General features: G+C 32.5%; 3 protein-coding genes across 3 annotated transcripts; 2 read left to right on the top strand and 1 right to left on the bottom strand.

Moving 5' to 3' along the window:
• The first annotated feature begins 33,014 nt into the window (after positions 1-33,014).
• On the top strand, positions 33,015-36,257 carry LOC134244503 (fibroleukin-like). Its single transcript, XM_062726770.1, has 4 exons — positions 33,015-33,116; positions 33,220-33,316; positions 35,313-35,477; positions 35,936-36,257. The coding sequence occupies exons 1-4, from the start codon at positions 33,045-33,047 to the stop codon at positions 36,181-36,183; spliced, it is 582 nt and encodes a 193-aa protein (XP_062582754.1). The 5' UTR covers positions 33,015-33,044; the 3' UTR covers positions 36,184-36,257.
• A 10,974-nt stretch (positions 36,258-47,231) lies between these two features.
• On the top strand, positions 47,232-52,147 carry LOC134244484 (ficolin-1-like). The gene is made up of 5 exons (XM_062726753.1): positions 47,232-47,541; positions 49,966-50,108; positions 50,212-50,308; positions 51,135-51,299; positions 51,888-52,147. The coding sequence occupies exons 1-5, from the start codon at positions 47,247-47,249 to the stop codon at positions 52,145-52,147; spliced, it is 960 nt and encodes a 319-aa protein (XP_062582737.1). The 5' UTR covers positions 47,232-47,246.
• Positions 52,148-62,225: 10,078 nt separating this feature from the next.
• Positions 62,226-67,553, bottom strand: LOC134244473 (angiopoietin-related protein 1-like). The gene is made up of 3 exons (XM_062726744.1): positions 67,336-67,553; positions 66,298-66,394; positions 62,226-62,482 (listed from the first exon to the last, which is right to left on the bottom strand). Exons 1-3 carry the CDS (start codon positions 67,351-67,353, stop codon positions 62,226-62,228), a joined length of 372 nt encoding a protein of 123 aa, XP_062582728.1. The 5' UTR covers positions 67,354-67,553.
• Positions 67,554-72,089: the final 4,536 nt, after the last annotated feature.

The following is a 72,089-nucleotide window of genomic DNA, read 5'->3' as shown; positions in this document are numbered from 1 at the left end:
TCTAGTACTACTCAGAAAATCGTATCAATAGCCTAAGATACTGGATTCTTACCTATCTTGTAGTACTCGGTAGTCCGTTTCAATGGTCTAGGTAATGGACTCTTAGTACCTGTCTTGAAATACTCGGTAGACAGTATCAATAGCCTATAGTACTGGTCTCTCACCAGTCTTGTAGTACTTGGTAGACCGTATGAATAGCATAGGGTACTGGTCTCTGACCTGTCCTGTAGTACTTGGTAGACCGTATCAATAGCCTAGGGCCTCTTATTACCAGTCTTGTAGTACTCGGTAAACCGTATCAATAGCCCTGGATACTGGTCTGCTAACTGTTCTGTAGTACTGGGTAGACCGTATCAATAGCGTAGAGTACTGGAATCCTACCTGTCTTATAGTCCTCAGTAGACTATTTCAATACCCTAGAGTACTGGATTCCTACATGTCTTGTAGTACTCGGTAGGCCGTATCAGTGGGAAAAATGTAATGAACTCTTAGTACCTGTCTTGTAGTACTTGGTAGACCATATCAATTGTCTAAGGTGCTGGACTCTTAGTACCTGTCTTATAGTACTTGGAAGACCATATCAATAGCCTAGGGTACTGAACTCTTACCAGTCTAGTACTACTCTGAAAATCGTATCAATAACCTAAGATACTGGATTCTTACCTATCTTGTAGTACTCGGTAGTCCGTTTCAATGGTCTAGGTAATGGACTCTTAGTACCTGTCTTGAAATACTCGGTAGACGGTATCAATAGCCTATAGTACTGGTCTCTCACCAGTCTTGTAGTACTTGGTAGACCGTATGAATAGCATAGGGTACTGGTCTCTGACCTGTCCTGTAGTACTTGGTAGACCGTATCAATAGCCTAGGGCCTCTTATTACCAGTCTTATAGTACTCGGTAAACCGTATCAATAGCCCTGGATACTGGTCTGCTAACTGTTCTGTAGTACTGGGTAGACCGTATCAATAGCGTAGGGTACTGGAATCCTACCTGTCTTATAATCCTCAGTAGACTATATCAATACCCTAGAGTACTGGATTCTGTCTTGTAGTACTCGGTAGACCGTATCAGTGGGAAAAATGTAATGAACTCTTAGTACCTGTCTTGTAGTACTCGGTAGACCGTAATCACTAGCCTAGGGTACTCGATTCTTACCTCTCTTGTAGTATTTGGAAAACCGTATCAATGGCCTTTAGTACTGGACTCTTAATACCTGTCTGGTAGTTCTCGGTAGACGGTATCAACAGCCAAGAGAACTGGTCTCTTACCAGTCTTGTAGTACTCAGTAGACCGTATCAAAAGCCTAGGGTACTGGAATCCTTCCTGTCTGATAGTACTCAGTAGACTGTATCAATAGCGTAGGGTACTGCTCTCCTACCTGTCTTGTATTACTCAATGGACCGTATCAATTGCACAGTGTACTTGTCTTTTACCTGTCTTTTAGGACTCAGCAGACCGTATCAATAGCCTAGGATACTTGATTCTTACCTTTCTTGCAGTATTCGGTAAACCGTATCAATGGCCTTTAGTACTGGACACTTAGTACCTGTCTTGTAGTTAGTTCTCGGTGGACGGTATCAATAGCTTAGAGTACTGGTCTCTTACCTGTCCTGTAGTACTTGGTAGACCCTATCAATAGCATAGGGTGCTTGTTTCCTACCTGTCTTGTAGAACTCAGTGGATCGTATTAATTGCACAGGGTACTGGTCTCATTCCTGTCTAGTAGTACTCAGTGGGCCGTATCAATAGCCTAGGGTACTCGATTCTTACCTGTCTTGTAGTACTCGGTAGACGGTATCAATGGCCAAAGGTACTGGACTCTTAGTATCTTAGTAGTAGTATGGTACTGGACTCCTACCTGTCTTGTAGTACTCGGTAGACCGTAATAATAGCTTATTGTACTGGTTTCTTGCCTCTCTTGTAGTACTTGGTAGACCATATCAATTGTCTAAGGTGCTGGACTCTTAGTACCTGTCTTATAGTACTTGGAAGACCATATCAATAGCCTAGGGTACTGAACTCTTACCAGTCTAGTACTACTCAGAAAATCGTATCAATAGCCTAAGATACTGGATTCTTACCTATCTTGTAGTACTCGGTAGTCCGTTTCAATGGTCTAGGTAATGGACTCTTAGTACCTGTCTTGAAATACTCGGTAGACAGTATCAATAGCCTATAGTACTGGTCTCTCACCAGTCTTGTAGTACTTGGTAGACCGTATGAATAGCATAGGGTACTGGTCTCTGACCTGTCCTGTAGTACTTGGTAGACCGTATCAATAGCCTAGGGCCTCTTATTACCAGTCTTGTAGTACTCGGTAAACCGTATCAATAGCCCTGGATACTGGTCTGCTAACTGTTCTGTAGTACTGGGTAGACCGTATCAATAGCGTAGAGTACTGGAATCCTACCTGTCTTATAGTCCTCAGTAGACTATTTCAATACCCTAGAGTACTGGATTCTTACATGTCTTGTAGTACTCGGTAGACCGTATCTCTCTTGTAGTACTTGGTAGACCATATCAATTGTCTAAGGTGCTGGACTCTTAGTACCTGTCTTATAGTACTTGGAAGACCATATCAATAGCCTAGGGTACTGAACTCTTACCAGTCTAGTACTACTCAGAAAATCGTATCAGTAGCCTAAGATACTGGATTCTTACCTATCTTGTAGTACTCGGTAGTCCGTTTCAATGGTCTAGGTAATGGACTCTTAGTACCTGTCTTGAAATACTCGGTAGACAGTATCAATAGCCTATAGTACTGGTCTCTCACCAGTCTTGTAGTACTTGGAAGACCGTATGAATAGCATAGGGTACTGGTCTCTGACCTGTCCTGTAGTACTTGGTAGACCGTATCAATAGCCTAGGGCCTCTTATTACCAGTCTTGTAGTACTCGGTAAACCGTATCAATAGCCCTGGATACTGGTCTGCTAACTGTTCTGTAGTACTGGGTAGACCGTATCAATAGCGTAGAGTACTGGAATCCTACCTGTCTTATAGTCCTCAGTAGACTATTTCAATACCCTAGAGTACTGGATTCTTACATGTCTTGTAGTACTCGGTAGACCGTATCAGTGGGAAAAATGTAATGAACTCTTAGTACCTGTCTTGTAGTACTCGGTAGACCTATCACTAGCCTAGGGAACTGGTTTCTACCTGTTCTGTAGTACTGGGTAGACCGTATCAATAGCCTAAGGTACTGGAATCCTACCTGTCTGGTAGTACTCCGTGTACCGTGTTCAATTGCCTTGGGTACTGGTCTCTTACCTGCATTGTTGTACTCATTGTAGTCCGTATCAATAGCCTAGGGTACTGGATTCTTATCTGTCTTGTAGAATTCGGTAGACCGTATCAATGGCCTAAGGCACTGGACTCTTAGTATTTTTCTAGTAGTACTTGGTAGACCGTATCAAAAGCCTAGAGTACTGGTCTCTTACCAGTCTTGTAGTACTCGGTAGATCGTATCAACTGCCTAGGGTACTGGTATACTATCTGTGTTATAGTACTTGAAGGACCGTATGAATAGCCTAGGGTACTGGACTCTTACCACTCTTTTAGTACTCAGTAGACCGTATCAGTAAGCTTGGAAACTGCATTCTTACCTCTCTTGTAGTACTTGATACTCTGTATCAATGTCCTAAGGTACTGGACTCTTAGTTCCTGTCTAGTAGTACTCGGTAGACCGTATCAATAGCCGAGAGTACTTGCACCTTATTACCAGTCTTCTAGTATTTGGTAGACCGTATCAATAGCCGAAAGGTAATGGTCTCTTAGTACCTGTCTTGTAGTACCTGGTAGACCGTATCAGTAGCATAGGAAACTGGTCTCTGACCTGTCCTATAGTAGTTGATAGACCGTATCAATAACCTAGGGCCTCTTATTACCAGTCTTGTAGTAGTTGGTAGACTGTATCATTACCCTAGGGTACTGGTTTCTTACCTGTCCTGTAGTACTGGTCAGACTGTATCAATAGCCTAGGGTACTGGAATCGTACCTGTCTTTTAATACTCAGTGTACCGTATTTTATTGCCTAGGGCACTGGTCTATTACCTGTCTTGTAGTACTCAGTAAACCGTATCAATAGCCTAGGGTACTCGATTCTTATCTGTCTTGTAGAATTCGGTAGACCGTATCAATGGCTTAAGGTACTGGACTCTTAGTATTTCTCTTGTAGTACTTGGTAGACCGTATCAATAGCTTAGCGTACTGGTCTCTAACTAGTCTTGTAATACTCGGTAGATCGTATCAAAAGCCTCGGGTACTGGTCTCCTATCTGTGATGTAGTACTTGGAAGACCGTATAAATAGTCTAGGGTACTGGACACTTACCTCTCTTGTAGTACTCGGTAGCCCGTATCAATGGCCTAAGGTTCTGGATTCTTAGTACCTGTCTAGTAGTACTCGGTAGACCGTATCAATAGCCTAGTGTTCTAGTCTCTTACCTGTACTGTAGTATTTGGTAGACCCTATCAATAGCCTATAGTACTTGACTCATACCTGTCTTGTAGTACATAGTAGACCGTATCAATGGCCTGGGGTACTGGTTTCTTACCTGTCCTGTTGTCCTAGATAGACCGTATAAATAGCCTAGGGTGCTGGATTTTTACCTGTCTTTAAGTACTCGTTGGACCGTATGAATAGCCTACGGAACAGGTCTCTAGCCTGTCCTATAGTACTAAGTAGACCCTATTAATAGTCTAGGGTACTGAAGTTTTACCTGTCTTGTAGTACTCGTTCGACTGTATCAATTGCCTAGGGTACTGTTCTCTTACCTGTCCTGTAGTTCTCGGTAGACCGTATCAGTAGCGAAGGGTGCTGGTCTCTTACCTGTCTTGTAGTATTAGGTAAACTGTATCAAATGCCTAGGGTTCTGGTCTCTTACCAGTCTTGTAAAACTCGGTTGTCCGAACAAAAGCCTAAGGTACTGGACTCTTAGTACCTGTCTTGTAGTATTTGAAAGACCATATCAATAGCCTAGGGTACTGGATCAAATATCCATTATCAAATGCCTTTAGTACTGGACTCTTAGTACCTGTCTTGTAGTACTCGGTAGACGGTATCCATAGCCTAGAGTACTGGTCCCTTACCAGTCTTGCAGTACTCGGTAGACCGTATCTATAGGCTAGGGTACTGGTCTCTTACCTGTACTGTAGTACTTGGTAGACCGTATCAATAGGCTAAGGTACTGGCCTCTTATTACCAGTCTTGTAGTACTCGGTAGACCGTATCAATAGCCCTGGATACTGGTCTCCTACCTGTCCTGTAGTACTGGGTAGACCGTATCAATACCCTAGAGTACTGGATTCTTAACTGTCTTGTAGTACTCGGTAGACCGTATCAATAGCCTAGGGTACTGGTTTCTACCTGTCCTGTAGTACTGGGTTGACAGTATCACTAGCCTAAGGTACTGGAATCCTACCTGTCTAGTAATACTCGGTAGACCGTATCAATAGCCGAGAGTACTGGCCCCTTATTACCAGTCTTGCAGTACTCGGTAGACCGTATCAATAGCTTAGGGAACTGGTCTCTTACCTGTACTGTAGTATTTGGTACACCCTATCAATAGCCTATAGTACTGGACTCTTACCTGTTTTATAGTACATAGTAGACCGTATCAATGGTCTAGGGTACTGGTCTCTTACCTGTCCTGTAGTACTAAGTAGACCGTATAAATAGCCTAGAGTACTGGATTTTTTACTGTCTTGTAGTACTCGTTGGACCGTATTAATAGTCTAGGGTACTGGTCTTTTACCTGTCCTGTAGTACTAAGTAGACCCTATCAATAGTCTGGGTTACTTTTAGTCATATATGGCCTTTTGAAATTAAATCAATAAATTAGAATATGACTTTTAAAAACCAATTTTTATTTTGTGAATATTCCATGTTGAAATTATGTATTTGCGATAAACAATCGCATTATCCTAATATTGGAGAAGTAAGAAATAATTTTTCTACAAAATTTAACATCGAAAAAAGATTATGGACTTTTGTTATATAGCATATCAGTAACCCTTTAACCCTGAAAAGAAATAATGTGGATACCAAAATCGGTAAATTTATTAAATTTAAAAAAAACATCTAAGATTGTTAGTTTTGCATCAAATATTTTAATTAAAAGAGCTTTCTCTTTTTAACCTCTCACACGGAATGCAAGCACTTAACGGCATATTATCAGTGTTTGAACTTTGTGGCATAATGGTTCATTTCAATAAAATTAATAACCTGCCTTTTAATTGAAAAAAAAAAATTCAAATGATTTGAAAATCTATTTAAAATATATCTATATATCTTCGATAAAAATTCGTACTTTTGTTATAATGCATCAGTAAAAACATCTTTTTTTCTTAAAAGAATTACAACAACAAAAAAGAATAGACGAGTTTCATTAGAATATATATCAGTAACCCTTTAAACCTGAAAAGAAATAATGTAGAACCGAAAACGATAAATTTATCAAGTTCAGAATGTATCCATGAAACATGTATTTGGCTTTATTTCAAATATTGTTTTTTCTAATACCTTCTCTTTTGCAATCTCTTTACAGGAAAAAAATCAAGATGTTTTACACGTCTAACCTTCTCTACACTGCACAATAGAGTTACGATTCTATGGAGTTTTTGCAGTTTAAATCTGCCCTTAGATTTGAATTGTAAACTGCGGATATTCATATAATATTGCAGAATATGTAATCAATTCAAATATTCTTTATATTTCAAAAGACCACGATATTAGTACATTGACATATACTTTCTCCGTAGAAGCAAACAACTGTGATATCTTTTTAGTGATACTGTGTTTTGATCATTGTTTTTCCTTTGGGTAAATGCTGCGTACTATACAGTGAATATTAAATAAATAAGCTTACAAATATTTACACCCTCATAGAATATATTTTCTCAATGTCCAAAAAAATTATTCTATTGTTGTACAGAGGGTCCTTAAAGAAAATGTGGTGTAAAATTAGTAGACTTGAGAAATGGTTGATTTTTTTTTATTGTTAAATGGGTAAAAGTTAAAGTTATCACAACAATAAGTTAAAATAATTGTACTTGCAAGGATTCAAATTGATATCAATTTATGTCACAGATTGCAAGCTCTTAGCGGTATATCGTCTGTGTGGGGATGTGGCAAAATTGTTTTTTCAATTAAATTTTTAATTTACTTTATTATTTAAATGAAATTCTTGGTTGAAAAAACACGTAAACAATAATATATCTGCGATGAAAATTTGCAATAATTAGGGAAGCGTGATAAATTATTTGTCTATAGGATTTAGCAACAACAAAAATGTATGAGTTTCGTTACATTAAATATCATTAATCCTTAAGCCGCAAAAGAACTAATGTTCATACGAATACAGTATATTGATTACCTTAAAAAAGTTCACAAGATTCTTGGCTTTGCTTGATTATCATTTTTTTAACACTCTTAATTGCCGTTTCACTACAGAGAAAATGTTTTTCAAGAAAATGTTTCAAGAATATAAGTAAAAGTTAAAATAACACCTCAATATCGAATTATTAATTCATATTGTAATAAAAAAAGATGTGAGCGTTCAATTTATTTTATTTATGTCATGAAATGCAAGCACTTAGCGGCATATCGTGTATGTGGGCAGTTTGAGGCATATATGACCTTTTGAAATTAAATTAATAACTTAGCATATGAGTTTTAAAAACCAATTTTTATTTTGTGAATATGCCATGATGAATGTATGTATCTGCGATAAACAATCGCACTATCCTAATATTGGAGAAGTAAGAAATAATTTTTCTACAAAACTGAACAACAAAAAGAGATTTATGTTATATAGCATATCAGTAACCCTTTAACCCTGAAAAGAAATAACGTGGATACGAAATCGATACATTTATTAAATTTAAAAAAAACATCCAAGATTGTTGTTTTTGCTTCAAATATCTTAATTTAAAAAGCCTTCTCTTTTTTAATTACTCACACGGAATGCAAGCATTTAACGGCATATCGTCTGTGTGGGAACTTTGTGGCATAATGGTTCTTTTCAAAAAAATTAATAATTTACCTTTAAATTAAAAAAAAAACAGCTGAAATAATTTGAAAATCCTTTTAATATATAATATATCTTCGGTAAAAATTTGAACATTTGTTATTCATCAGTAAAAAATCATATTAGAAAGAATTAAAACAAAAAGAGCATAGATGAGTTTCGTTAGATAATATATCAGTAACCCTTCAATAAAGAAATAATGTAGATACGAAAAAGAAATTTGTGTTTTAACACCTCTGGTTAAGGTTAAAACATAAATATTCTGCACATTTCCGCACTTTCTGCACATGGATGCTGAGGTTGAAGAGATTAAACTTTTTCTATCTCCACTGCGGTCGGAAAATCTCCATTGCTTTGAGGTCGCTAAAAATGCCAATTCTGGGGAAAATAGCTCTTGAAGAGGTCCAGGATATAACCACAAAATATATGTAGCAGCCCCTGTAGTTACCCTTAGGTTTCTCACACCAAGTTTTACGTTGATTTCGTCATTTATTGATCATTCTGGGTCTACCGTGAGTGAAAGTGAAACGTTGAACCCAGATTCTTTAAAATTTCAAACACAAACAAAAAATTTTGTACTTTTATATAGCATCAACATGGAATTTACTTGTGTGATTCTTGTGGGAATAAAGCGAGGAATAAAGGTCTGATTCCAACTGATAAATTTTTTACAACAAATCATACATACTGACCAAAACCAGAGTAAAATAAAAGGATTAACAAAAGGTATGTAGAAATCAAGTATCAAACGATTATTGCAAATGGTGACATTTTAACTGTATGTATACAAAAAAGATCAAAAAGTTCAACACTATCCGCATATCTACAAACTTAATTTTTGATTAGAATCTAAAGTTCTTACACACATGTTTTATAAAGTGCTGCTATAAATAGCATATGCTTTAAAATTGATTATTTTTTTTCACAATATTAAAATGACCAAAATGTAAAAATTTGTGACGAAAAATGGTTGTCTCAGTCAATTGTTGACTATAATTATTTATATTATAAAAATCCATCTAGCAGCACTTTTCATTTGTACACAGATTTTTTAAGATAACTATTATTACAAATTGAAACAATTAATCATTTGATGGTAGTTTTAAACTAAGGCACTTTTTAAAAATGATATTTTCATCTTGCCCAGCGAAAGCGTGGTGAAAAGATATGTGTTTTTAATTAAGCAATTTGCTGTCAAAGACCTCCAATTTACACTTTGAAAAAAAGCTTAATATTTGAACAATAATATAGTTATTATCCTTGATTTTCCGTTTTATTAGTTTTCAAACATATTAGATATGATTAAAAGGAGGCACCTGATCTCTATCCACCTTGAATAAAGGTCTCTCCCAAGACAGAAGATTTGTGTTTTATAATTGTCGCCATGCTTATTTTTACAAAGGATATTCTTATCCACCCATTCTGTTACCGAGATTTGACCATTGCTAACAAATGAACTATTCTTGTCATAAAAATTAACTTAGATGGAAAGAAATATAAAACTCAAAAAATCATTAAACTTTTGTGACAGAACGCTAAGGAGGGGGTCACGAACCGCTAATATCACGTGATTCGCGCATGCGCAGAACGGTGGTTGATGTACATTAAAATCGGAGAAGATGAAATTAGAATATAATTAACATTGAAACCAAATATTGTTTCTTTTATGGAAGTTATTCAATTAGTTCGCGAACTTTTTGATCACCCCTCGTATAATAGAATTAAAGATGAAAGATTGAGTGTCAATAAATATAAACATGTCAATTAAGGAATTAACTATCCAATCTCTGACACTGCCTCAGGTGGGATTAAGGCTGTGCGAAATTTATATAATTTATCATATTTGCCGAAATATAAGAAAAGTTTTGACAACAATTTACACAAACTCCGAAAAGTTAATTTACACGATAATTTGAAATAAGTCAAAAAATGTTGTATTTTACACTGTAACACATGTATTTGGCTTTACTTCAAATCTTATTATTCTAATATACCTTCTCTTTTGCCATCTCTTTACATGAAAAAAATCAAGATATTTTACATGTAGAACCTTTTCTATACTGCACACTAAAGAGTTACGATTCTATGGGGTTTTTTGTAGTTTAAAGCGATCTGCCCTTAGATTTAGATTGTAAAAAATAGATATTCATAGAATATTGCACAGATGTACATGTAATCAATTTAAATATTCTTTATATTTCAAAATGCCACGATATTAGTACATTGACATATACTTTCTCTGTAGAAGTAAACAACTGTGATATCTATTCAGTGATACTGTGTTGTGTTCATTATTTTCCTTTGGATAAATGCTACGTACTATACGGTAAATATTAAATAAATAAGCTTACAAGTATTTGCAACCTTAGAGAATATATTTTCTCAATGTCCAAAAAAAATTGTATTGTTGTAGAGAGGGTTCTTAAAGAAAATGTTCAGTAGACTTGAGAAATGGTTGATTTTTTTTTTATTGTTAAATGGGTAAAAGCTAAAGTTATCAACAATAACGAATATTGAATGATGAATTCATATTGTACTCAGAAAACTGCAAGTATCTATATTTATATAAATCTATGTCACGGAATGCAAGCACTTAGCGGCATATCGTCCGTGTGGGGACTTTGTGGCAAAATGTGTTTTTCAATTAAATTTTAATTTACTTTATTATTTAAATGAAATTCTAGTGGTTGGAAAAACACGTAAACAATAATATATATGAGATGAAAATTTGCAGTTTAGTTATTAGGGAAGTGTGATAAATCATTTGTCTATAGAATTTAACAACAACAAAAATGTGACGAGTTTTGTTACATAAAATATCATTAAAACCTCTAAGCTGTAAAAGAACTAATGTTCATACGAATACAGTATATTGATTACCTTTAAAAGGTATCAAGATTCTTTGCTTTGCTTGAAATATCATTTTTTTAAACACTCTTCCTATTGCCGTTTCTCTACAGAGAAAATATCGGGATGTTTTTCAAGAAAATGAATATGTTTAAAAAAAAAGTTAAGTTAAAAGACGATTGATTTCTTTTTCCAAATTTTTAAATGGGTAAAAGTTAAAGTAACACATCAATATCGAATTATTTATTCATATTGTACGTAATAAAAAAAAGATGTGAGCGTTCAATTTATTATATTTATGTCATGAAATGCAAGCACTTAGCAACATATCGTGTCTGTGGGCATTTTGAGGCATATATGGCCTTTTGAAATTAAATTAATAACTTAGCATATGAGTTTTAAAAACCAATTTTTATTTTGTGAATATGCCATGATGAATGTATGTATCTGCGATAAACAATAACATTATCCTAATTTTGGAGAAGTAAGAAATAATTTTTCTACAAAACTTAACAACGAAAAAAGATTCGCGACTTTTGTTTTATAGCATATCAGTAACCCTTTAACCCTGTAAAGAAATAATGTGGATACGAAATCGATACATTTATTAAATTAAAAAAAAAAACATCCAAGATTGTTGTTTTTGCTTCAAATATTTTAATTAAAAGAGCCTTCTCTTTTTTAATATCTCACACGGAATGCAAGCACCTAACGGCATATCGTCTGTGTGGGCACTTTGTGGCATAATGGTTCTTTTCAATAAAATTAATAAATTACCTTTTAATTTAAAAAAAAAAACAAACAATTTAAATGATTTAAAAATCCATTTAAACTATAGCCTATCTTCGATAATAATTAGAACTTTTGTTATAATGTGTCAGTAAAAAAATCATTTTTCTAAAAAGAATTAAAACGAAAAAAGAATAGACAAGTTCCGTTAGATTTTATATCAGTAACCCTTCAAACCAGAAAGAACTAATGTAAAAACGAAAACAGTAAATTTATCAAGTTCAAAAAGTATCCATGATACATGTATTTGGCTTTACTTCAAATAGTGTTATTCTAATACTTTCTTTTTTGCCATCTCTTTACAGAAAAAAAATTAACATGGTTTATATTTAGAACTTTCATTACCCTGCACACTAAAGAGTTACGATTCAATAGTTTTTTGTTTTTTTTGCAGTTTAGAGTGATATGCCCTTAGATCTAAATTGTAAAAAATAGACACCCTTATTCATATAATATTGCAGAATATGTAATCAATTCAAATATTCTTTATACTTGTATTTATACATGTATTGTAGCGGAATAATTTTTAAATAGCAAGTACTTGTAACAAGATACAATGTTTCTAATTCATGCAAAAAGCGTTAAAATAAGACTCCCAACAGTACTATCAGTTCTTTGATTTATGTTCCACAAAACGCCTACTATTATCCGCGCCTGGCACACTTAGCAAATAGGAGGTAACTCTGTTTTGTTTACAACTATTTTTAGAACGATAACGGGATATATATCACGAATCTCCTTCTTTGTGTTTTGTACATAAAATAAACTTTTTCAGTTGTTTGAAATAGATAAGTTGATTTCAATTGTTGTTGTCAATACATGTACGAAAAAGGGCATTCTTTTTTTTTATAATAATAATCGATATTAAGATAAATTTATATTTTTCGTAGTTTAGGAAAAACAAACACATACTTTTTTTTTTACATAGATTTTAGAAAAAAGAAAGTGTTTGTAATACATGTAAAAAAAACTTAAATAAGTTCTAGTTTTTATATATGATGTCTAAGAATTAAATCAATTTTTCAATTAATAATATGCTTGTACTGAAACAATGTACGTACTAATGATAAAAAGGCCTTTTGCGAGAAATTCGTCTAATGAAATTCAATTTAATTAAGATCAACTTTAGAATTGATGAAATGATATGCCTAAATTTTAAAAATTTTACATTTTTTTACAGTCATTAGAGTATTTTTTTTTTTCGAATTTGTTTGTTTATATACATAGTAAATATTCATCTGGGGCGTTTCAGAAAATGTTGCATAAATAATAATTCCATGATACTGCTTTCGAATACAAGGTGATAATAATCGTAAATCTTCCAATTTTAAACCAATAAAGTACAAAAATAATTTGATTTGAGAAATAGGTCATAACGGCCAATAATTTCATTTCAAAAACAAAATAGGCTCAGAGAAGTTTTGTCCCTTTTTTGCCTCTATTGGTCCATGGCCTTTAGAGGCAAATCCAAAATACTCTTTTAGTACCACTAGAGGCAAACGGAAAATATATATGCCTCATATATTTTAATCATCTGGTTACTTTTCAGTGATAGTCAGTATATCTATTTATAATTGCTTATTGTAACATATAAAAGATGAAAGAAGCATTAAAACATATCATTCTTGTAGAAAATACCATTTTGCCGCTATTGGCACACACAGACACTCTTGCCGCTATTGTCACCGATTCGGTAATATATATATATATATATATATATATATATATATATATATATATATATATATACATATATATATGATTGCGCCCATGTGAAAAGGGTCCTTATGGCAATGTTTATGCATTTTGAGTTTTTCACGGATTCTGATAGAGTAAGGTTAGAAGTTGTCAAATATGAGTTTTTATGGTCCTACGTCTATTCTAAGTAGGTTTTTCGTTCATTTTTATCAAATATACTTTAACAGGTTAATAATGACGTCATGTTTTTCAACAACGTCAAACGATTCCAGAGTGAACGTTTAATGAGTTTCTTCTGTAATTTTACATCCATTCATTTTTTTTGAAACAATTATTTTCTCAAACAAAATATATGCTGGTAATCCATGCAAGAGTCATTTGATAAGCCTGTAGAATTCATTTGAAAATTATTTTAATTTAAACATTGCTCTCGATAGGTCAAGATTTCAGCAAAACTATATATCTTTAGTTACCAAATATGTGAAAATTAATTTCTTTTTAAATTATATCTGGAACAACATTACGCTACCTAAATGCTACTGCGAAGTGAAAATTTATTTGATTGTTCTTTCTTTCTAAACTATATATAAAGACAGAAAAATTGTGAAGTGTGGTACATGTAACATGTAATTACGATACACAATAGACAGTAAATAAAAAGGAAATTTGGTTGATTCACTGCATCTATAAGGTTGTCTGTCTGCATTGAGTCAATATTTAATGACACTGACTGCTTTTTTGAAAATATAAAGGATACAGGAAATATTTTTCAGTCTAGCAGTAAAAATATTTTAATATTAACCAATCAAGAGGTGGAAATTTTACAAACAAATGAATGAGTTAAAATACGCAATCATTTACACAATAGATAAACCCAGGATTAACATTTGTAGGATTACGTGTATGTTGGTGAGGGGTGGGGATTAAAAATCTAAATGGCAGAAACTTACAATTCTTGTGAACACGAGTTGAAATAAATAAAAAATATTTTTTTTTATTTCAAAAGTTTTAGGTGCACCCTGTAACATTAACCCTATACAACTTGCAGATTCACTGTTTTAATTAGGTTTGAAATAATGCTGCCTATTATTCTTCATTTTATATTTGTACCTTAATTCTGAGCATTGCCATTTTCAAAATCGCACAGCGATCATAAACACTATGAGCCTGGAACTGAATTGCTATGAATTCAGTATTGTTAATCATGTATATAATGATACCCTAGAATTAAAAAATCTGGTTTTATATTATGAAATGGATGTTTTTAGAAGCACGCCCATAGAATTAAGTTAAAGATTGCATTTATGTTTTATATGTAAAGCTTTTGTTGGGTTAGGGGTGGGTTAAAGATTAATAACATGTAATTGTTTATGCCTAAATATACAGTCAGTTGAATATGACTGTTTTGTATAATATATTTCCTGACAATTGTCTGTGAACTGGCTGAGCTTTGAAATGTCAGATTTTTGTAGGGATGTAAACATCTAAGAAAATCTTCATATTATTTATGACTTGATTAAATAAAAAATCCCCTACATTCTAATGTTGTTTTATTCTATAAAGTGAGTTTAAAAGAGTATGAATTCCATTCTGGTCCCGTGCCTAGGGACGTAGCAACAGGGGGGGGGGGGGGGGGCAGGGGGCCTGCAGCTGGCCCTTCACTTTTTTCCACAACCTTATAAATACTTATACTATGGGAATTGATAATTGAAAGTCTGGTTGCCCCCCCCCCTCACTATAAGTGATGTTCGGAAAACGTAGTATAAAAATTGGTACTGAAAGTAGTTGACATTAAAAAAAGTTGGCCTCTAACCCCCCACCCTCACCATGAAATAGGATTTTCGACTTCGTGCCACATTAACCTTTTTTTTTTCTTGTCAACTTTTCAGGGAAGTAAAAAAATTTCTCTGGCTGCCCTCCCCCCATCCCACTTTAAAAAACGATGCTACGTGCCTGGTGCCAGAAGCTTGGATATGCTTAGCCTTGTAAAGCCTACATGTTACGGAAATATATAAGGACACCCCCACCCCCATCCCCTGCATTGCAGTCAAAATAAAACAAAATGCAAGCATATTGTTGCGGTTTTATGTCATGTATTTTCAGCATTGAATTTCATTTTCTGTTAGCATTAATATGTAGAAATAAAACCCGACCCTGAACTTATAAGGATTTTTTATCAACCAAAACAAATAAAATCATATTTGAGCATATTTAATAATATTTATCTATAATTTGATGGCAGGTTAAACAATATATTATTCCACACTGATAACTGCAATGAGATTATAAGTTAAGTGATGATTGAGTTTTTAGCATGATAATTGATCTGTTAAGAGATATTCAATACTGATCGAGCTTTTATAAAGACAAAGTTCGTCATGGCTTAAGGAATTAATTTGCAGATAATGCTTCAAACATTTGAATTCCGTATGAAATAAAGTGCCGCGCCACAGCATGATACGCCCGTCAAAAAATTACACAATTTTCTTGAACAGTCTAGGTGCAAGAAAATCACATCAACCTTGATTCTAAGATTTTGATGATTTTTCCATTCCTTAAAATATTTATCCATCCCCTGTGATGTAGGCATCAATTATAATAAATATTACATCACCGATAGATTTCTGTGCTGGTTGTGTTAGACCTTGTCAAATGCCCATCATCAAATTAGTCTTAACAACTTAATCTATACCAAATTAATTTTGAAAAGAAAAGGCTGGCCATCAAATGACCAACAGTTCCTCTGTCTAATCCCCAAAGGGTACAGCTTAATCAGAGCGACTGAGACAGCTAGCCTTCCAACATTGAACTCATTAATTAATCTTTAACTGAATGCTTGTCTACTCTTTACTACCAAGAGATGAATGGGTCTGCACTATCTACTATAATTTTTTTTTTTGAACATATAAAATACTCAAAGATTTTTTTTTTTTGGTTGAGATTTAATGTCCGACAGGTTTTAATATGTAATTCATATGGACATGCTGATTCCATCCCACCCAATAAAATTAGTTTTTAAATTAATAACATTACATAATATCAGATTAGTCTATTATGCAAATCAAATTAGTTTTAATTACTTTTCATCAAATTCATTTTAAAACTTAAGCTAGTCTACAAAAGCTATTTTTAATCAAACAGGCTTACCCATTTGCCCAATACTCAAGGGATATAGATAACAGCAATGCTCTGTCAGTTGGCTCCTCGCACTCAAAACCCATTAATTTCTCTTTAATTTGACATGCAATTTTCTGTTATCAAAATTCTTCTTGACCAGTGCTTGATAATTACACTCATGGGAGAGGCAGGATTTCTCTGACATACATTATATTTGTTATAGATTGCTGTCAAGTATATGCTTAGAAAAAATAAGTATTTTCTTGATTTAACACTTTTTTAATAAGAACAGTGCAAGACTCTTACATTATTTGGGATGTGTAAATGAATAGTAAAAAGACACACTTTTTTTAAAAAAAAATCGCTTAAATTAAAGGTCACAGTGACCTTGAAATAGGTCGCGACACACCTTCTACCTAAGATGCATAAACTGGCCAAGTTTGAGGATTGTAGGTCTTATGGTTTTCTAGTTATGGGCCGGAAAGGATTTTTCCATATTTGGCTATAACTTCTTAAATAAAGGTCCGAGCGACCTACTTTTTTTGCGCGACACACCTTCAACCCAAGATGCATCAGATGACAAAGTTTGATAATCCTAGGCCTAGTAGTATTAAAGTTATGAGCCGGAAACGAAAAAGCTAACAGACAGACGGACAGACGGACGGACACGAAGCCTATAACATAATACGTCCCGTCTTAAGACGGGCGTATAAAAAAAAACAACACCTAAGTACCAAAGAGTTACATGTATATTAAATTTGGAGATCTTGAAAATTAATAGCTATACATGTATATATAGTTTAGAGAACAAAAATGATATTTTCTTTTATTTATTATTTCATTTGTTTTGAAAACTCATCTTTTTCAATAGAGTTTCACATTTCTCAATATTAGATAAATAGATTCAATATCAATATTTTTATCTACCCTCCATCCTCTCTCTCTCTCTCTCTCTCTCTCTCTCTCTCTCTCTCTCTATTTAAGTTAGAACATTAAAGGCATTTTTTTTCATTCGGATGTTTTTGCTTGTTTTAATTTCTCTAAATTGAAGTGTCTTTGTGCAACAAGAATATAAGACAAAACAACAACTTTAAAGTTTAATTTATTTAATCATGATTATCAGATAGACCTTTACATGTTTATTTTTTTTTTTTAATGAAATTCGTCATGAAATTATTTCATGCAAAAAAAAAGCTATAGATAAGAGATTTGAAAAAAAATTAAAGTCTGTTCAATTTTGCAGTTTTCCTTTTTTTTTTCTTTGTTTATCCTTTTTTCTACATTAACCTTATTCCCAGAGTACAACAATATTTTTTTATTTAAAAATTCTTAATTATGGTGACGATTAAAAGTGTTTTTATTTGGTCATAAAATATCTCTTTTATAATCCGGGAGCAAATTCATGCGAACATGCAGCTGAAATGTGAAAAAGTACGCATTTAAAATGAATGTCCCTCTCTGGTACCCCTGTTACATCGATTGTTGACATCAGAGTTATCTCTCCTATTTTTATTTATAGAAAATACAAATAATCTTGACTATCGGTTCTTACACATTCTTGCTAAATTTGTAAAAAGCGTGGAAGATGTATGTTTAGTTTCCACATTTGTATTAACAATTTAACAACAGTTTAAGCAGTATGCACCGATGAATCAATGTTTACATGTGATTGACGCGATGTATATTGAGAGTGGTGGAGCGGATCTCATAGAAGTATAGGAAGACAATTTTCCTTTGCAATAATTTTTTACGATATACCCTGTCTAAGATGTATTTTAAAAATGGTAGGCCTATAAATATGTAAATAAAATTTATCTAAGAGTATAAAGGTTCATTATCCTATCAGAAAACACCTTGTCTACCATGTCTACAGCTTCTATACATTTACGCATGTGATGTAGGGAATTAAAGTATTGGTATTATAGAGACATATTTAATAATGTTTGTTAAGAAACCAGTTCTAAATGTTTATTTTTTAATTATATCTATTAAAATCAGTGGATTAGGAGTTTCAGATATTGATTTAATTAATTTATAAATGAAAATAAATTCCACATGTTAGAAACAGCGATAAAAACTCTGGATGCGTCAAACGTCAAAACACGTGGTTAAAAAAATCTGCGTCGAAGTTCACCGTCAGTCTGCAACGTCACATCTTTATGACGTTATTTCTCTGTTTTAGCAAAAATGCCATAAGGACCCTTTTGTCATGGGCACAATCATATATATTTAAAGATTCACTCCATGGACGTTAAAATATTAAGTATCGTATAATTTATGAAATTTATAAATGGAAAGAACATGCTAATGTATAATATTTTCAATGTTTAAATAACATTTCATTTAGAATAACTTCCCCCACCTCAATCCCATACACCAGATTTTAAACGTACAGCTGTATATGTATAGAGAAGCCGCCTGGTCCTCCGGTAATAAACCCTGTTATTCGAATAAACAAATCTAATGTTTTTCAATCCTTAATATCACGTAGACCCGCCCATGGATCGATTTATGAAATCTCGGTATATTTATAGAATCGGATATTGATTAATTAAGAATTCGGTTTGAAAAAAGTTAATTCATTTATATTTAAGCTTGAAATGACAGATATTTTCCATGAAGACTTCGGAAACATCAATAGCTATGATGAACAAGTTATTCTTTGGGGCTTTATTTGTTGCTTTCTTCAGACTTTCCACTTCTGTATCAAGGCGCTACAATGCTAAAATAGACATAGATGGTAATATACTCCAGGAAAACCTGTTGATTGAATATGACGTTCATTCACTGATTATGTGCTCTGCAATGTGTGGTCCTGGGTGTACTTTCTTTGGTGTTAATTTACAAAGAAAGAAATGTCGACTTTACACCGGATGTCATTCAACTAATTCAGCAGGACCGGAAGTAGGATGGGGATACTATTTACCGGACTCGGAAGGTAATACAATAGATACTCGCCTATAAATTGTTTCGCTAATAAGTCGTTTTTATTTTTCAGATTACTTCACAGTTGTTTACAGATAACCCGCTTCTACGCTGGTATACAACTCCTCTAACTTTTTTAAGCTCACATGCTTTTTCCCACAAATTAACATTCTTCTTGCAATAAAACTCTGATTTAAGTACGATACATTTCCCTAGTTTGTATGACATAACTTTCGACAAAGGAACATGTTCACATGTTCCTCAAAATCATCAGTATAACAAGATTTCTTCGTAAAGATTTTGAAGAGGGCTTTATTAAAAAATCGTATGATGTTACGTCTGTATGATTTTACCATACGTAGTCACAAATTAAATTGATCGACCTGTCTTTGATATTATTTAGCTGTAATTTCCAAACAGCCTTCTTAAAGATGAACATTTTCTAAGTACTTTGCACATTTGCCATACTTGTCTTGGCTTTATCGAAACGTGGCCCCTATAAATGATACCATAATGATACCTTGAAAAATAATGCAAAAAGGTTCGATAGTAAAGGATTGTATATCCCTTAAAATATGTAATTGTTACTATTGAATACAAAATTATTTTACTGTAGGGGTCTACAACATTCAAATTTTGCAATGGGGCGAATCTTCTATAATGTTCAATCTCAGGAAGTAACTCTTAAAAAAACCCCAGCTTTTTATCAAGGAGAGCAGTTTAACAGATGAAAATTATTGTTATCATCTTGCATGTTAGAGTCATGTTAATGTATAGAGAATACAGAATGTACATGAGCTTCAGTTTTTTGTGTCTAGACAAAGCAAAGAACTTTTTGCATAAAAATGGGGGAAAAAAAGACAGCTGCAATTAACAAGAAACCATGAAAAACTAATTGAGAACTATCACAATCCATCAACCAAAAATATATCAAAATCCTAACAATTAATTCGTGAAAATTACATCTTAAGTAAGATAGAATTAAAATTAAGTCATGATCACTTTAAAGATACTTTTTTTATGATTTTAAGATACATTTTGTTGTCTTGTTTCACAAAATTGCATTGTAACAATGTGATGTTAATATGTGCGAAAACTCGTGTGATCTTAAAAAGTGCGCGGAGCTGTACTATTTTATTCGACTCTATTGTCAATGCTAAATAAGTATATTTCATTGTCTCAAAGTATATATTTCTCAGTTTTAAAGCGTATACTGGCAAAACTGTTTGAAAAGTTGAAATAAGCTTCATTCCTTAATATTTGGAAACATGACCTAGTGTTCCAATGATAACTATTTCAATGTATATCTTTACACTAGTATCAAACATTGTCTCAAAGTATATATTTCACAGTTTTAAAGCGTAAACTGGCAAAACTGTTTGATACACCATAAGTTGAAATAAGCTTTATTCCTTAATACATGTATTTGGAAACATGACCTAGTGTTCCAATGATAACATTTCAATGTTTATCATTATACTAGTAATGAAGCATTAAAGATTTGAACAGTTAGGAAACATAAATGTTACTTAGCTAAAACCTCGCTTGGTGTTTTTTAAGGTACGGTATTTTGAGAAGGCTATGGTGAGACGACACGATGAACGTAATGCCAATACCTGCATGGTGGAATATGACAGGTTCGGTGGTGGAAGCGTTATGGTGTGGGGCGGGATCTGTTGTGGTCGGAAAACACGCTTAGTTTCTATTTAAGGCAGATTGACAGCTCAGCGGTACATTGACACTGCTCTGCAACCTGTCATCAAAGTGTTCATTAAAAACCATAAAAGGTTCATTTTAGCATTGAACCTGAGGCCCTTGCCACATTGGTCACCTGAGCACTGTGACTATGAAAAAGCAAAAGTCAGTCTAGCATTGAAAAGCTTTAATAAATACGGACCCATTAATTTTACACTTTAATGCATACATGTAAGTAGTCACAACCTAATTCTAAACGGAGGGGGGGTATAATCTGGATTACCTTGAATCTAAACTAAGAATATTTACATATCCCTTGACTTACTGCGGCTTTTCCCCCTTCGAGTTTGAACTTTCATTTTGCCCCTATCCTTTCCTTATGGGGGTCACCACCTGAGGATGTTTCCATATCAATGTGAACAATATTGGCTTTGTTGTTCTTCTGAATATAGTATTTAGGATTTTTTTTTATACTCCCAGTATTCCTAGGTTAACATTAATTTTGATTTTCCATTGTGGCACAACCCAACACCCAGAAGTCAACATGTGGCAGTGGCGTAGCATCGTTTTTGAAGGAGGGGGGCACTCAGAGAAAATTTTTTTTTTACTTACCTGAAAAAGTTGACAAGCAAAAAAAAAAAAAAAAAAGGGAAAAGGTAAACTTTTTCTCATTGTCAACTACATGTACTAAACTTTTTCTCAGTGTCAAGTACTTTTAGTAACAATTCTAAAACTACATTTTCGGTACATCACTAAATATGGGGGGCCAACCAGGCTTTCAATTAACATTTCCTATAGTACAAGTAAGGTTGTGTAAAAAAGTGGGGGGGGGGGGGCAGGCCCCCCTGCCCCCCCCCCCCCCCCCTCCGGTTGCTACACCCCTGTGTGAACAAACTTGAACTTACACTTCCTGAGTATGCTTCTACGTTAGTTTCAACTTTCCCGACCCGGATTTTGAGAAGTTTTTTAAAACATGTCACTAAATGTTTAATTCTTAAATTATTATATTTTTGTGCTTTTTAATCATCTCATTTGAAAGAGGGTATGGTCATTCATTTCACCAATTTAAACCCCCTTTACTCAACAATACTTTCTGGTAAGTTTGACTCAATTTTTCTCAGTGTTTTCAGGGAAAAATTAGATATCATGATTTTAAGAATCCTTAACACGAAAGCACATATAAAGATAATATAACTAGGGATGTCAAATCGGTCAATTTTTAATATTCGGTTACTCGGACGTTTTTAAGATCGAGTACCCGGGTAATCGGTAAAAGTCTAGATAAATATGAACAAGTTTTCAGCTGATAACTGTAAAACATTGTAAACTCTTGTAGTAATAAAACCACATTGTCTGATGGGAGGTTTACCTGTAAATGTGTTAAAGCAATTATGACCACTTTGTGCCTGATCTAATCTAATCTATCATTTGTTTTAAAGTTCAATTTATTCATCAGATAAATACAAGAAATGGTTCACAGTGGTTTTGTTTAAAAATAATATATTCCCTATTTGTAATGTAACTCTTTATTGATGCGTTTGACGTCCAATTGATAAGTCCCCTAGCTGGTATCAACTTGTCAAGTTCTCCTATAACAGAGCGGACTTACGATCTTCGTACACTTTTCGATCCAAGATTTCAAACAATTACGATCGAGACAGTATGTCGTAGTTTGGTGCAACGATGGACATACGATTTTTAAATCCTTTGCATTCAACCATTTGTATTAATTGGCACTTATTCAAACTAATCCATTTCAACAATCGCACGTGCAATATATCGTCTCTTTCCCCAAGAATTTACGGCTTCTGGAGAATTGACAAAGTTATCTAATTTATTTAAACATAATAGACCTTAAACAAAGTTCAATGAAAACAAATAATTACAGCCAACTAAACATACATGTAATGGTAGATGACAGCCAAAGGTGAAAAAAAAACCAGGTAGGTAGCAGGTGCTTGGTCATGGTAATTACTGTATAAACACTGTCACAGGTGATAACGGTCATTTAGGGGCACAGGAAACCCTAATTACTGTGTGTACAAGTGCAATGAACATTTTACGTTTTAAAACCAAACTTTAATGCATAAATAAATAAGCTTAGAAATATTCAAAAATATACATCAAATATACATTATGTATTTCATTTAGAAAAAAAAACAAACATTATTTGATTTGATGGTATATTGTTTAACGTCCCTCTCTAGACATTTTCATTCATATGGAGACGTGAGACCACAAATAAACCTCCTAAAACTAGATCTATTTCAAGAAAGAACATCAAGCGATGTTATTAACTATTTTATTTTAGGAAATGACGTTATCCATCATTTGACCAAAAACAGATCGTCTCTGTACGTGTCCATTACTTTGACCAATGGAACCACGCTATATCAACAGTACAATGAATTCTCTGTTAACAGCGAGGAAGACAACTACAGACTTTTCCTGGCTGGACCGACCGAAGGTACCTTAGGTGGGTCGTCTGCTTAATTAGTTGGATGGATATAGAATCTTTTGGACTTTAAAAACTTTGTAAATAATGGACAAATTATCAGTAACTTTAGCAGTAGATAAGTTTGTAGGTGATAGAAAAGCCGAATTAGGTCACAGATTCCATATTTGGAAAATATATTAGATCACAATGTCTAAGTTGTTTATCGGTAGTTTCTTTTCCTCCCTTAATTTTATACAAAATATATTTCATATGTAAATAGTAATTATAAAAAGAAATATGGTGAGAATTCATCTTAATTATCGATAACTTTAAAAAAAAATGCATGTCATTTTATCTAAATTTAAACATCACGAACGCATTTCGTGGGATAGTATATCATCCAATACTAGTATCTGAGTTTTGGTAACACTCAGTTGGTAGTCATGTAGTGTATTTGTATAAACTTAAATTAAATTTTTGATTGGATAAACCGCCAATTTAATCACAAGTCGATTAACTTAACTGTAAAATACACAATAATATTGTGTTACAAATCACTTCTACCTGGAATGAAATCACATTGACTACATGTATGGGGTCATATTCCTGGTTTTCTTAATTTTCATTTTCTTTGCTTCTAAAGGTGACAGTATGTTGAACAAAGGATACCTTAATGACCCTAATTACCCTTATGACCTCGATCTGTCCGGGATGAACTTCTCCACCCCAGACAGAGATTTTATAACGACAGGTGGAGTGATGGTAACTGTGCTGCTGTCAGTCACACTAGAGGTGGCTGGTGGTTTAATTGGTGTGGTTTTGTCCCTGATCCCCATCATACTGGTACAAACCATGGTGGCCTACACTTACTGATGGAAGAGAGATAAAAGAGACTGTGATGATGATAAAATCACACTAAAATGTTCAATGTTGTTCTAATAAATTTTCGGATTGTTTTTTTTTTTCACAATAAACACATGCACTAGAAAGTTTTCTGCAGACGATTGGTTTGGTAAAATATTGGCTCAAATTGTCTTATTCGGACCCCTGTGGTTCAAAATTGGCCGAACAAGATGTTATTCAGATTTAAAAAAAAACATTTTAAGAATCATATTTAGCGAAATGAATGTAAATATCGCCTCGTATTAAACATGATTTTGAATGTACATCATGAAGATAAGAAATTATTTTTTACAGTAAGTTTTGTAAGCCCGTTATGCAAATTATCCCATGTTTCACACTATCATACATGGTTTTCCGGATTCTTTTTTCTGAAGAAACTTGCAAATTGATTCTAACATACTATTCATGTATGAAAACGAACAGAGAAATATCAAGCTAAACGACGACAGAGTGAGGCTACAAAACGTTGAGGACAAAATTGATAATATAAAGAGTTTTATTCTTGATGGTTATATACTAATGTGTTATAAGTGGTGATTATAAATATATGTCTTGATTTATTTGACTTAAATTTGTGGACAAAAAGAGAGAAAATCAGTTTTTTAGATAAAGATACTTAAGGCTTAATCAACATGTTGCTATACAGATCTGTGCAAAAAGTGAAGATAATTATATTTTTCCCTATATATTTCATTGACAACAATGTTTTTTTCTTTTTAAATCGCTGGTTACCTTTGTCTAATTTTATCTATTACTGTAAACCAAGTATTATACGCGTGCGATAAATATCCGCGAGTTCCGCGAGCAACCTCTGCTCGAGGATATTTATCGTCGCGAACCAGTTGTTCAATAATTATATTCCCATGTGGTATGATTAGAGTTTTTTGCCCTTTTTTGAAGACCGATCCCGATGGTTCATTAAGTAATCACGGAAGAACTTTAGTTTACTAGACACAGTTGAAAGTTAATTACAAACATTTAGAAAAAAATATAAGAACGAATGGCAAATCTAAAACTATTTGTCTAAAAATTATTTAAATGCCATTAATTATTTCAGCTTGTGTTATTATCGTTCATTTATTGTCACGATCGAGTTAGAGATAGCCTGGTTAATTACGTCTAATTATGACCAAGTCCTGCTCTGTCCAAATCATTTACAATAATTGTAAGCGTACTGGACTTTAAGTTTTCATGTTGGACTTAAATACAATATTTTCAAAATATCAACACTGATCAGAAAAAAAAATCAATAAACGATTTCCTGGATTATCAATTAATTTTTCGTAAAATTTGTGTTCAAGAAATGTTGTCATGACGGTTATTTAAAAAAAAACATTATTTTCAATGAAATATGTCGAAATACATGTATATATATATAAAACATAACGTTTCATCACTTCTAGCACAAATCTATACCTTATATTGAAGCATTGAATTCTTACTTCTAAGGGGGCTCTCTTCAACGTCACAACATGGCATACTTTCGTAAAAACGCCATTTTGATCCCAAATGATCAGATTCAAATTCACTTAACACCGATAAATCACTGAGTATAACACAACATGCGATATTGTGGATGGAATGTACATTATATCACATCAATTAATACAGTGTATTGCCCAATACGTATCCTTTCTTTAAAAAATAATTTGTTTAACAATTTTTTCAATTTCTACTGATTTATTTATTAAATAACTAATTTAAAAACTTATTAGAATAAGATTTTTAGAGGTAAAAAAAAATGATATAAAACATGGCTTGTCCATATGCTAATTCATCATTATGTGTCAAAACGCCATACACTCAGAAATTTATTTCTCCAAAAAGCATAAAACTTTTCAGCAAAATATATCTCCCCAAAAATGCAAATGTGATCAGATAAGACATGTGTTTTATCTTCCCATCGACTAGAGGATACTCTGTTCTCGATTTTTATACACCCGAATGAATGGTTATACCCGGTGATGAAATTTCGCATGACCCAAACGTTTAATCACCATTGATTGTCAGCTGTTTCTAAGTATGGGAAACGTGCAGGTTTAAGACGAAGTGTGTATTTGGTTATAGGGATTTATTTTACCGCTTTTCGCCATTTACCATCTTAACTTGTTTTGTTATATATAACACTGGATAACACATGCAAGTTGGATAAAAACGATAAGTAAATCTACCTTTCACAATACCATGAATTCACTAAATACATGTCTTTCATTGACTGGAAACGCGATGATTTTCGCTTAAACTCATTGAAAAACAATACATGTACAATACGAACTTCTTTCAATGTCCTTGCGTGACATTTGTTTAATACTTGTGCAAGTAGAGTTTATTTAAAGTTCATATGAAAAAAAAACAGTATTTGAGTCCACTCTTAAAGCGGGTCTCTCAGATCTGAATTTTTGTGATGTTTATAAATTTTGGACAGTTTTTTTTTCTATTTTTTTTTTCATTGTTTCTACCCTTTCATATTATATATCTTTTCAGATATTGAAGAGGATCCAACCAGCTATTCTCAAAAAAATGCTATTTTAGCTTTTTGTTGTCTATTTTTGCAGATTTAAAAAAAAATGATGTTGATTTTTTTTTTATCTTTTTGGTTATTATTTCAATATTTTATAACATATTTCGAGAAATTTTAGGCACTTGGCTTTCAAAAATATAGATAGGAGGGATTTTAACAAAATAAATAAAATATTTCAAATATTTCTTAAAATAAATTGAAGTACTTTGGAACCTTATTTTATCGGATATGGGGCCTATTTTTAGAAACAAGCGCATGCAACAAAAATCAGTTATACTTTACAGGTGTGGAAATCCTCCTTAAACGGCGGTTGTATAACAACACCTAACACACAGTTTAAATACCGGGTGTTAGCAGTGTTCTTGTATAATTTGTAGGAAATTTGATACGCTGTTATTCGACTGACAATATCCACAAATAAGAATTTATAGGCGGATCAAAGAATTTGTGAAGGAAAAAGGAGTCAAGGAGTCCACTATGAAGCCTTGTTGTAAATCGTTAAGATAAATATATTTGCTTCTGTAATGCATCACAAAATGTTGATCATTAGAGAGTTAAAGATGACAGACGTTTGGCCCCTCTGAGCCCTAATTTGAGGGTCAGTCACTTTTTTCTTGATATCAAGTGATAGATCTTGTGATTTTAAAGACTTTTTATTCTACACCTATTCAGAGATTTCTTTTCGTTGTGGAGATATGCTGAATGGAAATATTTAAGGGCCAACCTACAAGTGATATTTAATACTGTTTGTTATCTCCATATCCTTCAAAACCTAGAAAGAGTATTTAGAAAACAGAATATACATTAAATGAAAAAGTGGAAAGCAAAAATTTTAAGCAGCACAAAATATCTTTGGCAGATATTTTCCTTATTCTGCAGTTTGATCCTATGATTGAAGCCTATACTTGTGTTTTCTCAAACCTAGATACTAGTATCTCTTAAATTCAGGTAATACCATACTTTTTATGTCAGCAAATTCAACAATGTGTATTCTCTTATTGAAATATAACAAAAAGCTTAAGGAGAAGTAACCTTTTGAATTTCAATTAATTTCTACTTTTAGTAATTTTAGTAATACTTCGTCGAAATCAAAAACTATATCGGTTGTTGTTTATCACCAAGAGGCCATTGATGCACATCGCTCACCTGAGCACTTTGACTTAAAAAAATGCAGTTCATTTTAATTCATTCAATTTTGAAAAAAATTAAATATATAAGTGGATCAAGCATATTAAAGAAGTTGCATGACTTTAACACACTGTTCACACTACCTGAGGATGCTGCAGTAATTCTTTGACCAATAATGACCTTAAAAGTGTTGTGTAAATTCATTCTTTTAGAAAAAAAATGTGAGTTTTTTTATTTCCAGTCGATATTATCTCTTTTTAAAATGGTACGACTACTACGACCTATATTAACATAATATAAAAAGAAGGAAAACATTATGTAAGATAGTATTTTATCTAGTGATTTGGGCTCTGGTTCACATTTAAAAAGCATTCAGTGTATAATATAAAAATAAATTAATAAGCAGTCATTTTATCCATATGTCTAGATGACAAAAATCAAATCCACACTTTCCAATATTGTTATTCTCCTGTGCGGGTTCAACCAAAAGATAAAAAAAGTTTTGAAATATTATTTAATTTACTTTGATTTTTTTTATGTTCATCAGTCTTTAAGCTTTTGTAGACTCACCCATAGGTCGATTTATCCATCCAATCAGAAACTGGTTAATCACGAATTCAGTTTGAAAAAAAAGATAATACATTTATTTTACTGTATAGATGCTTGCAATATCAGATATTATTCATAAGACTTCAGAAACAACTATGATGAACAAGGGATTTATGGGAATTATATTTCTTGTCCTTTTCAGGCTTTCCGCATCTATATCAATGTATGTCTCAAGGTACTACGCTGCTAAAATTGAATTAGATGATAATATACTCCAGAAAAATCTGTTTGCTAAATATGAAGCTTATTCACTGATTATGTGTTCAGCAATGTGTGCTCCAGGGTGTACCTACTTTGGTTTCAATTTTCAAAGAGAGAAATGCCGAATTCACACTGGATGTCATTCAACTAATTTAGCAGAACCGCAAGTAGGATGGAGGTACTATTTTTCGGACACTGCAGGTATTATTAGTACAATGTTCTTATTGTGAAATTCATGCATTTTACGAACGTATGAGTGAGGGTTTCTTTATTGGAGACGTTAAAATACTAAAAACAATTAATAAAACACAATTTGAAATATTCATTAGAAGTCAGAAAGTCTACATTTTTGTAGGAAGAGCATAATTTAACAAAATTCTTGTATTATCTAGACAATTGCGTTAAAAAATGGGGAAAAAAATTGATACGGCATGTAAAATTATTTTTACAGGTATAGTTATACATATTTGTTTAGTCAAGTATACAGATAGGGTTTAATCTAATAATAGATGAAAAAAAGAAATACTCAGTACTAAGATCATTTGAAAAAAAAAATAAGCACAATATAAAAATTGATGACAAAATGGATTTTGATGTCAGGGCGGCGCTGCATGGTCAAGAAATCTTAGTTTTAAGACTAAATGACCTGCTGAAGCAACAAGATTGAGAAAAATACATGCCTAAGGGCTGGTACGAGGGTTGATCCAAAAGAAATGTCACAGTGTCCATATCTTTTATATTTGGTGTCATATTATCAAATATTATATACCAAAATATGCACAAATATAAATCTAATTAAACTTTGATATTTCATTCAATAATGTTTAACTGAATTTATTTTATAGATGTTTAAAACAAATATGATAGGGGGTGTCGCCGCGTCAAAACCGAACGTCACAAATTAAAGTGTTCTTTTTTGGAATAAGAAAGACGAACACATTAAAAATCATCTTTTAAAAGCGCCTAAACGCAAAATACTTTGAAAGACAAAAATTTACATCATTTTCTAGTCTTAAGTTGAAAATTATATGACATCACTGCTATGTTTGATGAAAAACATCGTTGATTTTTCCCGGTGCATTGAAAAAAGGAAATGTCAAAATGGATAAGAAAGCCAAATCAAACTGTAACGCATTTCTGCTTCAAAATGGAGAAATCGCCAGTAGAGACAGTTACGTTGATTCACCAGACTTTCGGAGGAAAGAATGTAAATAAGAGACTTGTTTGGATAGTTTCAGCGATTTTGGGTGGATGATGGGTGATTGAATGCTCAGCAGGTGACAAGAAAACTAAAAGATGGGAGGGCGGACGGAAATGTTCAATGCTGTGTGACGTTGTCAAAAAGACAGACGGATAGAGCGATATGTGAAATTTTAAGTTGGTCTTTTACTACTGTTCAATGAATTTTGACAGAATTAATTATGAAAAGAGTGAGTGTACGATGGGTACTAAGGGTAAGAAAGTGAAATTTGTGAACGTGTTCGTGGATATCGAGTCTCAAATATTTTTTAATGAAACGAAGGGAAGCGTTGAAATGTATGACCGCGCGTATCCGTCATATGACGTTATTTAGCTGCGGCGACTACCATAATCGCACGCTGTATATAATCCGATATTTTGAAAAGTATAAATCATGTTGAATCGAAATTTTCAGGCCTGATTTAAAATAAATGTAGCTTTCATCATTTATAATTCTGTTGTTTTACGTCGACCAGAAGCGATTTTATCGAAGTTGTGACATTACTTTTGGATCAACCCTCGTATATATATTTTTTTCTAAAAAATAATTTAACCATCGTTAAAATAAAAGTTTTGGACAACCATCAACAATTACGAACAAAACAACGGTGACCAGCGATGGAAATTTCGTTACTAGTACTTCGTGAAACTAAGTCAAATCTACTTTAGGTCGATATACTAATGCACATATACAATTATTATTAAAAAGCCCTCGTATATTTTTTTAAATTAATATTTCACATGACGAAAAATCCTTTGTCACAAGATTTGTAAACAAAATGATAAATTAGTACTTGCTTATCAATCAGTTTAAAGCACGTGAGATGTTTATTTGTTATTAAATATGGTGGATCCTATGAACCAAATATATTCACATACTGCGGTTACACATCTTCAGTTATTTTGGGGCACTATGCAGAAAATATAAAACATCACAAAAACTTCTTCAGACATTGCTGTTTATAGACCTATTTGATACTTAATATTTATCAAGAATAAATTCTCTTTCATTAAAATTACATAAAGGATAAGTCCATTTAAAAAAAACAATCAAATCGACTTTTTAAAATCAGTTTTCAACCCTACATTTGTAGCTATTTTTATCAGAAGTAGTTTTCAGAATGCCTTTCAATCTGTAATATGATGAAGAAAATACCTTAATGATTACAAAAAGTGTTTAAAATATATAGCTTTTGCTTCCAACTAATGAGAAATAGGTTATTTACCAATGCTACTACTCTTGATCTTTTTGCACTTACACGGAATTTTATTATTACATGACTATTAAGAGTTACTTTCTCATCAAAAATGTTCAACATTTATCAACAATCTGTGTTTGTGTAACACCGAAATTAAGTTTTTTCTATCAAGAAATACATTCTAAAATATGAAAGTCTTAACATCATCTGTTAAAAAGTTGCATTAAAAAGGTCAAAAGTTTTTGAAAGGTATACGTACTTGTAGGTCAAACAACAGGGTCAAAGTTGAAGGGTCAAAATTATTGGTTTATATATTGAAAGGGCTTGTCACAATGAATATGTATAAGAAGTATTAAAGCCATAGCCCTAACCATTCAAAATTTTTGGCCAAGGTCATTTTTTAAGTAGGTCAAATCTTAAGGTTAACCTTAAATATCTTTTCTTATTATTTGAAATTTTAGTAAGTATAAAATAGACGGAAGCTGGCAATGAATAGACGATAAGTTGTCATTTTTAAAGTACGGTATATGCGTGATTTTGCATTAAAATTAGGAAATGCGTTAAAATGCGTGATTGTGGGAAGGAGGTTTAAGGTCAAGATCTAGTAAATCTACTGATTTGTCTAAATTAATATAAATCCAATATAAGTATTCAGATTATTTTGGAATGATTTTATATTGAATTCCATAAATTTCAAAATGTATTATTTTCTTCAATTTATATTGAAATCGAAAAGTACAGGGATAAGGGATAAGTAAGATTAAATAAATAATAACGTCATAATGAATCTAGCACAGGCTTAAACACATTCACTAGAAATGATATCATACGACGAAGTTTCTACGTTAAATATGTCGTTTACTGTAAAAATGATATTTTTACGCTATGTCATATTTGTGAGAAGACTCGAAGAATATCTGTGAAAATAATCTTAATAATTTATAGTTATTTTCATTTCTTATCATCCTCAATTTGAAAAAAAAGCATCTGTGAGAATAGATATGATTGATAAAATAATCCAAAGTTCTTTAAATATTAATTAATTCATTTTGATGCATGCACTTTTACACAGTTTCTGATAATGGTGGATTTTAAAGAGAAACCATTTTTTTCTGCTTTTATGACTTCAAAAAATAATTGTCACTACGCTTCTGATGGATAAATTTATATGAAGGGGAACTTACCTAGATAGAGCAATATATCAATGAAACAGTTCTAAATTTATTATTTGATTTGTATCCTTAAAAAGGTTTAATCTTGTTTTAGGACGATTTTTTATTTAGAAAACTTTATGGAAAATTAATTTTGGCTTAAACGATTGAAACTTATGTTAGGGAAATGACGTAATCATATGCAAATAACTTTCTTCCATTTTTTGTTATTTTTAGAGAGGGTTAAATTAAAAAAAAAAAAGAATGTCCCTTGACTTTTCACAGATATAAATTTGATAATTTTGAATAGTTAATTATAAGAATTTTTTCACTCTAGAGTAGGAATGAGATTATTTAAATAGTTTAGACTCGGAGAAAGACTTAAAAAAGTAATTATGATTCAAAAACAATAATTAAGCTTTTGCAATAAAAAGTTCACATCCTTTTGAATGTATTTCTTTTAATTCTTGTTTTGTCTTTGATAAATTTTAGGGAACATTCGTCCTATGGACTGTAAAAGTCTTTTTGTTGACGGTTTTACTGCGTCGTGTGTTTATATGATTTATCCCTGGTACAACCGTTCAGTGGATGTTTTCTGTGATATGGATACAAAAGATGGGGGTTGGACGGTCAGTATGATATGAAATTATTGTTGTATGAAATAACAACAGATAGAATACATAAATAAAAACTTACAGAAAAATAATTTTGCTGATTTTTTTAATACAATAGGTGATACAGAGGCGTGTTGAAGGATCAACGGATTTCAACAGAACTTGGAATGAATACAAAGAAGGCTTTGGTTCTCTACATTCATCTTATTGGATAGGTATGCATACATGTATATATGTATATTCGTCTTATTGGATAGGTATATTGTATACATATATATGTATTTATTTCTTATGCTTCGTCTTATCGGTAGATATACATAAACAGGTATCTAATCCTTGTTATTGAAATCAGGTCTAAAATGGTTCGCAATATTAATGCGCCGCAGGTCTGCCCATGAGTAACATTGGTGATGCCGTTCTTTACCAGACTAGCCCCTTTGTTGTACATATTATGCACTGACGAAAACCATGTGTCACTATTGAATTGAAAACATGTAGTAGACAATAATGCTTGGTCACTTATTCAAATTAAAATTAATTAGAGATCGGTAGTGACGAAAACAGCGTGACATGTAGAGAACTGCATTCCATATAAGGTAGTGAACCCGAGCTGGTAAATAATAAAAAAATCATCTTTTGCTAAAAAAGTATTCATGTATCTATGATATGGGTTGTTTTTAAGCCCCATAGTACATATAGGACTATAGTCATAAGCTTTCGACTTATTTTTGTTTTTATTTTTTGTGAAAAAATGCATATTACTAGCTTTATCAAGCTGTTTTGAATAGTTTAATAAAGATAATTATATATCTATTTCAAGCTATAAAATTACTCATTTTAATCAAGAGATTGTGTTGGACTTAATATTACCTGGTTAAATAACTGTCCAAATGCACATTATCTTTCCTCTCCAAGTTGGGAAAGCTGATAAAATCGGACTGTCATTCCTCTATGAGAGTTAACTCTTGGATTTTCGTGGATTACCTTAAGGTTTAACTTCAGAAATAGATCATAATGGTGTCGGTAGCACTTCGGGAGAAATACGTCAACATGGTCATTACATGTATACCATGTATACTGATCAACAAAACACCTTGCTGGCTATAATTTCACCCGAAAACTGTGCTTAATCTGTTCTTGTAGAATCCTTTCAACTAATTTATGTCACTTTCATGCAAACATTTGCAATAAATTTCACACGATGTATCAAAATAACTACACATCGTACAACTTGCCATGGAGGCTGCCATTTTTTTTTTACTAATGCCACTTATATAAATTTCAAGAGGAAGGGAACTCATTCGAAGAATCTTAAGATAATCTCGATTTTAAACATCCTGTATCCTTTCAATCTTTCGTTTGCACAAAAAAAATTACAGTAAATTTTTATTAAACGTTCCATTTTCACTTTAATTATGTATTAAGATTCTTTACATCTTCTTGCCTTTTAAAGATATTCTTTTCTGTAATAGGTATTTGCACACTATCTATACAAAATTACACCAAGAATACATTATCATTAGCTAGATAAAAAAAAGAATTGTAACAAAATCGTCTGTTATTATTCAATTTAGACCCAAAGGAATGAATTTGAATATTATCGATGTAACGCCTTTTCTGTGCTATCTGCATGATTTTACTCGTCATACTTAAATAAACAGAAATAAACTTACCATTCTAGCAGTGATGCCGCCGTATATTTGTTTGTTGTAAAGCTCCTCGTCCACCAATTCTCCCACAGGTGATCTCTCTCCCATATTTCGATTTAATCACACACTTGCTGGTATTTGTAAAAGACATTCTATATCCGTCAGGTTAAGCGTTTTGAGTCCTATTGCTTTCACGTAATTCAAAGCATTCAAATCTGATGAACGTTAACCGAACTATGCAATTTGCAGGGGACAGCGGAAAAGATTTCTCACAAGATGGAATTATTGTATTTCATTGTAACATGTCTGTTGTATAATGAATAATTATTAAAAATGCACATGTTCAACTGTAAATGTTTTAATTAGACCATAATACAAGACAGTTCTATAATAATTATTTTGATGTATCCTGTGTTATTTGGGCAAGTGGTCGAACTTTAGCTTTGTACTCCCCACAACCCGTTACCCAAATAATGCAGGATGTACAAAAATAAATATATTATAACTATTTATTTCAAGAAAATGCACCATGCCATGTTTTTTATTCACGGTTTTATTTCAGGAAATGACGTCATCCATCAATTAACTAAAAACAGGCCATCTCTATACGTGTCCATTACTTTGACCAATGGAACAACTCTATATCAACAGTACAAGGAGTTCTCTGTAAACAACGAGACAGACAACTACAGACTTTACCTGAATGGACCGACGGAGGGGACTTTAGGTGGGTCGTCTGTTTAATCAGAAGGAGATATCTTAAATCCATTCATAAATTATAAATGAATGAAACGTACGGAAATAACAAACAGTATTTAAGATGAAACGTCCATAATTATCGTCTCCATCAATTAGACGCATGTCTTTTCACACAATCGAAGCGGTTTGATGATCAAGACTCATTCCATTGTTTACTTTATATATTTTTCGGGCGACAATTGATGGTCACATCAATGTTTTCTTGTTTAAACACTGATTTGACGACGGATTTATCCACTATTTCACGATCAAGACCATAAGCACAAGGCGGGTGTGAGTGGTCAGCAGGGGATGCTCACTCCTTCATGGCACCTGATCCCACCTCTGATGTTTCGGAGGTCCGTGTTTGCTCTGCTGCTATTTTGTTTTGTTTAATTGTCTTTGATATTGAATATTGTTTGCTATCTATTTATCCTACCTCTACAGGTGACAGCATGATGAACACAGGTTTTCATTTGGCGGATCTGTCTGGGATGTACTTTTCCACCCCAGACAGAGATAATGACAGAAGTAGTACCTATCACTGCGCCATTGATTTTGGAGGAGGAGGCTGGTGGTTTAACGACTGTACCCACGCCTTCCTGAACAGCGCCTGGTCTTCTACATCCTGGTATCCGCTTCTTAGCTCAGGAACAGATATAAAGAAGATCCTCATAATGATAAAACCGCACTGACTGTGTTACGTAATGGATAAACCGCACTGACTGTGTTATTTAATGATAAAAACGCACTGACTGTATCTTAATGATAAAACCGCACTGACTGTGTTACGTAATAATACAACCAATTCATAATAACTTCTTCTAAAATATTTGATATAATGAGCCTTATAAAGGGGGACAATGTTGTAACCTACTTTGTCAGCAGGGACCAGTGTGTACTTATTATTTAAGGTAGGAAAAAACACCCCAGGATTCTACTTTAACCTATTTCTTAAAATGTATTTTAAAAAGGATGATATTACTATATTGACAATAATGAATGATCCCTGGAAGAAAAATAACAAATTTTGTCGTGTTTATGTCATATTTTGTAAAAAAAATCATAGAGTCCTATATATTGGTCACTTGTGAGCTTACAATTTGGAATGTGTTAACAATATCTAAGTGCAATAAACAAACATGTAACAGTCTGACATAAAATGCAGTTGTTTATCTTGTTCCATATATAGTAGAGGTCTGATATTTGTACACACAGATATAAGGGTTCTCTCTGTCGGTACTACAAAGGTCAAGATCAAATCAAAAGGTCAACATTTACATACGTTATTCTAGAACTCATTTGAATCATTCTGTTGATTTTTGTTAAAATAAATATTACATTTTCTCATAAGAAAAATTAACTTCCGGATATTTACATGTGAATTTTCAATTCCGACGCTACATGTGCTTTATTTTACTTGATATTTTACTCAAACTTTCCAGTATCAATACTTATCCCGCTTCAGACAAATTTGAAGATTTCTGACTGGATAAAACCTGAACACGTGACGCCCTGAAATTTTCCGTATTACGTCTCCATCTAGGCGTAATATGAAAATCGGGCACGCGATTCCGTTTGCAACGTTATTATTGTAAATAAAAATGTCGGCTAAGAAACGGCTTACGTAGGTAGTTTAGTTTCTCTTGTTACTGTAACGATATTTTATGTTGATTGCTATTGGATTAAAACTTAATATTTTCATATGCACAAATATTTTTTTTTAAATCGATAAAGGTCTTCAGCGGGATAAATTCGTAACACAGTCAGTTAGTGACCTAATACGGTCACTAATGACCTTCGCCTCGCCCAATACGGATTTCCATTTCACACCCTGTATGAATCCGTTTTAGGTCACTAACTGACTGCATAACTAATAATTTTACTGATTTAAAGTAACAAAAAGGTTATATTTATTTCAAGTAGTACACAATTGATCAATTGATAATTCTAAAATAAGGCTCATTCTCCAGTCGAATGTCTGATTTAACAGTCTTCTTATAGGCGTCTAATAGGCTGTATTTCAGACTAGGTGGGCAAACAATGTGTGGTTGAATTGCTTCAAATATATAAAGAAAGATTTTGTATCCTAAAAAATGAAAATTTCACGAAAATTGAATTTGAGGACAAATAGATCCTACCTATAGTGTCCTACCTTAATCTATCTAATTCTTTCTTTTAATTCTGGATTGTTTAATAACAGAAGGATAGAATTTTTCCAACAAATATTTATAAAAGACTGTTCTTTGTCTCGCTCAAATAATATTTGCAAAACAAATGGGGTCTGAATATTTTTCGTGTGTAACAACTGTAGTATATAGTATCATTCAGTCGATTCCATCCTTTACAAAGTCTTTGATCCTCCTAGGAATTCCTAATTTTGAATGTTGATGATAGAATAACGGTGCACCAAATACGCAAGTTTCAAGATTATCTCCCTTAGTGCGTTTTTTCGTCGAGGAGGAGAGTTTTGTTGTCGCACAAACAGATATTTGAGACAGATTATTTATACACTGTGTTTATTAGAAACATTGCAACATCGATATACAGGTTTATCATAATACACGCTTGTCAGGATGCACTCTACAACTCGAGAAAAACCGAATGAATATAAAGACATCATTTCAAGGCAAAAATCGTAATAAGAGAGAAAATATCAGTGGATGTGAGACTTTTCGGACGAGGGAAAACACCGTACACATGCATCTGATCATTGCACGTCGGGAATCTAAATGATATATTGATCATTTTCTTCGTTATAACTTTGAAACACTGACTTTTTAGAAAATGTTCGTACGATCAAGAAAATCAGTTACTTTTATTAAAGACTACGATGCTTCTTTCGTTTTCAAGTACCGTTCACGGTAGCTCAGTCGGTAGAGCGCTCGCTTCGTGATCGGTCGTGAGTTCGAATCTCGGCCGCGACTGACTTAAGTCGATAAAATGGGTAGCAACTGTTCCTTCGCCATGCGCTCGGCACTTTGAAGTGAAAGTTGCGGGTTCTTCGGATGAGACCTTAAAAACCAAGGTTCCGTGTCAGCGATGAAGATCTCTCACTGCTCAATGGCCCTAAGTGCCGAGTAAAGGTAAAAATTTAAAGCCCTTCACCTGCATACGGTGACGTCTCCATATAAAATATTCTCGAGAGGGACTTTAAACTATATACAATCAATCATTTTTTTTTTTCACGCACCGAATAATTGATAGTAGATTTTGTAAATATGCACAGTTGAGCTTGATGAAATCATTGAATACATCACTGCTTAGCATTATCATCTTCCTAAAACATATGATGGATATGGAGATAACGAACAGTATTCAATCTCTAAGTCCATAAAACAATACAAAATAAGAGCAGAGCAAACACGGACCCCCGAAACATAATTTTAAAAGCCAAAAATATCGTTCATTTATGTCTGCACGTTTGAATACAGAAACAACCTGTCCCAACTCTATACTGAAATGAATAGTTTTTGCCCCTCTATCGTAGGATAATTACAATCTCGAAACTCGTGTATTGCAAAAAGAAAATCATACAGGGACCCTGTCACATACAAGGATCGATGTTCAAACTTGGGACAAGGTAAGATGTTGTTACACACCGACATTTGAAATTGAGAGTTCAATGCTTAAACATAAGATATCGATTTGTGGTTTAAGTAAAGATATTGATTTTTCATTTAATCTCATGAATCTCATCTATTTTCATGAAAACAACTTAAAAAAAATCGCTGGCATGACATTTCTTTACAGATTTTATCAGAAAGGACAAGATAGGTAACAGCCTAATCTGAACCCTTATTTGATGAAAAAAAATCAGAACACTTGTAAAATTGTGATAGTTTGTAGTTGAGAAGTTAAGATAATAATTTTCCTAAAATGAATTTAAATATCGCCTGTTTTTGTTTTTGATGTTTATGTCTAAAGACTATTAGATTATTCAAAGGGAGAGGTGGTAATGCATAGCGGCATTCTTGAACTTAAAGGATAGAAAATTAAAATTTTTTCGTGGTAACTGTGTGTGTATAAAGAATGACCTGCCATTCTTATCGCTACTACGACAAAAAAAATTATATGTTGCTTAATGTTACTTTTGTATTGCTTTTTTCACTTGGATAAAAATAATTAAAAGTAAATTGTAAGAACTCAATTTTATGCATACATTTTGTTTTTGGTAAAATTAATACAGTAAACAATTTTCTATGGAACGCTGTAACATTCATTAATTAATTGGTTAATTCGTCCACTTCTAGTATGCTATCTTGTGAACGTCGTGTTATTGATCCTTTTGTTTTCTTTGTAGTCCTTTTACATTATATACACATTCATTTGAGTCAATAAAGAATTCATCAATGGACTTAAAGTATTTTATGTTGATGCCTCATAAACTTACTATCTGCTTATCACGAGAGAGTATAGTATGGCAAACGTTAAAGTCAATATCAAATACTGGTAGTAAAAATTAAGGGAAGGTCTTTTTACACGAAATAGATCTTGTTAAATGAAATACACAAGTAATTGTTAAATCTCTTGCACCAATTATCCAAAGGTATGGACGGGGGAGGGGGGAGGATTCAAAAGTTGGTCATACTCCGAGGACAAAACTGTTCTCAAGGAAAAGACTCGCATCAACCACTGAAAAAGATTTTTTCAATTTTTTTTCAATGGTTGATTATTTTTCCAAGGTCAAAAACAAAGGATCAAAATTGTTTGTACCTAAGCGAAGTTCATGTCAAACTTCAAGCTCAACGGACAAAATTGTAAGTGTTTCGTGGATAATCTTGTCAAAAGGACAACGATTGAGAAATATGAAGGACCTAGTACTAACCTTTCAAAAGTTATTGCCAAGGCTAAAGCTTTGAAGAAGTGGGCAAAAATCCAATGCAGGGTCAATGACTCAAGGAATTGTCTTCTAACAAGGTATACAATGTGATGTCCAAACGCTCTAGCGTTAACTGTTAAAATGAATGTCAAGATTATAGTTTAATGAACTTTTGCAAAAGCAGGTCACAATTTCATGTCATGTTGTCAAATATGTTGAAACTCAAGGAAAAGACTTTTTTTAAGATATACCAATCAAAAGTGTGGGGGGTTTTTTGAGGAAAAATTTTCTGGCAGACAATAACCTACTAGTACACGCGTGCGAAACCTGGGGCAAAAAAAACGAAACAAGGCTGTTTTTTGGTAGTTGAGTGCATTGTTGATTGCATATGTACATGTCCAAGTGATTTTCAATAAAATCCTTCATACGACAATTTTATGTTCATATTAATGTTACCAAGTGGGGTTAAATTTCAGCATAGGATTCATCAAGTTCATACCTTTTATAGACATGTCTAAAAGTTCATATGGGGTTAATTCTATATTTAGCTCTTTAATATCACACAGTCATATCAAGCAAAAATAAACCCCGTTTTCAATGGGGTTAATCTTATGATACAGAAACAACACCATTATACTAAAGAAAATGCCCGTATTTAACTTCAGAGTATATCTCTGCGTCAATATAACAAGAAAGGCAGCTAAGCGAACGGACTTGATGAAAAACTACAAGTTCATAAAATAGCTTCATATTATTTAATTAACTTTGACGTATTTTATGTTGATCGGTCCTTAAGCTCTTGTAGATCCGCCCATGGATCGATTTATTAAATCTCTGCTTATCCATATTATTTGCGAGAGAGAATCCTTTATTTTCATATAAAACACTGCATGTTTATTATCAGAACTGAAATATAATTTTACGTAATGAGTGAATATCATTCCACATGACAATTTTTACGAATTGTATATAATGGGATGACCTAGAAAATATACAACTGTTACTTAGCCAAAAATTAATATTTCGGAGAAAGAGGATCTTCACCATTTACTAATTAACTTGCGTGACAATTTTTCTCTAGCAAAATCATCAAAACTGTCAACACCCTATCTACAAAATATATAAGGACATGCATTTGTTTGGGAAAAAATTCAATGAAATTTATTCATAACTTGGGTGACATGCCAAGAATAATGACTGTTTATCATGAAGCATTCAAAAGCAAATTTGAATGAATTTAAAATTATTGAAAACAAAGATGAGATGTCTGTCTTTCAGTTATTACTGTGCTTTAATAGAAACGTGCTTTCTTGAATTGCTCGTGGTTTACTTCGTGAATTATTCAAATTTTCAGCTTTTTTTCTTTTATCTCAATTTGAATAAAAAGATAAAGTTAATTTGTCATTCAATTGAAAAGCAAAGGATTTAAAGCTATAAAGCTACAAACTTGAGATCATTTGCATACAAAGAGAATGACTGAACACTATTGTTCACTTGCTATATGTCTGACGGTCCCTATACAAGTCCGCTTAATTAGACACTTTCATTATAATCAGTTTTAACCGTTGTAGGCAAAACTATGCTACACATGTACAATACCCGGTAGCGAAAAAAACAACTTTGTTTAATTGCAGGAGAGCAGAAGAGTCAGATATTGAAAATAAAACGGGTATCTTAGTTCCTAAATAAGAATCGAAATCAAACTGAAAGTTACACTCCTTACTCTAGGATTCTCTTTTCATTGAAAATCGCTGTCAGTCATTAAAGAATATTTGTTTTATTAAATGTATTTACTTTCAGAAGTGTTATGCCCCCCTTCGAAGAATGCTGCTGCTGTCGGTCGGTCTGTACTCCAACAATTTCCGTTCATTTTCTTCGCACAAATTGCACTTAAAGAAATGAAGTTAGGTATATGTATATATTATGATCTTAAGAAAAACTAGGCAATGTACGGAGGAAGGGTGGTCAAGATACCGGGTACATGTAAATACAAAACCACCGGCCTTATAGGTCACCTGAGTATCATGTAAAATCTTTCCAACAATTGAATTTGGTTCGTGTTTTGAACCAGAGGCCATGAAATTCACATTTTTGAAAAAGACACTACTGCTTATCATAATTATATAATTAGTATGCTTACTCTGGTTACTTAATACCCGGGGGTAGATCAGAATAACAAAGAGGAAATGCATATCCACTTTATAACCAGCTGTGCACCCAACCAACAGGAACCACTGACACTGGGGCTACATATTTCAAAATTTTGGAAATTTTATTATAAATTTTATTCCATCATAAATGATTTATTAATACCAAAGAGCAGAATTGAAAGCATTGATTTATTTTAAGAATATGCCCCCCCGTGCCCCTGAACCAGAGGCCCTGAAATTCACCATCTTGCTAGATGCACCTTCCTTCATCATAAATATATAAACTTAAATTATTGTTATAAATATCCAGGGGCAAAGGAAAAGAATTTCAAAGAATTCATACATTTTTAATATATTTTAATTTAAGCCCCGCCTTAACACCAGAACCCATGACCAAGGGACCATGCAATTCACAATTTTCGAAGAGTCATTCTTCCTCCAAAAACTTTGTACATAGTTCATTGGTTTCATTCCAAGGAGCAGAGATGACTTTTAAAGAATGTATGCATTTTCACTATGAAAAAAAACGTAAAGTAAAATATAAGGTCTTCAAAATACCACAAAATTAAAATATTTGCTATTTCAAATTGCTGAATAGTTATAGACTATATTTAACTTACTATTACATGCAGTTGTGGCGTTTGTTCAACTACACACAACAATATATAAACAATGCATCAATCGCAATGCATTTGTCAATGTGACGTTATCTTGCAAAAGTGACACAGTTTGTACACAGTGGGAGGCTGATTAAGTCACATTTTTTACAAAAAAAATGTCTTTTGTTCTCAAATAAAATATTATCTGAAATTAAATAAAGGACCGTTTACTAGGATGCGACGTCTATTTTACTATATTATTTATAAACTGTCTGTATATTCTCCGGACAAGCGATACTGTCGTGTGTTTGTTGAATTATTGAAAACGTAATTGAAGGATCCTAATAAATCGATTCATTGTAAGGGCATACACTCAATGTATCTTGCCAAGGTTTTAAACATAAACTCAAGACCCATTAAGATATTTGAAAAGTGTCATTATATCTTGCAAATAAATTAATTATAGCTCAATTTAATGTAGTTGACCAGCAAAATATTAAACCTGCCGTCCAACAAATTAATTTTTCGCAATTAAATAAGGGAATCTATATAGATTCGCAGCACTTGTCACAAACTACATATAGTATTGAAAAGGATGATAAATTAAACTAAGATTTTTAACTTGGGTATGCCCTTGCAGTATTGAAATTTATAGATGACCTCTAAACTGCAATTATAATTGCTAAAATCACGTGATTTCAACATCAAGTGACTAGTCTAAATAAAAATCTAAATGTCGTCAACATGTAGATTTGAACCACATTCTATTTTTTTATATCAGTGAAGTCCTAAAAAGAATCGACCATTCCTATAAAGTATGTAATTTTTATTTTAAAAAATGCTGATATTTCCATTTGTTATCTTAACTGTACTGCGTTCTTTCCAAGGACCATCAGGGATTGGAACAACCTGTTAGATCATGTTAAAGAAGCCAGTACCATCGAGAGCTTCAAGAAGCAGATAACCAACACTATGACTGCCTCCTATCACCATTATGGCTGGATTCTTCCCTGGTTTCTGACAAGATGAAACATTTAAAATATACTTACATATATCTCTTAATAACTTAGGTGAACGAGATTACTTCCTCCAACTTTTCTATTGTCAACTACTCTTACTTATGCAGCAATATACCTTCATCATATGCACCGAGTTCATATATCTCAGTTGATTAGATACGCAAGAGCATGTTGTACATATAAACAATTTCTACAACGAGGTAAATTATTGACAAACAAGTTGATGAAACAAAAAGACTCGTTTAATATCATCATTTCGTAAGTTCTGAGGTCGATACAATAACCTTGTTAGCAAATGTAATTTATCATTAAGTCCAATGCTGAATGACGTTTTTTTTTCATACTAATTGTTAATCTATTATTTATACACTGAACTGACGACGAGTTTTTCCATTATTTCCAGATCATAACAAGGAGTATACGGCGGGTATGACCGGTCAGCAGGGGATGATCACTCCTCCACGGTACCTGATCCCACCTACGAGGGCTGTTCAATAGATAATGTCCTCGGTGCTCAGAAAGAAGCAAATGACGCTTTTCAATGATTTAGTCTTCATGATTTTACGAATTAATCTCTTTTAAGGAAAATACATGTCCGTAACATTTTATATCCAATTTCTGATTGGTTGTAGAACTAATTTTTGGGTATGACCCTTAATATACTGGAAAATGGCAGATCCAATGATTTCCTGGACTTGTTTCTTCCCTCTGAAAGGTGTTTTTTTCAAGTTTGGAAATAGAAACAAGTCAAAAGGTCAAAGATCTGGCGAATATTGTTCATGTGAAAAAACGTTTACTTTCTGTTTATCCCGAAAACCCCTTTACTCTTCATGGCATGCGGGTTTGGACGCTGTCTTGAAGAAATTAAATGTAGTGGATCCCTGATTCTGGGTCCTTTTCCTAAAAACCTTTTGATTTTTTTTTGCAAAAAAATTACTTTTTAGACTCCTCCAGGAATTAAACTGTCTCTTCGAATACGAATTTGAACAACAATACCACTAATTTTTAGGAAAATTACATAAAAATCTGTCTTTGTGCTCTTGCATACCTGTGCTCTTGTCAGACATTCGCCATTTTCCTCAAGTATATCTTATGGTAAATTTTGATTTTAGGGATTTAAGCAATAGAATAATGTTCCAATATCTGTTTGAAAATAAAACAAACGTGGATAACTACAATTACTTATATTTTGAAATAATTGTTAAGAATTTTGTATACTCTGTCGTTTTCACTCATTTTTAAAAATATAGTGTGATCTTTGAGTACCAAGCTTTATTACCGTCAAACGTTTCTTAAAACAGTGTAAACTACCCCCGATGTGATGTCTATAAAAATTGCTATGTGTCTTAAAGTCAATAATACATCATCAAATATTATTTGTTGAAATTTGGTAAACATTGGTGAACATAATTTTTGTTGGCAAGGAGGGTACCCATTTTTGATGTCCATTATATATTTTTTTATAAATTGAAATCCACCTGCTCTTTTGTCTACTAAACAGGCATTGGTTGCTGTAAATGTCACATATTACAGTGAATATTTCTTTGGGATTTTAACAAGTTTTATGGCAGCTATAATGAAGCTTTTATCTTCACTCTAGTTTACTGATTCTTTACCATTCATTTATAATGCAGTGTCTCCAAAAGCCCTCGTTTCCCAGCTTTTCACGATGAAACTATGTGATGAAAAGTGGTCACATAAACTGTAAGTTATAAATTCATGAAAGATTCAATAATGATATCTGTAATGTATGATATATTGTTCAGGACATTATTTATTGAACAGCCCTAGTATGTTGTTTTGCAGGTCCGTGTTTGCTCTGCTCCTATTTTATATTATTTTATGGACTTTTGATCTGGAATACTGTTTGTTATCTCCATAAAAAATAATCATGTTTCGTTATCAGACCATATATTTCTTTCCTCATGACAATTGTACAGCTTTAAAGAGAAATGGTTTACTGTTTTTGAAAACAAACAGGGGTTATAGTTTTGACAGAACGGTGGCGTAGGAAAATTATTTCTTTTCTGTCTCTCAATTTATCATAGAACAATGAATTTAGTTATAATTTTAATACAATCAAATATTTGAAGAAATTTACAAATGTAAGATAAACTAAAGATAAAGGACTTAATTTTGAAATAGGTATGTCAATTAAATATGATTTTCAAACAATCTAGAATTAAAGCATTTAAAAGCTTCCAATCTAAGTATAGGTTTGAGCCAAAAATCCGTAGAAGTAAATGATCAAACTTTTTGTTTTTCTTATCACTTTGTATTTTTATGTGACATCTTTTCTGCCTTATTCATGATTGGCTGCATTTTTTAATGTTACATTGGGACAAATTTGCGTAATAACTGAATATAATGGCCTGTCAATGTTTAACTACCTTTAAAATAAAATAATTTTTTGATGAAACATTTTTGCAAGAAAGAACCCTTTACTTTCATATAAAACACTGCATATTAATTATCAGAACTGAAATATAATTTCACGTAATGAGTGAATATCCTCTCACATGACGATTTTTAAGAATTGTTTCTTTAAATATATGTTTGGATGACCTAGAAAATAAACAACTGTTACTAAGCCAAAAATTAATTTGTTTGAAAAACAGGATCTTCACATTTAATAATTAAATTGCGTTACAATTTTTCTCTAGCAAAATCATAAAAACTGTCAACACCCCATCTACAAAATACATTGTACGTAGCATTGTTAAGGCTGAAAAAAGGATGCAGAGCCTAATTTATGACTTCACACTAATAATGAGTCTTGTGTATTCCTCATAACACAAGAAAATGAATTAATTTGCAACTTTAAACTCTATTAGCTTAATCATCAGCAATTAAACTTATCAATTCATTTTTTAAAAAGTTGCTAGTTAAATCCCATTCAGCTGGTTAAGAAATCACTGATCTCGATGAACTTGTCAATCATGACGTCATTTTTAGAATATTATTTAAGTTACTTTGACTTCTTTTATGTTCATCGGTCTTTAAGCTCTTGTAGACCCGCCCATTGATCGATTTATTAAACCTCGGCTTATCCATTCAATCAGAAAATGGTTAATTACGAATTCAGTTTGAAAAAAAGATAATTAGTTTATTTACTGCATCGAGGCTTGCAATATCAGATAATTTTCATTGAAGACTTCAGAAACAACAATGATGAACAAGGGATTTTGGGGAATTATATTCCCTTTTCTCTTCCAGCTTTCCACATCTATATCAAGGCGCTACACAGCTAAAATAGACTTAGACGATAAGATACTCCAGGAAAACCTATTGGCTGAATATGAAGCTTATTCACTGATTATGTGCTCAGCAATGTGTGGTCTAGGATGTACTTACTTTGGTTTCAATTCTCAAAGACAGAAATGCCGAGTTCACACCGGATGTCATTCAACTAATTCAGCAGGACCGGAAGGAGGATGGAGATACTTTATTCCGGACACGGAAGGTAATTTAGTACAATGTACTTATTATGAATGCAGTTTACGTATTGTATAAGTGAGTATTTTTATTGGATACCTTAAAATACTAATAAGTAATTATAATCAAACGCAGTTTCATTAGAAGTCGGAAAGTCTCAAATTTTGTTGGAAGAGTATTATTGAACAAAATCTTTGTATTATCCAGACAATTATTTTTAAAAAATGAAAATATATACAGCATGCAATTTTATTTTACGGATACAATCATCCATTTTTTAAAAATTAAATATACAGATAGGATTAACTCTGATTTTTTTTTTACCGAGATTCATTTTCAGAGCCATTTTATGTAATGACCTGAAATTTTATATTGTTGATTGAGGTGTCTATCAGAAAAACTGATATTATTTTTAAAAAAGATCAAGCACAATGTAAAAATTGAGCATTTTCATTTTCAAAAGTTATGACTAAGGTATAAGTTTTTTGAAGTACATAAATTCCTAGGTCAAGGTTGAAGGGTCATTGATACTGGTTTCCAATGAAACGACTTGTTAAAAAGATTACATTTGTGAAGTTTCAAAGTCCTCGTAGCTACCGTACAAAAGTTATGGCCTAAGTAGATTTAGTTGTAAATTGTGTCAAACTCCAAGGTCACGATCAAACGGTTAAATTTTATTGAGCCCGAAGAAAGGTATAATCACAAGAAAAACACATGTGATATATGGAAGTCACTATTCCATTAAACAAAAAATTGTGATATCATATTTTTTAGAAAAAATTGTAATTAAACACCAATATAATAAAAATACATGAAAATTAACAAATAATTATGAAACGGATTGCACAATTTTTTTCATGATAGACATCACAGCATTTACAAAAAATCTACATTATAAATTTGACTAAAAGACATTTCATGAAGATATACTCTTTAAATGGCAACTGAAGATTTGTTAGGATTTCTGCATTCCTTGAAGATAGTTTTATAGCATTCACATTATCACAATTAGTTGTATACATTGTAATTTCATTACAAGGAAGTCTGGAATTTATCCACTTAATTTACTCTTTACAACTTTCTGAACTGTTATGCAAACTACACTTTATATTCAAGTCATAGAAATATGACGTTACCATTTCCCTGCAAGCTTTTTATAGTAAGGTCAAGCAAATTCTCTTAAGTTAAGCGTAAATAATATTATGACCTGGTATTTTACTAAGAAAATATCTTTTCTTATTTTATGAACTTTTAGCAAATTTGAAATGGAAGGAAATTGGCATTACATAAAGAAATAATTGTACATTTTAAAGTTCGTGAGAAATGTGCGATTGCGGGGAAACTGTATATGCGGAATTTTGCGATAAAATAGGAAATTGTATATTCATTATAGAATACGTGATCGCAGGAAAGGGGTTAAGGTCAAGATATAGTAAATTTAAGGTACCTATAGATTTGTCTAAGTTAAGAAATGTATTGTCATTAAGCTTTATAACCAAAAATATATAAATTCAATATAAATATTCACATGATTTTTGAATGATTTTATATTAAATTGAATCATGAATTTTCAAAATGCAGTATTTCCTTCAATTTATAATGAAACCGAGAAGTCATACGGATTATGTCATACGACGGAAGTTCTACTTGAAATATGTCGTTTACTGTAAAATATTTTACGCAATGTCATATTTGTGAGCAGGATATCTCTGAAAATAATCTAACTTAGTTAATAATTCTTGGTTACTTTTTCATATCTGATCATCCTCAAATTGAAAAAAAAGCATCAGTGAGAATAAATATGATCGATAAAATAATCCAAAGTTCTTTAGATATTAATTAATTCATTTTGATGCATGCACTTTTACACAGTTTCTGATAATGGTGGAAATTAAAGAGGTATCTTTTTTCTGCTTTACTTCAAAAAATAATTGTCACAACGTTTCAGATGGATAAAATTTAAATGAAGCGGAAATTACCTATATAAACCAACAAATCTATGAAACAGATCTACATTTATTATTTAGATTTGTAATCAGAAAATGTTAGTCTTGAGTTCGCACGATTTTTTTTTAAAGTTTATGGAAAATTAATTTTTGTTTAAACAATTGATACTTATTTTAGGAAAAAAGACATAAGCTTACGCAAATAATTTTCATTTTAAAAGACGGTTAAATTAAAATACATATATCCCTTAACTTTTGAGAGATATATGTTTGATTATATTGGATAGTTAATTATAAGAATTTCATTTTCAGTCTCTAGTGCTGGTATGGGATCATTTAAATACGATTTAGAGCTGGTGAAAGACTTAGCGGTATAAAGTAATTGTAATTAAAAATCAAAAAATGAAATGCTACGCTATTGCAATAAATTGTTTACACCTCTTGAATTTATTTCTTTTATATACTTTATATCTAGGTTTGATTAACTCTTCCTTTTTTTTCTTAAGTTTTAAAGAACATTCGTCCTATGGACTGTAAAAGTCTGCTTGCTGACGGTTTTACTGCGTCCTGTCTTTATACGATATATCCCTGGTACAACCGTTCAGTTGATGTTTACTGTGATATGGATATAAAAGATGGAGGTTGGACAGTCAGTATAATAAGTTATTATCACTGATTGAAATTATAACAGATAGAATTGTATAAATAAATAATTGATGAAATCATTTAAATGGTATTTTTTTATACAATAGGTTATACAGAGGCGTATTGACGGATCAACGGATTTCAACAGAACTTGGAATGAATACAAAGAAGGCTTTGGTTCTGTACATTCGTCTTATTGGATAGGTAAATTGTATACATATATATGTGTATTTTATTTTGTTTACTTCGTCTTATTAGATATATATACATATACTTGTATCTAATCTTTGTCACAGATATCGAGTCTAAAATAGTAAATGCGCCGCAGATCTGCCAATAAAAGGCTCATGGGCCATAACGCTCACCTGAGTAATATTGAAGATGCCGTTCTTAACCAGAATAGTTCCTTTAAGATACATATTTTTGCCTCGCCCTACACCCCCCTTTTCATAATTTGTTGTAAACCCTCGTTCACAATTTGAAAGCCGATTAATCGTCGGCTTAAACCGTAGGGTTTTACAACGCTTAGATCTATAGATCTCTGCTTTATCTGTCCGAATTTTCTCAAGCAGAGAGCTACAGTTCTGCATCTAGGCCAGGTAAAGTGTCTGGAACTCTATCGTTTTCACATCATTTAAAGCATCCATTTCGGATGATTGTCAGCCGAGCTATGCATAATTTGCACGGGGCAGCGGAAAAAAATTGTCACACGACCGGATAATTGTATTTCATCGAAATATGGATGTTGTATTATGAATAATCATAAAAAATGCACATGTTCAAATGTAAACATTTTAATTTGGCCATGATACAATATATTTATTTTGGTGTGTCCTGCAATACTCGGGCGAAGGCAGATGTTTTTTTTTTTTTTTGTTGTTGTTGTTGTTTTTATTTTATTTTTGCACTCCTCACAACCTTCACCCAAATAATGCAGGAAACACCAAAATAAATATAACTATAAACTTGAAATAAACCTTTTTCAAGAAAATATATCATGCCATTTGTGATATCCACTGTTTTATTTCAGGAAATGACGTCATCCATCAACTAACTAAGAACAAATCTTCTCTGTACGTGTCCATTACTTTTACTAATGGAACCACTCTATATCAACAGTACGGGGAATTCTCTGTAAACAACGAGGAAGATAAATACAGACTTTACCTTGCTGGACCAACGGAAGGGACCTTAGGTGGGTCGTCTTTTAAATCAGTTTGAGATATCTTAAATCCATTCGTAAATTTTAAAATGAAACAAACGGAAATAACGAACAATATTCAAGATCTTGAAAACGTCCATTAAACAATGCTTCAGAAGTAAGGAAAGTTAAAATTAAAGTCATCACGTTTATCATAGAGTTTGAAATATCAATTACTACAGCAGTAGTAAAGTTTGTGTGTGGGAGAAATTCGAGTCATTGTATTGAAAAATAATATCTACCGGTAAATAAAAAAATGTAGAAGTTATTTTATCTAAATTTGAAAACTGCGAACGCATTTCGTAAGGTTGTAATTCATCACATATTTTAGTTTAGATTAAGTTATTAGTCTACTCGTACATGCAAAAAGTAAAATTAAATCGGATGGACAGTCATTTTATCAAGCTCTAAAGACGATAATTACATTGGATTAATCAGAAATTAAATCATCAATTAAAACGCTTAGCTTCAAAAACACATGTATAGTAAAATATTAGTTAAGCTAAACTAAGATCTCAGTGGTGACAATAAGTGCGCCATATACCTTATATCCCTTAATTTAGATGTTGTGTTATTCAACAGGAGACAGTATGTTAGACTCGGGGAGTACTGGTGGAGATCTGTCTGGGATGTACTTCTCCACAAAAGACAGGGATAACGACAGATGGAGTGGATATCACTGCGCCATTGGTTTCGGAGGAGGAGGCTGGTGGTTCCACGCCTGCTGTCACGCCTTCCTTAACGGTGCCTGGTCTTCTACTTCCTGGAATAATCCTTGGTACCCGCTTGTTAGCTTAGGCACAGGTGTAAAGAAGACCCTCATGATGATAAAACCACACTGACTGTATTATATCTTTTATTATTATGCCTCTACTGATTTTTCACCATATGAATGAAAAGTGATATATATCTTGCCGATTTCCTGAAAAAAAAACACGGGAAAAGGACTGATTCCCTGGAAAAAAAAGTGTGTCCGTTTGACGAACTGATACACACGTAATTGGAGAACCCAGTGATTTTTTTATCATATGAAAAGAACCGAGACCTCAAGTTCCTAATTAACATTATGAATATTCATAATGAAACTCGCTTAAATTGCATGTAATACACATGTATATCTGTATAATAAAAACAGTTAAAGTACATCATTGATGGAGTCAGCAAGATTCCAGTTTCCCAAGAGCATGCAAGTCTATTTCCCCAGGCGGAGATATAAAGGGGACTCGCATGATGATTAAGCTCATTGACTGTGTCACGTGATTATAAAACTTAGCTGACTCTGTAACATGACGTTTAAATGTCATTGACAGTAGAACATGACGATAAGTAGGTTTCAGAATTGTTTTCTTCAACCCAAAGTGTAGGTTTAGAATTTGTTTCGAAAAGTTTAATAATAAGAAAATAATAACAAAAATGGTCATTTTCTTCAAACAATAAAATTTCCTAAATGCTGACTTAAAAGAAGAAAGTCAAAGACCATAAAAATTTAAAGTTCTTTCTTAATATCCTGTCTCGGTTTACAAAAAATTTTCTACAGTGATTCAGAAATTTCTGTTGCTGCCTAAATCAGAGGGGATATTAAAACGCCATATGCAAGTGTTAGTAGACTGTCATTGCATGGATGCCTTTCTCAGTGGCCCGTGGTCTTTGGGATACTGTTATGATCCTTGAAATCCATTAATTAGGGATGGTAGAGAGACAAACGAGACTCTTATGATGAAAAATCCTCATTTAACTCAAAAGACGTCCGAGACTTTATGACGTGTGGAGATTAAATAACATTAATGTAAAAAGGCATCCCGAGTGTGTAATGACAAACTATATATAATGCTTATTACTCAATTTATTATTTTTTTTTATTGAGTACTTGTATTTACAATCCGAATGATTTTTTACAAAATAATATTGCAAATGACCAATGACGTGGTACCTAAATTTTGAGATCCTCTTTTTAATTATTGAAAAAGCTGCTTTCAAAGATATCAAACAGACTGGATTTTAACTATCGTGGGGAATTGTTATGTATAAAGTTAGGCAAACGTTTTTTAAGCTTTCGCGTTTGCTAAACTCTAATAATTTCAAATTGTCCAACAGTTCCATGGAATGTTAAAGTATTCACATCTGATTTGCACTTTTTCTGAATATACTGTTGCATAGTACTTTTTACGTTTCTGCTTCACTACTAAAGGAAAGAAAGAGAAAGTTAAACATTTAATGGAATCCTTTATGCACCTTTGTTTGTAAGGATTCTTTTGAAGTTTCGGAATCCAATATATATGCATGTATTGTATTTCAAATTCAATTAGATTCTTTGAGATATTAAAAAAAATTAAAACTGTCATTTGCGTTTGAATCATTTCTTTCTTAGAAAGGTAACTATGAGTATAAGTTGGATTACCACTTGTAGGACTTTATTCCTACAAAACAAAAGGGGTGTAAATCCTTTTAGGGTGTAACATTGAGTTGACTTCTTGACTCCTCCCTTTACAAAGTCTTCAATCCGCCTATAAATTTTTAAATTTGAATGTTGAAGGTAGAAAAACAGCGCACCTAACTGCCAAAAAAATATCATACAGGGACCCTGTAAATATGAGGCAAGATAAGGTGCTGTTACACAAGGATGTTTGAAAATGAGAATAAATATGCTTTAACATTAGACATAGATCTGGACTAAAAGTAAAGATAATCTCTTTTTTTCTGTAGGTATTTTATTGAATGATAATAAGAATCTTTTTCTATTATTTTTATGCGGCCGGATCGATAGATCGGGGCGTATATTTTTTTTCGCTGTTTGTCTCTCTATCTGTCTGCTGTCAACTTTAACCTGGCCCATAACTGTTAAACCTTGAAAGATAGAAACTTCATATTAAGTATACATACTCCGATTATAAAGCTATATCAAATGACACTATGATCAATTGCCTTGGTACCAAATACCAAATCCAAAATACCACTATTTGCACAGCCGTTAAGTCTACGAACAAACCCAATTCGGCGGTCAATTGACCAGTCAGATTTAGTTTTTTAGTGATTATTTATCTCAGAGTACTTGGCATAATATACGAGAGCGTTTTACGATCCTGTTTCACATATAGATATTTACTAAGATTTCTTTTTAATGTATTGCAATTTTTTATTTGAAGTCCAACGTTGATTCAATTTACAAGTATTTCTTTTTACTCAACGAGGCATTCAATTGATTGTCAAATATATCACTGAAAAACCTTCAAATTTGATAAAAATTTCATGGAAAAAAAGAAAATAACAACTTTTTAATTATTCATATAAGCTTTGTATGTGGTGTTTGAAGGACTTTTTGTTGTATTTCGAAACTTTGCAATTTATCAATCGATAGATTGGTAATCAGAGGTCTAATCAGAGTCTAAAATTAGATTTAAAAAAAATTGACAGTACTCAATTTAAAACAAAAATATGGAATCATCCATAGAAATCACCCTATGCCTGTAAAGGGCTTCAAATTTAGATCTATACTCGGCATTCAGGGCTATTGAGCGGTTAGGGTTCTTTATTGTGCAACGCCTACGGTTACATTTTGACTACTTTTTAATGTTATATCCGACAGTCCCGTGACTTTCACGTCTAATGCCGAGCGGTTAGCAAAAGAACATTCACTTTTTATGTTATAATTTACAATATAAAGTTTAACATTTTCTATCTTTTATCCATATTTAAAGTAAAATGCCTACTAATATACAAAGATTTGATTCAATAATGCTTTTTCTACCAAAATAAAGTATATCCAGATTCTCAGAAATTGAACTGCTTGAGATAAATTCTTATTTTTAACGTTTTCGGATCAAAAAATGTTAAACTCATACGATACTTCAATTGCATTCAGAATAAGAACTTTGTACGAGTAATTCCTCCATAGTCCGGAATAAAGTGTCTCCATTCTTCTTCCGGTACTGCTGAATTAGTTGAATGACATCCGGTGTAAACTCTGCATTGCTATCGTTGAAAATTGAAACCAAAGTAAGTGCATGTACACCCTGGACAACACATTGCTAAGCATTAGAATCAACAGGTTTTCCTGAAGTATATTATCATCTAAGTCTATTTTAGCAGTGTAGCGCCTCAATATAGATGTGGAAAGCCTGAATAAAACAGCAAGTAAAGCACCCTAAAAATCCCTTGTTCATCATACTTGTTTTTGAAGTCTTCAAAGAATAGTATCTGACAATTCAAGCATTTATACAATAATATAAATGATTTTTTTTCAAACTGAATTCGTAGTTACAGTTTGTAACTATTTCCTGTTGTATTTATGCCTTATTATGTATCAAAATATTTCTTATGGAAAACCAAGTCAGATATATTTCATTTTCATTGATGTAACTTTAAATATTTGTAAAAATCGGGGTCTTTAAAGGTTGCGGATAGTTTTAGAGTGATAAAATACAACACACTAGCTTAAAACATTTAAAATTTAATTTAAGTTGTAACACGTAATTTGTTTGGGTTAAATATTTTATCCATTTTGCATAACATAACTGACCTAACTGTAGGATAACAAACGTTGAAATAAGCTTTTTTAAATAAACAGATTTAAACTTACCATTCTAGCACTGATGCCTTACATTTGTTTGTAATGAAGATCCTTGTTCAATAATTCTCCATTACGTCATATTACACGGATATTTCGATATAATCACACTTTTGCGATTACGTAAAGTTTTCTCCGATGATTATAAAAGACATTTCATATCAGTCTTAATCAATGTTGTGAGCCCCATGGCTTTCACGTCATTTAACGCGTTCATGTAAAAGCTGATGACTGTCAACGGAGCTATGCACATTTATGGCACGCCAAATTCACAAAAATGGACTAAACATAGTTTCAGAGTCGATTAACTAGGTTTATCGGTTGTAAACTATAGTTTACGGACTGTAAACGCTAATCTATATTTTACATCTGTAAACCATAGTTAACGCGATAATTTATGTTTCACAACCGTAAACTATACTTAACACCGAAAACAATCATTTGCAATTGCAAAACATATATTATCTAATGAATACAGTTTCACGATTTGTAAACTATACTTTACAAACCATTAACTATAGTTAACGATCTGATAAATATAGATTCACGATTTGTAAAACTATGATTAACAACTCTTAACTATAGTTTACAATTGTAAACTATAGTTTACAAACGTGAATCTGTTTATCAACAAAATCTATTGTTCACGCTTTATTACAGGCAGATAAACTTAAATTAGCATTCGTAAACTATAGTTAACAACCGTTAAATATAGTTTTACAGATGAAAACTATACTTTACGAATCGTTAACTATAGTTTACGGTTTGTAAACTATAGTTTACAGTCGACAAACCTAGTTTATCAATTGTGAAACTAGGTTTTACTCATTTTTGTGAATTTGGCGTGCCATACACATTTGCACGGAAAAGATTTGTCACACGATGGGGAAATTGTACATGTATTTCATTTGAATTTTTTTCTGTTTCGTAACGAATATTCAATTAAATATACTTGTTGAATTGTAAACTTCTTAATTGGATCATGATACAAGACAGTAGTTATTGAATATTTATTTAGGTTTATACTGCATTACTTGTTAGAATGGCAGAGACTCGTGCTTCTCACTCCTCAAAACCCGTCACTCAAATAATGCTTGATACACAAAAATAGATATATAGTAGCTTTTACTTTCAATTGATCTATTTCAATAAAATTCATCATGTCATGTTTGTTATTCACTGTTTGAATTTCAGGAAATGACGTCATCCATCAATTAACTAAAAAACAGAACATCTCTGTACATGTCCATAACTTTGACCAATGGAACCACTCTTTATCAACAGTACGAGGAATTCTCCATAACCAACGAGAAAGATAAATATTTACCTGAATAGACCAACGGAAGGGACTTTAGGTGAATCATCAATTTAATCAGTAGGAGATATCTTAAATTATTCGTAATTTATAAATGAATGAAACATTCGGAAATAGCAAACATTATTTAAGATGAAACATCCATAACTGTCGTCTCCATCAATTAGACGCATGTCGTTTCGCACAATCGAAGCGGTTTGATGATCAAGACTCATTCCATTGTTTACTTTATATATTTTTCTGGCAACAATTGATGGTTAAATCAATGTTTTCTTGTTTAAACACTGATTTGACTACTGATTTATCCGCTATTTCCGCTATTTCACGATCAAGACCATGAGCACACAGCGGGTGTGAGTGGTCAGCATGGGGATGCTCACTCCTCCATGGCACCTGATCTCACCTCTGATGTTTTGGAGGTCCCTGTTCGCTCTGCTCCTATTTTGTATTGTTTTATGGACATTGATATTGAATACTGTTTGTTATCTCTTTATCCTACCTCTACAAGTGTCAGCATGTTGAACACAGGTTATCCTTTAGCAGATCTGTCTGGGATGTACTTCTCCACCCCAGACAGAGATAATGACAGAAGCGGTACCTATCACTGCGCCATTGATTTTGGAGGAGGAGGCTGGTGGTTTAACGACTGTACCCACGCCTTCCTGAACGGCGCCTGGTCCTCTACATCCTGGTATCCGCTTCTTAGCTCAGGAACAGATATAAAGAAGATCCTCATAATGATAAAACCGCACTGACTGTGTTACGTGATGATAAACCACACTGACTGTGTTATGTAATGATAAACCGCACTGGCTGTGTTACGTAATGATAAATCGCACTGACTGTGCTATGTACCGACTGTGTTATGTACTAATATAAACCAATGGTTCTCAGTTGTGATGAAAATTGTAAATGTTTATTTGATACATTATACTCATTCATATCGATTTTATGTGTGTAAAATTCTTTGTGTTTCATTGATCATGATAATTAAGATTTTGGTAGATAAAATGATTGATTGATTGATTGTATATTGTTTGACGTCCCTCTCGAAAATTTTTCACTCATATGGAGACGTCACTGTATGCCAGTGAAGGGCTTCAAATTTTGACCTTTACTCGGCACTTGGGGCCATTGAGAAGTGAGGGATCTTTATCGTGCCAACGCCTGCCGCTGAAACGGGGCCTCGGCGTTTAAGTTCTCATCCGAAGACCCTTAACTTTCACACCAAAGTGCCGAGAGCACGGCGAAGGAACAGTTGCTACCCATTTTTTTATGGACTTAAGTCAGTTGCGACCAAGATTCGATCTCACGACCTCCCGATCACGGAGCGAGCGCTCCACCGACTGAGCTACCGTGGACAGTAGTACTCTGTTCTCGCAGTCATTGATTCGGCATTCAAATGCAGCATTTTCCACACACTTTATAAGCTAAATAAATTTGAAAATGACGAAATATATTTGTAAATAAAAAATAATACACGTTATTAAACTACCTACATGTACAGAGATGTTGATTGATTTAGTTATATTATACTTCTCCCCAGTTATCTGACCTTTTATGGGAAATCAGTTAAAATTTATGGCGTGTATAAAACATTTTATTTCTTCTTTATATGCTTTAAAATATTATAAGATTAATAATGAAATGAAAATTAATAATATAAAGAAAGAAAATAATTTATATATATGTATAAAGACTTATGAATTAAGGTCTTAACACGATTTTCAGAACATAATAGGACTTTTCATTAAATTCATAACACAAAATAATATAATATCTATTAATTTGTTACATTCGAATACTCTAAGACGAGAATATTTGGCGCACTACTAATTTTATCGCCCTTGGCGCAAGCTTTGAGAGCCCCTGTACGCTGAAATTAATTGTGCTCTAACACACCCCCACTTATGTTTTTCGGATTTAAATTCAAGACACGTGGTTCAGGTTGATCTATTTAAAGGTTATAGGATAAAACCGGTTTTATGAATAAAAATGATATTGCTATAAATTGTTTCTTTTGAAAACATGTCCTGTAATAAATGTTTCCAGACCTTTCTGAAAGACTTTCATGATTTTCAACAAAAAAAGGGTGGCTAAAGGAGTGGGTGTTAAAATATCAATACATCTTATATTTTTCGGCGAAAATTAATGCCCACTAGTGACCGATTCGCTGGTAAAATATGTGAATTATCATCTACATGTACTCTGACAAACCTTTGTTTGCCTTATTTCCGGCCGCCAGGAGGCGGTCGGTTATATGATATGAAAGTTTTAAGTCGCCGTGCGTTTCTGCGGAGTTAGAACAATTTGAATAAGAAATATTTAACATTCATGTAATAGAATATTCAGAAAGAGTGTCTAAATGTAAAATAAAAACGCATAATAATTATAAAATTATAATTTTATGAATAATGGGTTAAATGTTTTATCCAATCCTGATTGACAGACTCCGACGTAACTGAAGTGCGGAGAAATAAGCACACATGTTGGGCATTGTCTAAAGCAAGGACCGCGTTATATACATGTCAAAACAAATTTTACTTTCTCTACGTCAACAGGATATGTTGTATATTTAATTTAAAATGACGTGTAAATATAAATAAAAAATGTACTTTTAATACGGAAAATTTTCAAAAGTATGACAAAATCTTAATTTATTATCAGACAGAATATTAGGAGATTTTGCTACGACAGACAAGGATAAAGCGCGTTTTACAACATGCCATGCCTTTTCCCGCATCATCTCACACCAAAACAAGATAGAGAAGAAATGTAGTGGCGGATCTAGAAGGAGTTGGGGGTTTCAACATCCTCTGAGTGAGCGAGGAGCCCCAAATAGTTGTTACGTTTTAATTAATGTTAAACTATCTCTAGTTAGATAAGTTTAAACGTTAGTTTTAATAATTAATTAAGTGTTAAAACTACTTAAACATCAAACTTCCGCCAGTTCGTTTATAGTACCAATTAAACTTACTGAGTGCGGGGACGCAGAGGGCTATGAGTAAGTTGCTTAAATACATTGTACATGTAGCAATGTACATCTATTATGTACTGAAGAAAATCCTGGAATGTCGCATTCAAATTTTTAATGTCACAGGGATATATATTGATTAACAGATAAATATAAGAATTCAGTTTCTAATTTATTATACGAAAAAATTAATTAACTGGTTTGCGGCCGATTTTTGACGCTTGCGTCAATGTGTTTCTTGTATGGATATTGTTATAAATGCGCACAGAGGATCTTACCACAAGCAACTGACCAATCGTCGAATAAATAGCGACGTTTAGGCCAAATACATGTTTACATTTTACTTCGAACACGTAGTTCAGGTCAATCTACGATCATGTTAATAGACTGCAATAAAACGAACAAAATACAAATGTAAAAAAAAATATGAAAGATGTTACAAGCGTTTTATTTTGTTGTTATCTGAAAAAAAAAGTTAAATAAAACTTTGTTAACGTTTGTCATCACGTGTTCGGCCAGGAAATCCACCTTGCAATTGTATTCACTGATAGTACAACAAAGGAATTAATACAGACGCAAATCGTTTTTGCAGTACGACTTTCAGAAACCTAGACTTCAACCGTTTTTTTTTTACAAATAAGTTGTTTGTCATTATGAGCATGAAAATAATAATTTTGAAAATGCTTCTCATTTACTATAAGATTTTCCTTTTTTTTCAAGCGTACAATTCCTGTAATATTCGTATAGTAACCCACAATGCAATACACATTTAGCTTATTGGTCAGATAAAATCATGCTGGTGCCTCATTTGCTAATCTGACGCCAAAAAATATAGCCCCGGTTCCCATGTAAAAATATTTGTCCAAAAAGAAATTTTAATTCATGACTGCAGAAAATTTAAGTTTGAATGAATGTAAGAGAGGTCGATTGATTGAAGTACATTTTTACAGACATTATAAACTTATTCTAGGGTCACCGTGGTGAATCCTGAATCGCAACATAACTTTTCTGTTTACCATGACGCGCTAGTCACTTCCAAGCCACATTTTCGTGAATAATTTACTCTATCTCGCTTAGGTCTCGCTACCCTATCTCGCTGAGGTCTCGCTAACTCTCGCCAGAGCCACTGTCATAGCTACTCTGAACTCATCGGGTTTTACAGTTTGCAGAGTACCGAAAAATAAAAGGTTCCGAACACATTAGTAGGGGTGAAACTGATTTCAAAATATTTTTTGTGCGTGTTCAAAGCTTTTACCATGTAAACCGGAAAGCGCGATTACGTAATGTCGAAGGGTCGTTGGATTTCATAAACACACTAGCACTACACATGATAGGATCGATCGAGAAAGTTCTATACCAAATCATAATTTAATTAAATTATTGTTACCCCGGTAGTTGTTTCCTGTTTCTCATCATTAGCACCTTCAAAGTTTGGCCTCTCGGCGTTTCAATCATCAATCGCCTCGAGGTAAACAGTGTGATTACCGTTTATCAAAGTAAATTTCTTTCGATGCCTGTATTGATTCAATTAATAAAATACGTTAATATTCCATTTCTTTTATGTAAAGTAGAATCTAAAAAAAATAAATTTAAACACTGTGTCATGTCCGTGTCATTGCAACATCACGGTAAAGTTGACGAATATTTACTAATATACGGGAGCGCTATTGTGTTTCCTCGCTTGACTTACAAAAAAAGTCAAATACGGGTGTGAATAAAAAACAAAATATCATATCTATAAGCATTATATTTTAATGACAAGTGCAAGTGCTAAAATTTATTTGCGCCAATGCATTCCAACTTGCGTTTGCGCTGAAATACGTATGTGCCAAGTGTTTTCGTTTTACAGTATTACATCGATACTATCTTTATATCAAGAAAAAAGTAATCATTATTTAATATAAGAACTGGACTCTGTATGTAAATGAACTATACTTTAATATACAAGGAATTAAATGTTAAACTTTAATATTCGTTTTTTCAATCAATGAACATTTACTATATACATCTCTAACATGGATTGAATGTTGAAATTACAATTACTTTTCAATAAATAAAACAAAGTATTTAGTGAGGCTTTATCATCATGACAGTCTCCGATATCCCTTCACCAAACAGAAGTGGCGGATACCATGGCCTCGCCCATTCTGCTGACCACGGACCGTTGAGGTTGGACTTGAAACATGAGTTATACCACCATCCTCCTCCTCCTCCGAAATCAGCACAGTTACCATAACCAGCTCTGTCATTGTCTCTGTCCAGCGTGGAGAACGACATCCCGGACAGATTGGTAGAAGATCTCCCCGTGTCTAACATAGCGTCACCTACAGTAATCAACGATAAAATACCGGTATTACAGGACTATAATAATAAAAATATTACACACTAATTGTCAATATATTGTACTGAGAATAACAAAATTAAGCTGCATGTACAATGAAAGACTTGCAGAATAAAGATGTGCTTTTAAATACAATGAAACTTGCAATTATAAGGGCATAAAATAATATGACGTCGCACACAGAATTGTTTAAGGTTTAAGCTCTGTTAATAAACATATAAAAGGAAAGGGCTATAAACACAGTATAAAAACAGTACATTTGGATATAAACAAAAAATATATATTACTTTAACCTTATTTTTTATTTCTCTTTTATATGGGATAAACATTTCAGAAAGCAGCTACATCTTTTTCATATTTACACCTAAATAAGCAAATAATTACTGAGTAATGAAACTTAATTCAGGGTCGCCCACTTGGTGCAATACTCAGAACGTTTGCTTTAGAGTCGCAAAGTAAGGATTTGATCCTTACATTGCAGGTTTGAATCCCACTTTGGGAAATGGAGACCGGTCCCTCGGATAAGACCGTATAAACCGATGTCCTGTATCGCAGTAGATTCTGGCACTAAAAAAAATCCTCCCTACTCAATGGCCCTGAATGCCGAGTATAGGATAACATTAGCAGCTCTCCACCGGCAAGTGGTGGCGTCTCCAAATGAGTGAAAAAATCACGAGGGGGACGTTAAATAATATACAATCAATCAATCAACGACAATGTTAAAGTAAATCAGTAAACTAGCCAAACCAGTCGCCTACAATTTCAGAATTTTAGCTAAATGGCAAGACACCCAATAATAAAGGTCAATAAAACACTCGGACGCTTAACCGAGGTAAGCCTTATTAGAATAGAAGGATCAGAGAGCATTGTATTCCTGCTACCTCCAACAGGCCGAGTAATGTCCTAACCTTAATAGTCTAGACTGGTTACGATGTAAAATGTTGTACATATCTAAAATCTGACCGTATCTATGTCCAATTATGATTTGTTTCTATCTTCCGCTGACCCTTTGCTTACTGCGAACACAAATCTCTATTAAACTATTTATTTACACGATCTGATAAAAACTCTGTCTGAATATTCTGACTTGACTGTCTTCTGCTTAACTTACTTTCGACATTGACAAATATCAACGACGTATTGTCAATTAACAAATTGAATGGTCATTCATATGTCGATACGATTTATCTCAATGAGCTTAAGATACCACACAGTCTGACAGATCTGTTTCATATTTGCATGTTTCACTTGAAAGAGACGATAATGGTAATCTTCCAACCAAGCTTAATGATAAACGTGATGACTTTAACATTTCAATCGTCAACTTCATTTACTTATGCAGCAAAATACTTTTAACGCCCGCATACAGAGTTCATTGTAAGTTTATCTCAGCTCTACGAATTAAAAATTTCTAAAACAAGGTAAATCATTGACAAACAAGATTACGACACAAGAATATCAGCAGTCTCCTTAAAAGTCATTATATGGTAAGTTCTATGGTCGATACAATGACCTTGTCAGCAAATACAATTTATTTTTGAGTCAAAGTTTTGTCATTGTAATTGTTCGGTCATTATTTACACTCTGAGTTGTCGACGGATTTAGCTGTTATTTCCCAATCATAACAAGGAGCACCCAGCTGATGTGACCCGTGGGAAGGGGATGCTCACTACTTTATGGCACCTGATCCCACCTCTGATGTTTAGAAGTACGTGTTTGCTCTGCTGCCATTTTATATTGTTTAATGGACCTTGCGCTTGAATACGGTTTGTTGTCTTCATATATTTTATTCCCATCTTATCAAGTCAGATAAAATGTGAAAAAAGAAATTGACGGGAACGGAAACGAACATAAAATACACTTAAACTTTGACCGGATAAAATGGGACACATAATTAATTACGCTTATGGGATAGCATACATTGGCGTCGGAAGAAAATTAAAAATGGGGGTGAGATGGGGGCTAAATGTAAGAACATATTTTAGATCTCCCCAAAACAGCAGACAGGCAAAATATAAAAAAAGGAAATGTCCGTTGTCCAAACACGAAAATCCTATTTTGTGTGGGAGGGGGGTGTTATGTAATGGGGGGGGGGGGGTAAAGGATCGCAATTTTTTTTTCAAAACAGCACCACTTTCCCAATTTTAAACCTACACTTCACAGTCTCTGTGGAAAGTGGGGGGCTAAACCTACGCAGCAATGCTCAATGTCTACAATTCGTCTATCTTTTGAAAAAAAAAGTAGGGGGAGGGCTAATCTTGGCTGCGCTTTTTTGCAATTTATAATCTTTATCTATGCCAGCCACTAGCGCATTACCCCAAATAGTTATGCATTATAGAATAGTTTTCTTGTGTCATGTGTGTGTAAAGGAAGGAATTTTATAATTTTCCGTAAGGTATATAATTTTTAATTTTTAAAGATTTACAAACTAAGTCAATATGGTGATAATAGCGCAAGGAATGATCAATATGCACTCCCAGAATTCCATTTTTTACTTGCCTAAAGTTCCCGTGGCAGGTCCGGACAGAAACAGCTGATACTTCCCAGCTTCATCAGAAACAGAGAATTGGTCATACAGCTCATACAGTGTTGTACCATTCGATAACGTGATGGAAATGTAGAGGAAAGAGTTATGTCCCTTTGTCAACTGATGGATGACGTCATTTCCTTATTAAGGGATATATATATATATATATATATATATATATATATATATATTATATATATATATATATATATATATATATATATATATATATATATATATATATATATATATATATATATATATATAATATAAACCAAAAACATATTAATTACACTAAAATAAACCAAAAACATGTTTTTCTAAAATAAACCAAAAACATTGGAAAATTAATAGACTTAAAAATCTTAATAATATTTCTTTTAACTGTCTGATGAATTTATAAAAATGGATGAAACACTCACTAATATATTTACAGATGAGATAAATTATATATATATATATATATATATATATATATATATATAATTCATTGATAAGTGTTCTGAAATACCATGGTACAATTATTTTTCCATATTGTAAATAAATATATCCAAAAGAAGAATCAATTAGTAGTCTGAAGCCTGATGTACTCAAACGTTATTTAAGGACAGATGATACAAACAAATTTTATTTTTGGAGGAGATTTTATATCATGTCGTAAGTTAAGAAAGGACGATAATTCTAAGAATTATTTCTCCTTAGAATTGGAAAAGAAATAGACTTGGAAAATCTTAATAATATTTCAATGAATTTATAAAAATGGATGAAAGACACTCACTAAAGGTTTACAGATGAGAATAAATTTCAAAATATGTTAATTTGGTGTCAAAAGGTTAATATAAACTTAAGAAAAATGTACCAAGCCAGGCAAATTTTATAAGAAAAAGCAAAATGGTAAAAACCCATATAATATATCGTAATTTATACCATTTTGCTTTTCCTAATAAAATTCACCTGGCTAGGTTTATATTTCTAAATTTTATATTACGTTTTTAGCACCAAGCTAACGTATTCTGACATTTGTTTCACCTGTAAACCTTAACTGAGTGTGATTTGTCAATATTTATTTTAATATATAACTTATCCTTAAGTAACATTGATATTTGATAGAACTTTTGTTATTTGAGGAGAATGCGTATTATTAAATCAATATTTTTTTTCTTTAATTCTATTAGTTCTAAAACTAGGATGGAAATGAATGAAACTTTGTCTTAAATTTTTTTTTTTTTTTTTTTTTCAAAGTATGAAGAGGAGCAATGAATTATATTCACCTATCCAAACATTCTGTTCAGGCGCACCAAAACCATTTTTATAGTCATCCCAATTCTTATCAAAGGCCAGGGATCCATCTATTCTTTTTTGAATGGCCTTGAAAAAATAAACACATATATTTAAACTGTTTCATTATTATTTGCTTTATCTATATGCAATTAATATTAGGAGTCAAGTATCCCGCCAACCTTTAGACGACAAAATTAACGATTCCAGTTATCAAAATCAATGATTCCAGTTATCCTAACAAAAAAGAACTATAGTTCACTATTGTTAACTATAATTAACTATAATAGTTAATTATAGTTAATTATAGTAAATCAAAGTTTTCGCCAAAGTTTTTCAAAGTGTCAAAGTTTTTGCCAAAGTTTTTCAAAGTTTTCGATAAAGTTTTCTAAGTGTCAAAAATTTCGCAATGTTTTTCAAATTGTCAAAGTTTTTGTCAAAATTTTCTTTAAGTGTCAGTTTTCTATAAAGTTTTTCAAAATAAACAACAATAAAACTTATCAATGCATTAACAAAAGTCGCTAGTTAAATCCCACACAGCTGTTTAATATTTTGATAAAGTTTTAAAAGGTCAAAGTTTTCTTTATAATGTTTTAACGTGTCATAGTTTTTGATAAAATTTTTCAAAGCATTAAATTTTTTAATACAGTTTTTCAAAGTATCCAGGTTTTTTTATAAAGTATTTCAAAGTTGCATTTTTTTCACCAAAGTTTATTAAAGTGGCAAAGTTTTTGCCAAAGGTTTTGAAAGTGTCAAAGTTTTCGTCAAAGTTTTTTTCAAAGTTCCAAAGTTTTCGATATTTTTTTTTTCAAAGTGTCAAAGTGATCCCTATAGTAAATCAAAGTTTTCAAAGTTAAAACTGTAGTTAACCATAGTAAACTATAGTTAACTTTAGTATTTTGTTAGGGTAACAAGGTGTTAATTGTTTGTAAATAAACTACATACTGTCCATCCTCCCGCCAAAGTATCCATGTCACAATAAACACGGAGATGAGGCGATGTGGTCCCAAAGGGGTAGATTTCATACACACCTGTATTAGTGTGACCATTATCACGGAAATCCTTACAGTCAATAGGAACAACTGAAATGGAAAACAGAATCAAAGGACTGACATTGCAAGTACATATAAATAGACAGATAAACAACTGCAAGATCGAACAGAAGAAAAAGAATCAAAGGACTGACATTGTAGGTACATATAAATAGACAGATAAACAGCTGCAAGATAAAACAGAAGAAAAAGAATCAAAGTACAACCATTGCAGGTACACATAAATATTATAAATAGACAGATAAACAGCTGCACGATAAATTTAAAATACTGCTGAGACAGGATTCTGAACTAAGGTTTACGAATATTAATGTGGAAAGCTTTATTTTTGTATGACAAATTAGGGTTTAAACTAAAAATTTTAATTATTTAAAATTCTATAATATTTTTTTGGGATAAAAAAAAACATAACACTTTATATGTATATATGTAAGCAATTTTAGTGCTTATTTTCTTTAATGAATTTCTTTTGTATTATTTATGTTTCGTTGTTGATTTTAACGATATGGCATCTTTTTATTTTGTTCATTGAAACCATTTTACGTATTTATCTTTAATTATTGACAATTTTTTTTCATGGACTCAGATTATATATATATAAATGAAAATAATTGCTTTCCCTATGCAGAACAGTGATGTAAAATTATTCATGCAAATAAAGCGTCCCCCAAAAAATTGATTTTATGGACAGTGTGCACCTCAGAGAAATATATGGAGATAACGAACAGTATTTAATATCAAAGTCCGTAAAACAATACAAAATAGGAACAGAGCAAACACGGAAGCCATTGGGACGTGCACTAAATAACGATACAGAAAACAACAATCGAAGAGATCTAAATATTTGCACGATGTATACTTAATTTTAATTTCAAATATAGACATGTCAAGATTTCACACAATAGTATTTCTTATACAAAATGAAATCATTATTTTAATGCGAACACTTGCTTTTCATATGTAAATATATTCTACTGAAATTGTGCTTGTTTACCGATTGTTTTTGTCATTTTCGACAATGTTAAATCAAGAAAGAAAGATAGATATAACCTTTCACACAAAAGCACATGCTACGACATCTTTAGAATTTTTACTCTCTTTTTAAACGTAAATTAATATTAGTATATTATGTAGATTTAATAGAAAAATCTACAAAAATACAACTTGAAGGTATCTAGACTCAATTTCGATATGTATTATAATATAGAAATTGCTACAAACATTGACTCCCTCTGGGAACAATAAAAGATCATTTTACATTGATGATATTCTGTATTTTAATAATTGAGATTTTACCAATATGTTATATAAAAGACTTTAGAGGCAAATTCTAAAAGAAAAACCAATTAATTTTTAAATTTTATGAGCGATCAAGGAATCCAAAGCTATTTCTAATATTACAACCACTACCTAAATAAATTATTTATAAGATATCGAATTAATTCCAAACAGCAAATTCCTATTGGTTCAAAATGGTATGATGTCATTGACCATTTAAAGTTAAAAATGAAGTATGCAATTTATAGCTTTGTGTTATACATGTATTATTGAATATTTTTTTTTCTTTTTATACGATAATTTTTGCCATATGACATTTGGATTTTTATTACTGCTGATTAAAAGAGACAAAAAATGTAACACACACAAAGCATAAAATAAACCAATCGAAATCAAAATAATAAAAATAATTATAATACACAATAATTAATAATTGAGACAAGAATGTCGTTTAGAAATATTTTTGGAGGAGAAACAATACCTTAGACAAGACACAAAAGAAGCGTTTTTGAAATTAAAAAGGGAAACTATCATGCCGACAAATATAGATAATGATAGACCTCTTAGACCTCTAAATAGTATTATTAATGATAATAATAATTATAACCAATACAACGTATTTTGTTCTGTTAATAGTGAGGGCAGTGAGGCGGCGCAAAGCGCCACTCGCGTAGCGAGCTCAATAGACTAACGTGTACGAACGGAGGAAATTCGGGTTGAAATCTGCACATTGTTCTAAGAAATTTTGTCTCACCGCGTGAAAAAATTCCAAACAATAATCCTTTGCGGTGCATAGCAATATGGTGACTAAAACAAAGCAACAACGACTTGAAAAAAATTACAAACAACAATTTAAAGCAATCTTCATGCCACAAAACTATGGTTTGCGTTTAGAGTAACAGGGATTTTATTTGACGTCATACTTTCGTCACTGAAACGGCTCGGGTATTTCCGATTTTGTCGGAAACTTCCAAACAGTTCGGAATCTCGATACCGATGCCTGGGAAGTGAATTCTTTTAACTCTTTTCTTCTTTTTAATGAACTGAGGATAGGCAGTGCAAGTAAAAGCTTTGTAAAGGTTTTTGATTAAATAATTGCACTCGCCCAAACGGTCGCACCGTAGAACATATTAAAACAAGATGTGTTTGTGAAACACTGATGCCCCTGTTTGGCAACATAGTGAAGATTTAAATTTTTTTAGATGCAAAGTTAATTTATTGGTACCCAAACTAGGGTCTCCTATTTAGAAATACAATTGTAAAACATGAAAGTTCTATCACCATCTGTTCCCAAGTTATGGCAAGGCTAAGGTTTTTTCATAAGTTCAGAAATCTTCAAAATCAAAGTCAGAAGGTTAACTAAAGGTTATTGGTATCCAATGAAAGGTTTTTCCACAAAGATCGTATGTTTGAAGTAAGAAAGCTATAGTTCTAATCATTTTAAAGTTGTAGCCAAGGTCAAAAAGCTTTTTATAGTACGTAAAACTCTAAGATCAAGGTCAGAAGGTCAAAGTATGGTGTTGAATGAAAGGTCTTGTCACAGGAATTACATATATGAAGTATGAAAGCCCTAACCCTTACTCTTCAAATTTATATTGCCAAGGTTAATGTTTTTACATAAGACCAGGAATCTCTGATGTAAAGGTCAAAAAGTCAAGGTAACTGGAATCCAGTGAAAGCTCTTGCTACATACAATATATATGTGAAGAATGGAAGCTCTCGTCCTAACGGCTCAAAATTTATGGCAAAAGTTAAGATTATTTAAAAGTAGGTCAAACTATAAGGTCAAGGTCAAAAAAGATCAAATGTCAAGAAATCAAATGAAAGGTCTTGTCACAAGGATAGAATATATAAAGTATGAAAGCATTAGCTCTTTTGATCCTTTAAAAGATATGATCAAGATTTATTTTTTGAAGGTGGGTCAAACTACAAGTTTAAAAGGTCAAAGATCTTTAAATCCAATGAAGCGTCTTCTTATAAGGATTACATATGTGAAGTATGAAAGTTCTAGCCCTTACCGTTCAAAAGGGATTGCCGAGGTTAAAGTTTTTTACATTTGTACGTAAATCTCCAAGGTCAAGGTCAAAAGGTCAAGGTTGGTGGTATCCAGTAAAAGGTTTCGCAACAAAAAATATATTTGTGAAGTATAAAAGTCCTAGTATCTATCGTTCAAAAGTTATGGCCAAGGTAAAAATTGAAATTTTTTGTGTTTAAGTGGGTCAAACTCCAAGGTCAAGGTCAAAAGGTCAAATTTGGTGGTACCCAAAGAAAGGTCTTGTCACAAGAAATACACATGTAAAATATGAAAGTCATAGCTCCACTTAATCAAAAGTTATGGGCAAGGTTAATGTTTTTTTTTTTTGCGGACAAACAGACAAACAGAAAGACAGAGAGACAGACAGCCAGACGGACACGACAAAAACTATATACCCCCGAAACTTCCTGTATGGGGCATAAAAATGTGTGAAAAAAAGAAAGAAAGGTAAAACATACAATCATTGAAAAAATATTTCCATCCGGCCTCCTCAGACGTGTTAGACGTAAATATTTTCTTGTGGGTCCTGCACTTCTTCATAACTTGATTGTATCCAAAACCGCTACACTCCTTTTGACACATGACAGCACACCTAGTCTTCGAGTGCGCTTCGTTGTCTCCTAAGAGTTCGTCATTTGACTTTTTATTATTCAAGTCCAGGTCTGCAGTGTATATTCGTGAGAAAATGGTAGCTTGAGACATGGTGAAGAAGAGAACAGTTAAATATATACCCCGAGGATCGCCCATGTTTTTCTTCGTGTGCACTTAAGAAACCCTAGCTAGAAGTCCGAGTCCCTAGAAGATACTGCATAGTGAAGCTGAAGTTACCAAATATAAAGAATACAGCCTCGATGTATAGCAAACTTTGATTGGTTGATTGTTCAGTTTTTAATATTTCGCTTTAACTGCAATATCGACTTTACGAATGAAAAACATCGGAACCTTATGCATGAATATTGAAATCTTGAAAAAAAAAAAAATGTTAAAATTCTTTTTTGAATACGTTTCCTATGATATGAAAATGTATGTGTTTAATTTTTTTTCTATGTTTATTTTCGTATTTTTTAAACAAAAAATTTCAATTGATTAGGATTAATAAAAGTGTGTTTATTTAATATATATATACATATATTAATTTTTTAAAATTGATATATTTCTTTAAAAAATGAAATACCTAAAAAAGAAAAAAAAAGACTTTCTTTTTTTGATCTTAATATTCGACGTGTTCCACACATTCAATTTGTACCATTAATGCTTTAAACACAACTTATTGATGAGTTGAAAGCTATTATAGTATGACAATATTTGTAATATATCAGTCACTTTATTAATCAAGTGTTTTTAAACTTTAATTGTAATGTAAATACATGCTGGAACCAGATCAAATGTACCATAAGTCCTTATTTAAAAAAAAAAATAA

Source organism: Saccostrea cucullata, unplaced genomic scaffold (assembly GCF_032062105.1).
Source record: "Saccostrea cucullata isolate Sc308-1 unplaced genomic scaffold, CSIRO_AGI_Scuc_v1 ctg3507, whole genome shotgun sequence".
Classification (NCBI taxonomy): Eukaryota; Metazoa; Mollusca; class Bivalvia; order Ostreida; family Ostreidae; genus Saccostrea; species Saccostrea cuccullata.
Note: the sequence above shows the minus strand (reverse complement) of the source record. Positions and strands in the feature narration are given on the sequence as shown.

What these genes read in the sequence shown, in the direction of transcription:
- LOC134244503 (XM_062726770.1), top strand. Translation starts at nt 33,045, where the DNA reads ATGATTTATCCCTGGTACAACCGTTCAGTGGATGTTTTCTGTGATATG. An exon ending in ACATTCATCTTATTGGATAG is followed by an intron (nt 33,317 to 35,312) that starts GTATGCATACAT and finishes GTTTTATTTCAG; the next exon opens with GAAATGACGTCATCCATCAA. An exon ending in ACCGACGGAGGGGACTTTAG is followed by an intron (nt 35,478 to 35,935) that starts GTGGGTCGTCTG and finishes CTACCTCTACAG; the next exon opens with GTGACAGCATGATGAACACA.
- LOC134244484 (XM_062726753.1), top strand. Translation starts at nt 47,247, where the DNA reads ATGATGAACAAGGGATTTTGGGGAATTATATTCCCTTTTCTCTTCCAG. An exon ending in TAAAAGATGGAGGTTGGACA is followed by an intron (nt 50,109 to 50,211) that starts GTCAGTATAATA and finishes TTTATACAATAG; the next exon opens with GTTATACAGAGGCGTATTGA. An exon ending in ACCAACGGAAGGGACCTTAG is followed by an intron (nt 51,300 to 51,887) that starts GTGGGTCGTCTT and finishes GTTATTCAACAG; the next exon opens with GAGACAGTATGTTAGACTCG.
- LOC134244473 (XM_062726744.1), bottom strand. An exon ending in TGAACAGAATGTTTGGATAG is followed by an intron (nt 62,483 to 66,297) that starts GTGAATATAATT and finishes TGATTACTGTAG; the next exon opens with GTGACGCTATGTTAGACACG.